The sequence below is a fragment of the Lepisosteus oculatus genome, chromosome 29 (assembly GCF_040954835.1).
Source record: "Lepisosteus oculatus isolate fLepOcu1 chromosome 29, fLepOcu1.hap2, whole genome shotgun sequence".
NCBI lineage: Eukaryota > Metazoa > Chordata > Actinopteri > Semionotiformes > Lepisosteidae > Lepisosteus > Lepisosteus oculatus.
Genome location: NC_090724.1, coordinates 9,483,608 through 9,544,436, shown reverse-complemented (window position 1 = coordinate 9,544,436; position 60,829 = coordinate 9,483,608). Strand labels below are relative to the sequence as shown.

At 54.3% G+C, this 60,829-nt stretch overlaps 3 protein-coding genes and 1 non-coding gene across 10 annotated transcripts; all 4 read left to right on the top strand.

Moving 5' to 3' along the window:
- The first annotated feature begins 947 nt into the window (after nucleotides 1-947).
- Nucleotides 948-20,814, top strand: ap3d1 (adaptor related protein complex 3 subunit delta 1). 5 transcript variants are annotated; one of them, XM_069186193.1, is made up of 35 exons: nucleotides 949-1,333; nucleotides 4,331-4,426; nucleotides 7,155-7,235; nucleotides 7,346-7,426; nucleotides 7,511-7,618; nucleotides 7,763-7,892; nucleotides 8,116-8,255; nucleotides 8,418-8,491; nucleotides 8,599-8,648; nucleotides 8,949-8,998; nucleotides 9,099-9,147; nucleotides 9,534-9,679; nucleotides 9,939-10,087; nucleotides 10,179-10,409; nucleotides 10,499-10,730; nucleotides 10,822-10,967; nucleotides 11,053-11,194; nucleotides 11,281-11,352; nucleotides 11,519-11,594; nucleotides 11,686-11,879; nucleotides 11,959-12,032; nucleotides 12,206-12,232; nucleotides 13,388-13,556; nucleotides 13,956-14,081; nucleotides 14,298-14,351; nucleotides 15,202-15,270; nucleotides 16,559-16,678; nucleotides 16,773-16,820; nucleotides 17,322-17,342; nucleotides 17,889-18,078; nucleotides 18,259-18,347; nucleotides 18,431-18,516; nucleotides 18,776-18,897; nucleotides 18,990-19,069; nucleotides 19,338-20,814. In XM_069186193.1, the coding sequence occupies exons 1-35, from the start codon at nucleotides 1,238-1,240 to the stop codon at nucleotides 19,434-19,436; spliced, it is 3,717 nt and encodes a 1,238-aa protein (XP_069042294.1). In that variant the 5' UTR covers nucleotides 949-1,237; the 3' UTR covers nucleotides 19,437-20,814. The 5 variants fall into 5 exon arrangements, with proteins under 5 accessions (XP_069042297.1, XP_069042294.1, XP_069042295.1 ...); XM_069186196.1 differs by lacking the exon at nucleotides 14,298-14,351 and having other exon boundaries at nucleotides 948-1,333; XM_069186194.1 differs by lacking the exon at nucleotides 17,322-17,342 and having other exon boundaries at nucleotides 950-1,333.
- A 3,175-nt stretch (nucleotides 20,815-23,989) lies between these two features.
- Nucleotides 23,990-30,212, top strand: LOC102689223 (cell division cycle 34, ubiqiutin conjugating enzyme). Its single transcript, XM_006639886.3, has 5 exons — nucleotides 23,990-24,747; nucleotides 27,771-27,857; nucleotides 28,003-28,100; nucleotides 28,503-28,637; nucleotides 28,736-30,212. Exons 1-5 carry the CDS (start codon nucleotides 24,568-24,570, stop codon nucleotides 28,941-28,943), a joined length of 708 nt encoding a protein of 235 aa, XP_006639949.1. The 5' UTR covers nucleotides 23,990-24,567; the 3' UTR covers nucleotides 28,944-30,212.
- A 645-nt stretch (nucleotides 30,213-30,857) lies between these two features.
- On the top strand, nucleotides 30,858-31,018 carry LOC138225598 (U1 spliceosomal RNA). The gene has a single exon (XR_011184059.1). It is a non-coding gene; the product is annotated as a U1 spliceosomal RNA (small nuclear RNA).
- Nucleotides 31,019-37,512: 6,494 nt separating this feature from the next.
- Nucleotides 37,513-47,398, top strand: LOC102689017 (C2 calcium-dependent domain-containing protein 4C). Of its 3 annotated transcripts, none has more exons than XR_001480573.2 (2): nucleotides 37,513-37,780; nucleotides 39,436-39,540. XR_001480573.2 is itself a non-coding variant. In XM_015365260.2 (2 exons), exon 2 carries the CDS (start codon nucleotides 43,895-43,897, stop codon nucleotides 45,197-45,199), a length of 1,305 nt encoding a protein of 434 aa, XP_015220746.2. In that variant the 5' UTR covers nucleotides 37,572-37,780; nucleotides 43,866-43,894; the 3' UTR covers nucleotides 45,200-47,398. The 3 variants fall into 3 exon arrangements, 2 of the variants coding, with proteins under 2 accessions (XP_015220746.2, XP_015220747.2); XM_015365260.2 differs by lacking the exon at nucleotides 39,436-39,540 and adding an exon at nucleotides 43,866-47,398 and having other exon boundaries at nucleotides 37,572-37,780; XM_015365261.2 differs by lacking the exon at nucleotides 39,436-39,540 and adding an exon at nucleotides 43,866-47,398 and having other exon boundaries at nucleotides 37,602-37,654.
- The last annotated feature ends 13,431 nt before the right edge of the window (nucleotides 47,399-60,829 follow it).

Here is a 60,829-nt window from a genome sequence, read left to right as displayed (position 1 = left end):
TCTGTATTCAAAATCTGCAAAGGTGCTGAGTCAGCCCAGGGCCCTTATAGAGACCCCCCAGTGGGATACAAACCAGAGCATGCCAGTGGAAACTATGTGAAAGTGCACTTAAAACTAAATAGTCGAGGCACTGCCTTACGCAAAGGGTTGTGGGGGTGTGGAACATCCATGTTGTTGAAGCTGGTGCCCTGGCTTCTTTCAAGAAACATCTGTGAAACACCTGCTGAGCAGCTGGAGGGACACGACAGGCCCAATGACCTTGTCTTGTTTGTGTCTGCATGAACCGAGGTTTAGTTCTGAGGTCATTAAGATTGTTGCATACATCTTTAATTGAAGCGTCTTATGAACTGTAGCTTATTGCATATTATTAAATTAATTATAACAGGATGGGGAAAACAGTAAACGCAGGCAGCAAGATTGAAACGTACACGGTTATCAGAAAGGCTTTTATTTAATGTCTGTGTCTGCTCCTTTCATCTGCTGGGATCTCGTGTTTCTCAATTTCTCTTCCGTTATTGTTTTCGTCTTTTAACTGTTTTTTTTTACTTTTCCCGTAAAGCACTCAAATAAGATATTTTTAAAGGTGCAATGTAATAAAGGTGATTATTATTAGCAGTAGTAGTATTGAGCTTGCGTGCCAAGGGCTCTCACAGGCATTAAGGAGCGCGAGGCACAGCCCCTCCACTGGGCCAGCCGGGAAGCGCTTCTCCGACAGAGCTGTAGCGGAAAATATATTGAGGAAATCGTTTAATTCATCCATGAATAATGTAAAACTTCATTTCTGGAAATATTGCGTGTCCTGACCTATTTGATGATGACGGTTATGTAGTACTGTTGTGTTGGAATCGGCCGCAAAATAACTGCCCCCCCACCGCCGGGAGACAGCGACAGGGACTGAGTTAGGACTCGGCTGCGCGCTGCTCCCACTAGCGGCCGGAGGCGGAACTGCGCCGAGGTGCCGGGCCCCGCAGCCCCCCCGCGGCACACACGCAGTCAGCCAGTCAGCTGACCCGCCGCCATTTTGTCAGCCATTTTCTCCCTGGGTCTGCAGCCAGACTCCCTGGGACCGTACAGCTGAGCCGTGGCTCCTTTCTCCCGGACCAGAGCTCAGATTCAGCCCGCTGGGGGAGCTTTTCTTTCGGCTGGGTGAACGAGCCAGCGGGCCTGTCTTGGTCCTCCTACCCCCTGACCTCGCCGCTCTTTCTCTGTCCGCAGAAAGAAACCCGGAGCTGCAGCTATGGCTCTGAAGATGGTGAAAGGGAGCATCGATAGGATGTTTGATAAAAACCTCCAGGACCTCGTACGCGGCATCAGGAATCACAAGGAGGATGAGGTAGGCCGGGCTGCGGGGTTCGGTACAGGTCCGAGTGCAGGACGCGTCTGCTTTGCGTTAACAGCTGCTGGCGTGTCGGGGCGTACCCCGCTCCGGGCCCGGTTCTGGACGGGCAGGGGCCGGGGTGAGCGACCGGCCCGGCGGGGTGGGGCTGCGCTGGTGGGAGAGGTGAGGCAGGGAGGTACGGCAGCACCTGGTTCGGCACTGACGGAGCTGTAGTCGTCATGGCAGTACGCGTTCCCACACTCAGCCTCCTGTGTCGGCCAGCCATGTATATTCAAGAATAAGAGCAATACCGGTCCTGGGAGTCTGTTGCAGGGCCTTTCCGGGACAGCCGTGCAGCTCCCCTCTGTTCCTCTACTGGGCGGTCCGGGGGTCTCTATGTACCTGTTCTTCAGCCTGGTCCCCATTCATTCACTGACCCTGATGCAGTGTGTCACTCTCTGACACTCTGTTCCTGTGTGTCACTCTCTGATCCTTTCCCTCTGTGATGCTGTCTGTCCCTGTGTGTCACGGACACTGATGTGTTGTGTCACTCTCTGACACTCCGTTCCTGTGTGTCACTCTCTGATCCTTTCCCTCTGTGATGCTGTCTGTCCCTGTGTGTCACTCTCTGACCCTGATGCTGTGACACTCTCTGTCCCTGTGTGTCACTCTCTGACCCTGATGCTGTGACACTCTCTGTCCCTGTGTGTCACTCTCTGACCCTGATGCTGTGACACCCTCTGTCCCTGTGTGTCACTGTCTGTGCCTGGTGCTGTGCCACTGTCAGTACTGTGTGTGTACCACTATAGATCTGGATTCTTGAATACCTTTGTTAAGCACTGTGAATCCTATGGAGGATGTACACCCCAGATGTTGGCAATCCACCCACACTTATGCTAAAATATCTGATCTGCCCCTCGCATACCCCAAACCCCTCTTCAGTCACCCCCAAACTCCAGCTCTGAACCCCCAGCGGCTGAGTGTGTTGGTCCTGCCAGTGTCTGGGCGCTGTGTTCTCTGGCTTCTTTCTTCACTGGAGTTCGTTCTCAGCCAGTGTCTTGAGTATAGCCGGGGTCTGGGTGTGTCTGGGTGCTCTTGGCAACGCTCTGCAGTGTAGTGGACTAGGATCATCTAACGGTTAACGTAACTGTTTAATCGATTAACGGGGTCAGTGATACTGTGAGGTTATGTGTTCTGACAGCTGTTCCATCACTGCCTGGCCTGTTCCCTCACAACATGGCCTGTTTGAGAGTGGAGACTCAGACTCGGGTTCCCGGACTGGCGAAAGATGTCACCAGGCTGTGGTGTGCTGAGATACAATCCTGGTTTGTTAGAGGACAAGCAGCTGAGTGCTGAGGGAAGCCGACAGGTCCCATATTGGTGCCCGTGCAGTTGTCCAGGGACTGCTGTTACTCTGGAGGAGGTGTCGGGCTTGTCCAGCTCCTCTAGCTGTCCTGTGCACCAGCCACACGAGGGGGGCAGTACAGGGCGGCTCGTGGGCCAGCGATCCGTGCAGGCTGGCTGTGCTCCCCAGGTGAGGAGGACCGCGCATCACCTGAGCTCTGGGCAGGGGGATCGCGTGTCTGTTACCGTGGAGACGCTGAAATATTTATGGCTGTTGGGTAGAACTGTAACTACGATCGGCACTCCTGTGGACAGGGGGAGGACAGGGAACTCGGTTAACTGAGCTTCTGGTCTGAAATTCCTTTTCTTTGTTCTTCTGTGGCATCATAGCGAAATATAATAATTATAATGATAATAATTGCTTACACTTATATAGCGCTTTTCTGGACACTCCACTCAAAGCGCTTTACAGGTAATTGGGATCGCTCCACACCCACCAATGTGCAGCCCCACCTGGATGATGCGCCAGAACGCTCCTCACACACCAGCTCTCAGTGGGGAGGAGATCAGAGTGATGAAGATAGTTCAGAGAACTGAGGCCATGATTAGTAAAGGTCTGGGGGAAATTTGGCCAGGACAACCCGGGTTACACCCCTACTCTTTTGGAGAAACACACTGGGATTTTTAAAGACCATAGAGAGTCAGGACCTTGGTTTTACTTCTCATTCGAAGGACAGTGCCTTTTTACAGTATAGTGCCCCACTATAGTGTCCCTGTCACTATACTGGGGCATTAAGACCCACATGGACTGCAGGGTGAGCGCCCCCTGCTGGTCACACTAACACCTCTTCCAGCAGCAGCCTTAGTTTTTCCCAGGAGGTCTCCCATTCAGGTACTGACCAGGCTCACACCTGCTTAGCTTCAGTGGGTTGCCAGTTGTGAGTTGAAGGGTGATATGGCTGCTGGCAGTATATATGTGCCCTGTCTGTGCAGTTTATATCATGCACTGTCCTGTAGTCTAAAACCACAGAGCAGTGTCCTGGTCAGACTGTCCTGTCCAGCAGTTATCACTCGCTCTCCCTTTCTCACACTCTTCTGTCTCCCTGTCAGTCTCATGACTGGAGACACATGACAGTATTAACAGCACACATCTCCCCTGTGACAGTGGCTAAAACAGAGGCTGCAGGCTCTGACGACTGATCAGCCCTTCTAATCCAAGTGTGACAATGCTAAAACCTGGAGTGGATCAGACTGCTGTGCCCTGGGTGTCTGGTAACACCACAATCTGGAGTGGATGAGACTGCTGTGCACTGAGGGTCTGCCTATACTGTAAAATGTGGTGTGAATAAGCCTGTTTTTTCCTTTGAAAGACAGAGCCAATTTTTAAACATCTGCATGATGTGATTAACCCTGTCTAAGTAAAGCACAGCAGGAGGGCAGCAGTAATTTCTGTGACTGTAACTGAGAAAGAGCTGCGATCTGGGATGGGTACAGCTAGCTCTGTGCTTGTCTCTGTCCGTTTTTTCTGTCTGCGTTGCCGCTGTGGCTCCGCTGCTTGTCCTCAGAATGGCACAGAGGCTGCAGCGTGTAACACGGTGACTTCAGCAGAGTGTGGAGTGCAGTGTCCTGCCCTGACTGACTGTCTCCCTCCCGTCTCTCTGTCTGCAGGCCAAGTACATCTCCACCTGTATTGATGAGATCAAGCAGGAGCTCAAGCAGGACAACATCGCAGTCAAGGCCAATGCTGTGTGCAAGCTGACCTACGTAAGAGAGACACTGACACTGTTTCTCACTGTTCGCACTCACACCGACGCGCTGCTGCAGGAGCCTGTTCGCACTCACACCGACGCGCTGCTGCAGGAGCCTGTTCGCACTCACACCGACGCGCTGCTGCAGGAGCCTGTTCGCACTCGCACTGACACTGCTGCAGGAGCCTGTTCGCACTCGCACCGACGCGCTGCTGCAGGAGCCTGTTCGCACTCACACCGACGCGCTGCTGCAGGAGCCTATTCGCACTCGCACCGACGCGCTGCTGCAGGAGCCTGTTCGCACTGGCACTGACACTGCTGCAGGAGCCTGTTCGCACTGGCACTGGCACTGCTGCAGGAGCCTGTTCGCACTCGCACTGACACTGCTGCAGGAGCCTGTTCGCACTCGCACCGACGCGCTGCTGCAGGAGCCTGTTCGCACTCGCACCGACGCGCTGCTGCAGGAGCCTGTTCGCACTCGCACCGACGCGCTGCTGCAGGAGCCTATTTGCACTCGCACTGACGCGCTGCTGCAGGAGCCTGTTCGCACTCGCACTGACACTGCTGCAGGAGCCTGTTCGCACTCGCACCGACGCGCTGCTGCAGGAGCCTGTTCGCACTCGCACCGACGCGCTGCTGCAGGAGCCTGTTCGCACTCGCACCGACGCGCTGCTGCAGGAGCCTGTTCGCACTCGCACCGACGCGCTGCTGCAGGAGCCTGTTCGCACTCGCACTGACACTGCTGCAGGAGCCTGTTCGCACTCGCACCGACGCGCTGCTGCAGGAGCCTGTTCGCACTCGCACCGACGCGCTGCTGCAGGAGCCTGTTCGCACTCGCACCGACGCGCTGCTGCAGGAGCCTGTTCGCACTCACACCGACGCGCTGCTGCAGGAGCCTATTCGCACTCGCACCGACGCGCTGCTGCAGGAGCCTGTTCGCACTGGCACTGACACTGCTGCAGGAGCCTGTTCGCACTCGCACTGGCACTGCTGCAGGAGCCTGTTCGCACTCGCACTGACACTGCTGCAGGAGCCTGTTCGCACTCGCACCGACGCGCTGCTGCAGGAGCCTGTTCGCACTCGCACCGACGCGCTGCTGCAGGAGCCTATTCGCACTCGCACCGACGCGCTGCTGCAGGAACCTGTTCGCACTGGCACTGACACTGCTGCAGGAGCCTGTTCGCACTCGCACCGACGCGCTGCTGCAGGAGCCTGTTCGCACTCGCACCGACGCGCTGCTGCAGGAGCCTGTTCGCACTCACACCGACGCGCTGCTGCAGGAGCCTGTTCGCACTCGCACAGACGCGCTGCTGCAGGAGCCTGTTCGCACTCAAACCGACGCGCTGCTGCAGGAGCCTGTTCGCACTCGCACTGACGCGCTGCTGCAGGAGCCTGTTCGCACTCGCACTGACGCGCTGCTGCAGGAGCCTGTTCGCACTCGCACTGACGCGCTGCTGCAGGAGCCTGTTCGCACTCGCACTGACGCGCTGCTGCAGGAGCCTGTTCGCAGGAGCCTGTTCGCACTCACACCGACGCGCTGCTGCAGGAGCCTGTTCGCAGGAGCCTGTTCGCACTCGCACCGACGCGCTGCTGCAGGAGCCTGTTCGCACTCACACCGACGCGCTGCTGCAGGAGAGTGTTACGAAAGTGGAAAAATCAGGGACTGACAGAGCGAATTAGTCAGTAACTAAAGTAATCATAATGCTCAACTTGTAAGGTTTTCTCCAAGAATACTGTATACCCAGGCAGTTGGTATGATTAGAGGCAGGTGATTTCTTTGTTCTCTGGCACAACCTTGTTGAAAAGAGTTAATTCACTTGGTTAAACAAATATTTATTTACAATGCCAGTGACAAATACCACACTACACACAACATAAACATACAACACACAAGTCTGTATATGTATACAGTATGTACATATAAAGCATTTCAGAGGCCTTTGTCTAGACCACCCAGAAAAACATAGAGTGGTACCAAGTATTTGACTCTTAAATAATACGTAAAAAGGCCAAATGAAGAGATAAGCTGCCTTCTAAACTAAATGCAATACAGCCTTCAATTAAATCTCTCTCTGCAAACCTTGATACCACATAAGAAGTATGAGCTTATCTCCCTATTCTAAAAATACACCACAAAGCAGGAAAGGTTGTTTTTAACTGAGGCATTCTTCACTCAGGAAATCCAACTTCCCTAAGAACTCAGAATTGCAAGTTCTCTTTAGCAAGGTTCAAACACTTAGCTCCAATCAGGTCTTTTCAGATGATTCAAATCAGGAACTCTAACTAACTTCAAGTTCCTCTCCTGTCTTCCTCTCTTGTCTCTTTCCCTTTTCTCCTTTTCTTTCCCCCCTTTCTCTGTCTTGATCTGATCTTATATGGTGTCTTTCTGGACTGTTGATGCAGATTTAATCATTTTACCAGAATTTAATTAAGTTAAACCAGAATATTATTTTGATCAGTGTTTACCCAGCACAACGAAGTGAACCTCCAAAGTTTGAAGGTCCAGGAAGTTTAAATATTAACACTAGTTTGGTAGATACTTAGAGAGACCTCATTTGTCATCTACCTCAGCCTATATCAAGAGTGTTCACTGTTCATACTTGCACTAACACGCTGCTGCAGGAGAGTGCTCACTGTTCACACTTGCACTAACACGCTGCTGCAGGAGACTGTTCACTGTTCACACTCACACTGATATTGACTTCTTATATTGCGTACAAGTTCCTTGTCTGTTTTGCCCACAGTTGCAGATGCTGGGTTATGATGTCAGCTGGGCTGCCTTCAACATTGTGGAGGTGATGAGCTCTTCCAAATTCACCTACAAGGTGAGGATATCCTCATGCCCCCTGACTTAACCTCCAGTGCAATTCCTTTTAATGCTGAAATTACAAAGACGAACTGTGTAACACTCCTTCTCTGTCTCTGCCGTGCCCAGAGGATAGGCTACTTGGCTGCATCCCAGTGTTTCCACGAGGGGACTGACGTCATCATGCTGACCACCAATCAGATCCGCAAGGTGATCCCTGTCTCCCCCTCTGTCTGCATGCACATGCGTGGCTCTAGCACTGTTTTTGAAGCCTGGTCTGTCTGTCTCCCTCAGGATCTCAGCAGTCCCAACCAGTACGACACCGGCGTGGCACTGACCGGCCTGTCCTGCTTCGTGACCCCTGACCTCGCCCGCGACCTGGCTAATGACATCATGACACTGGTAAGACACCTGCAGAGACACTGTTGTCCTGCCTGTGAGAGCTGCAGCAGTATCGGCTGTACTGAGCAGGTGTTTTTGGTGGTTGCGGAGCAGCAGGAGATGTACAGTGGTCCCAAGAGTAACCCATTTCTCTCTATGCTCCAGATGTCCCACACCAAGCCCTATATCCGTAAGAAGGCAGTGCTGATCATGTACAAGGTGTTCCTGAAGTACCCCGAGTCACTGCGCCCCGCCTTCCCCCGACTCAAGGAGAAGCTTGAGGACCCTGATCCTGGTCAGTCCTGCCGAGAGAGGTGGCGGGGTGGGGTTGGGGAGCTGGGGTGTGCATGCAGGGTGGGAAGATGTGTCCTAGAGTGAGATTTTACTGCGTCTCATTCTCTCATGACATGAGCTGCAGTGTGATGTTCTTTGTCCAAAAGTACAGCAATGCAAATCTGGAATTAAGTGTGGGTGCTGTGCATTTGCATGCTCACTGTGCAGTCCATCTCCTCTGACAGGGGTGCAGTCTGCAGCTGTCAACGTGATCTGTGAGCTGGCCAGAAGGAACCCCAAAAACTACCTGTCACTGGCGCCCCTCTTCTTCAAACTGATGACATCCTCCACCAACAACTGGGTCCTCATCAAGATCATCAAGCTGGTCAGTCAGCTGGGCTGCGCTGCCCCTGCTGCTGGGGGCTGGGGGGGATCGGGGGTCTGCGGGAGACTGGAGGGGGATCGGGGAGGGTGAGAGGATGTTGGGGGTTGGGGGTCAGGGGTCAGGGGTCTGCCAGGTCTTTGAAAGATGTGTTCGTATCCCCAGTTTGGTGCTCTTACCCCGCTGGAGCCTCGTTTGGGAAAAAAGCTGATTGAGCCGCTAACGAACCTCATTCACAGGTGAGACAAACCTGGACAACGAGTTTGACAGTTATAGCTCTTGAGCTATTAAAATTAATGGCTGAGCATTAAGTGAATATTCGTTTCTCTTGTCCTCTCTCCCTCAGTACCTCGGCCATGTCTTTGCTGTACGAGTGTGTGAACACTGTCATCGCAGGTCAGTGTTTCGCTGTGCTCTGTTCATTGCCATCGTTCTGCACACATCGCTCTGGTGCTTCTATTCAAGACCAGTGGGCTGTCGCTGCGAGTAATGTTGTTTCTGTATCGGGGCAGGGAGCAGCCTAGGCTGGGGGGCGGGGCGGGGGTGCTGCCCAGGGTGGGGCTGGGGGGTGGGGTGCTGCCCGGATGGGGCTGGGTGTGGCTGGGGTGGGGTAGTTGCTCTGCCTAGGGAAGGGCCAGAAGCAATAATAACCGTGTCTAGTAGTCTGTGTTACTGACTCTTCCTGCCCTTTCACAGTGCTGATCTCGCTGTCATCGGGGATGCCCAACCACAGCGCCAGCATCCAGGTCTGTTGGCCTCTCAGTCTCTCCGTCTCTCTGTCTCCCTGCCTGCTCAGTGTGCAGTAATGAGCACAGTAACAGCAATTCCCCCCTCTCTCTCAAACAGCTGTGCGTACAGAAGCTGAGGATCCTGATTGAAGATTCGGACCAGAACTGTAAGTCTCTGCTAATACAACCACACACCGTAACAAATCATCCCTTGTGCACAGAGGTCATGTTACTATTTCAGTCTCTTAGAGGTTAAATTAGTGTGCTGCTCGGGAAAGTGTTTTGTCATTGTTTAGTGAGACTCAGTCTGAAGTGTAAATAAGGGCCGTACTGAGAGCAGCCCTGCCTGCAGGGGGCAGTAGTGAGGCTCTTGGGTACCGATGTGGGTGCAGATGTGCGTCTGCTGGTCTGGCGGCGCAGTGGTATTAGGGCACTGTTCTCTGGGGTGACAGGCCACAAGGTGTGGGGGCGCAGCGCACTGGGGTGACGGGTCGCACTGATCCTGAGGGAGCCTTGTTTTGGTTGTGTGAGAGAGCTGCAGTTTGTTTTGCAGTGAAGTACCTGGGTCTGCTGGCCATGTCCAAGATCCTCAAGACTCACCCCAAGTCAGTGCAGTCGCACAAGGACCTGATCCTGCAGTGCCTGGACGACAAGGACGAGTCCATCCGCCTGCGGGCCCTCGACCTGCTCTATGGCATGGTAATGATATAGCGCCTTTCAGACAGTGCTCAGCCTTCTCTACTGCATGGTACCGATATAGAGCCTTTCACACAGCTGTCTTCAGCCTGCTCTATGGCATGGTACTGATGTATAGAGCCTTTCACACAGTGCTCAGCCTGCTCTGTGGTATATCTCCCTCCAAACTGTTGATAAACTGTGTGACCCCAGGGGCGCTGTATTTGTACAACTGAGCAGAGGGCACTCTTCACTGAGCTGTTGCCTGCCTGTGTGTGTCCAGGTGTCGAAGAAGAACCTCATGGAGATCGTGAAGAAGCTGATGCTCCACGTGGACAAGGCGGAGGGCACAACCTACCGGGACGAGCTACTGACCAAGATCATCGACATCTGCAGCCAGAGCAACTATCAGTACATCACAAACTTTGAGTGGTTAGTAAGCTCTAGTACTGCTTCTGTGAGGCCCTGCGTGGTCAGTGCACACCTGTGGGCACACATGAACAGGGGACCCTCTGTCTCTCAGGTACATCAGTATCCTGGTGGAGCTGACTCGGCTCGAGGGCACACGCCACGGCCACCTGATCGCGTCTCAGATGCTGGACGTGGCGATCCGGGTCAAGGCCATCCGCGCCTTCGCCGTTTCCCAGATGGCCACCCTGCTGGACAACGCCCACCTGCTGGCCGGCAACACCCAGCGCAACGGCATCTGCGAGGTCCTGTATGCGGCGGCCTGGATCTGCGGCGAGTTCTCCGAGTACGTGCGGGGCAGTGGATGCGGGGGGCAGCGGCGGTGGCCGCCAGCGCCAACACATATTGACCCCCTCCTTCTCCTGTCCCTCCCAGACACCTGGAGGATCCAGTCCAGACTCTGGAGGCCATGCTGCGGCCAAAGGTGTCCACTCTGCCGGGTCACATCCAGGCCGTCTACGTGCAGAACGCCGCCAAGCTGCTGTCCGCCGTGCTGCGCCGCGCAGAGGAGTCCGGCGACAGCCAGACCGCCACGGCCACCACGGAGATGCTGATCGAAAGGCTGCCGCTGTTCGTGCAAAGCGCCGACCTGGAGGTGCAGGAGAGGGTGAGTGAGGTCGGGGGGAACGTGGCCCGGCGTGGGGATGAGCCGATGCCCCCCGGCGCTGACGAGGGCCTGTCGCTGTCTGTCCCGCCAGGCCTCCTGCGTCCTCCAGCTGGTGAAGTACATCCAGAAGCTGCAGCAGCGCGAGGTGGGCGTGGCCGAGGAGGTCGGCGCGCTCTTCGCTGGCGAGCTCAACCCTGTGGCGCCCAAAGCCCAGAAGAAGGTGCCCATCCCCGAGGGGTCAGTAGGCAGCTGTGCCCGTGCGGCTCTCTGCCCCGCTGTGTGTGAGCTGGGCTCTGACTGGCCCTCCCCTCTCCCTCCCCAGGCTGGACCTGGACGCCTGGATCAACGAGCCGCCGTCGGAGAGCGAGTCGGAGGACGAGAAGCCGCGTGCCGTCTTCACCGAGGAGGAGACGCGCCACGCTCGCCCGCGGCACGCCGACATCGACGAGAAGGAGCTGGCCAGGGTATGCTGCCTGCCGCCGCGCTGGCACGCCCTCCCCACCCTGACGGCGCCTTCTGACCCGGTCGCTCTCTGCTCTGTCTCTTGCAGCGCAGGGAAGCCAGGAAGCAGGAGCAGGCAAACAACCCCTTCTACATCAAGAGCTCCCCCTCCCCACAGAAGGTGAGACCCCTGTCACCTACACGGGCTGTGTACCGTACTGGGGGCCAGCACCAGGCCCGCCGGACCGGGCTGTGTACCGTACTGGGGGCCAGCGCCGGGCCTGCCAGTGTGCTGTATATAGGGCCCAGTGGACCTGGCTGTAACCTGTTACTGTCCGTCTGCGCAGGGCTATCAGGACACTCCGGGAGTCGACCACATTCCGGTGGTGCAGATCGACCTCAGCGTGCCTCTGAAGGTGCCAGGTACGCCCATCTGCATGACCGCCTGCTCGCTCCGGCTCGGAGCGGTCTGCTCGCCGCCAGGCTCAGCCCTGCATCTCTGTCCCGCCTGCAGGGCTGCCCATGTCGGACCAGTACGTGAAGCTGGAGGAGGAGCGCCGGCAGAAGGAGAAGACGGAGAGGAAGAAGAAGAAGAAGGAGAAGAAGAAGCGGAGCAGGGGCAGGCGGCTGGAGTCGGGTCACACGGAGAGCGAGGAGGACATCACGCCCGCACACCACGTGGACATCGTCACCGAGGAGATGCCCGAGGTGCGGAGAGGGGGGAGAGAGGGCTGGCATGGCCGTGGTGTCCAGGCACTGACTCCTGTCTCTCCTCCTCTCTCTCTAGAATGCTTTGCCCAGCGACGAGGATGACAAGGACTCCAATGACCCTTACAAAGCTCTGGACATCGACCTGGACAGGTAAGTGACCCCTGTGCCCCCTGGCCAGCTGGGGTGTAGTCACGTCTTCAGTACATCCCCACTGAGGCTGGGACAGAAGTGCCTCTCCGCTGTGCCCTCTGTAACTGTCTCCTGTCTGCAGACCTCCTTCACTCTGTCTCTCTCTCTCGTGCACGCACCTGTCCGGCACTCAGCCTGGCCCCTGGGGGAGCTCCGCGCAGGTGAGTTCAGCTGGACAGGGTCAGCTAGGGGTGGGGCAGGGGGCTTGGGGCGGAGTGACCGGCCGGGACGAGCCTGCTGCTCCGATTCGGCTCCGGTTCTGCTGGGCCTGACACTCACCTGGGCTGCTGCAGCTTGAGTGAATCTTCCTTCTGCTCGGAAATGGCCTCCATTACAGCAGCTTGGTTTCAAGCGGACCTTAATTATTAACGTGTACCTACATCTGCTGCTGCTTCAGAGACCAACAAGGGTCTAATTAAGCAAACCTTGTTAATTGAAGACTCCAGTGGAATGAGCTGAGATCTTGCTGGAGCAGTGCAGCTGGGTGCTGCTGGCCCTGGTATGTCAGTTAGGAGCATCTCCCTCATTACAATTTTGTTAAAGAACTGGGTAACGGACCGGTGGACAGACAGACCGTGCATGCCCTTGCCTGTGTGAGTGAGAGTCGGACCAGCCGGCTGCAGCCTTCAGCCTCTCCTTGCTTTCAGTCTTGCTCTGGATTGATCTTGCTTCCCTGCTTGATTAGATCTTGGTCATTGGTTTCCAGTTCAGAAATTAAGCTGCAGATCTGAACCTGTGAAATGCTGTCTTGAACCTCACAGCCAGGCCAGACCGAAACACACTGGGCTACCAGTTGAGTAGCAGGGAGATCAGCTGGACTGAAACCCAGGACAGTGACCCGCTGGGTCTCTGGTTTGCAGGCCTCTGCAGATGCCTGTCTCTGCTTGTGCTCATGCCATGCTCTGCCGGCTGGAATACAAGTCGGCCTCCAATTGCACAGCAGTGTGATCCACTCCAGGTTTTACCAACTGCAAAAAATGCATCTGTGATTTGCATTTTTGCATTCCTGTAAGTGCAAGTTTACTGAAAGAAATGTTTTCATTCCCGGCTCCAGGCTCTTTATAGTCACAGTTGTGCTGCTGACCCAGGGAGGGAAGTAGCTGTGACTGATTAAGTTGGTAAAATCTCAGGGTGGAAAGAAGCCAGAGGATTTGGGCTTTAGAGAGCTGGATTTCAGCCCCCTTGATCCCAAAGCCTGCAGCCAGTGTCCCGACCCAGATTCAGTCTCTGCTCTGCAGTCTTGCGGGCTCGGTACTGCAGCCCATCTCTGTCCTGCCTCCCTCCTCATGTGACTTGGCCCCTCTTGGTCCCTGCAGGCCCCTGGCAGACAGCGAGAAGCTTCCTGTCCGAACGCACCGGCCCAATGAGCCCCCCCAGACCCCCAGCAGCGAGGCGGAGCGGCCAGAGGAGGCCCCCCCGCAGGAGAAGAGGCGGAGCAAGAAGGACAAGAGGGAGAAGGAGAAGAAGAAGGAGAAAGAGAAGAAGGTGGGAGAGACGACACTGTGGCCCCTCGTTAGTAAATAGACATTAATTGCATTTGTATCACATAGGATCCCAAACTGCTTAATATACATGGGGCTCCCCCTCACCCCCCCATTGAAGTGCAGCCACCCACTTCCCTGGGTGAGACAGCTGCCTGGGGGAGAGAGAAGCTGCTCTCCAGCTGAATGAAACGGCACTTCAGGGGGCTCAGCTGGGTAACTGGGTTTATTGATCTTCAGTGGCTCACCTGGCCTGTCTGTCCCTTCACAGGCCCGTCGAGTGGTTCGTTAGTGTGCTTTCGTTCATCTCCCACTGACTTCCTCGGTCTCATTGGTGCCGTTTCTAGTTTGTCCCTGTACTGCCATTCGTCTGGTTAATGCTGGTGGTTATTCTACTCCGCAGAAGAGTAAAGAGAAGAAGAAGAAGCGACGCTCGAAAGAGGAGGGGGTGGAGCCACCTGAGGAAACTGTCCAACCAGCAGAGAGCACAGTGGTGGCAGCCCCTCCCCCAGAAACCTCTCCCACCGAGGTATCACGCTCATCACTCTTACCTTTAGCATGTTTCACAGAAACGTGGAGCGTATTTCAAAAAGAATGTCTTGCTAGGTAAGAGATGAAGTGCTAATAAGATGAAGAAGCAGATGATCTTAGGAGTCTTGTTAGTATATTGGCTGTAGTAAGGAGCCTCCTTTCTCACCCACCCTTCTCCCTCCTTCCCCTTTCCCTCCCTCCTCTCCTGTTGCAGGCCTCTGACCTGGATTTCTGGCTCTCCAGCGCTCCAGTTCCTGCTAAGACTCAGGTTGGGCTCCTTTATTTCCCCTCGTCTCACTCCCTCCCCCTCAGGGTTCGTGATCTCATCTTTCCTGTGTCTCTCGGGCTAATTTCCCTCCTCCAGCCCTGTCCTGCGCACAGCCCCAGCTGTCAGGGTCGGGCTTAGGGGCTCTGAGCGCAACCCAGTGGCTCAGTGTTAGGGGTTTCAGAGACAGAGCTCAGTAGAGAGATGGTCCTGCAGAGACCCTGTGCAGATCCACCTGAGTGGGTGGCACAGCTGACGGGGGGGTTGTCATGGTTCACTGGAGGAGCAGATTCTGGTGTTCAGTTTGGTTCATTGGGAGGAGTTAGTAACTTACCTGGGAGAAGGCCTGTGCTGTGAGTTTCTTCTCTTACCAGTTTTGTTTTTTTCCAAATCCAATTGGTTTCATTTAAAATGTTCTGATTTTTCTGTGAACATGGCTATGCACGATCAACTGTCTCTCTCTCCAGGTGAATCCGTGTCTCTCCTGTTTTTCCAAAGTACTTGACTGCTCAGTGCTGACTGACTGCTTCCCTGCCTTTTGGTCTCCTGTTAGTCACTCTCTCCCTCTCCTGGAAAACGGACAGGACCGAGCGCTTCCTTTGGGCTGATCTGTCATTCTCTCATTCACTTCTGCATTCTTCCTCTTTTGTGTACTTCATGTTCAAATTACTTTTGTTTTTGCAGGTTCCTGTCACATCCAGCTGTCAGGGCCTGACGCTGCAGTGTGCGTCAGGCCCTGACACAGTCTTAAGTCTGCTGGCTCTTGGATGCAGTCCAGTCTGTGCAGTGTGGGGCTGGGCACTGGCACTGCAGTGTGTGAGACTGACCCTGGTTATTGACTCTGTTCTCACAGGCCCAGCCGCCAGTTGCAGCCCAAGTATCTGAACCTGAGGAGCCCAAGGAGACAGAACCCGAAGACAGAGTGAGTCTTATGTACATGGGTCTTGGACACAGAACAGGGCTGTACAGTACAGAGTGACCCAGCTGTGCGGTGCAGTGTGGGGCAGAACAGGGCTGTACAGTATAGAGTGACCCAGCTGTGTGGTGCAGTGTGGGGCAGAGCAGGGCTGTACAGTACAGAGTGACCCAGCTGTGCAGTGTGATGTGGGGCGCTGTGACCCAGCTGTGCGGTGCAGTGTGGGGCAGAGCAGGGCTGTACAGTACAGAGTGACCCAGCTGTGCAGTGTGATGTGGGGCAGAACAGGGCTGTACAGTACAGAGTGACCCAGCTGTGTGGTGCAGTGTGGGGCAGAGCAGGGCTGTACAGTACAGAGTGACCCAGCTGTGCAGTGTGATGTGGGGCAGAAGAGGGCTGTACAGTACAGAGTGACCCAGCTGTGCAGTGTGGGGCAGAGCAGGGCTGTACAGTACAGAGTGACCCAGCTGTGCAGTGTGATGTGGGGCAGAAGAGGGCTGTACAGTACAGAGTGACCCAGCTGTGCAGTGTGATGTGGGGCAGAAGAGGGCTGTACAGTACAGAGTGACCCAGCTGTGCAGTGTGATGTGGGGCAGAAGAGGGCTGTACAGTACAGAGTGACCCAGCTGTGCAGTGTGATGTGGGGCAGAAGAGGGCTGTACAGTACAGAGTGACCCAGCTGTGCAGTGTGGGGCAGAGCAGGGCTGTACAGTACAGAGTGACCCAGCTGTGCAGTGTGATGTGGGGCAGAAGAGGGCTGTACAGTACAGAGTGACCCAGCTGTGCAGTGTGATGTGGGGCAGAAGAGGGCTGTACAGTACAGAGTGACCCAGCTGTGCAGTGTGATGTGGGGCAGAAGAGGGCTGTACAGTACAGAGTGACCCAGCTGTGCAGTGTGGGGCAGAGCAGGGCTGTACAGTACAGAGTGACCCAGCTGTGCAGTGTGATGTGGGGCAGAACAGGGCTGTACAGTAAAGAGTGACCCAGCTGTGCAGTGTGATGTGGGGCAGAACAGGGCTGTACAGTACAGAGTGACCCAGCTGTGCGGTGCAGTGTGGGGCAGAAGAGGGCTGTACAGTTCAGAGTGACCCAGCTGTGCAGTGTGATGTGGGGCAGAACAGGGCTGTACAGTGCAGTGTGGGGCAGAACAGGGCTGTACAGTGCAGTGTGGGGCAGAACAGGGCTGTACAGTGCAGTGTGGGGCGGGGCTCTGTGCCCCAGCTGGGCGGTGTGGGGCGGGGCTGTGCGGCAGCTGTGCAGTGAAGTTTTGTTTTGACTCCCTTCTGTCATCCAGAAATCCTCCAAACACAAGAAGAAGAAGAAGGAGAAGGAGGAGAAGAAGTCGAGGAAGAAGCAGCAGGCGGCAGATTCGGTGCAGAACGGCACTTTGGAGGAGGAGGAGGAGCCCCTTCCGGTCAGTGTTTCCGTGGGCTCCGCGCGGGTCTGGGAACTGTGGGGGCTCTCACGGGTCTCAGCCTCTCACCCTCTGCTGTTTTCTCCTGGCGCAGCCCATGTCCAACTACACTGTCCTGGGGGAGAACGCCTACATCAAGATGGTGAGTGTGGGGCGGGGGGGAGCAGTCCTGCCTCTCAGGCCGGTCAGACCACTGGGAGTGAGCCACCCCGATCAGTCCTGGTGTATTCAGGAATTCGGAGTCCATAGATGTTGAAATGAAAAGGATGTAATTATTTAAGTGCATTTATTTTTAACATTGTTCATCCCAAAGCTCTTTACATACCAGAGGGGAACCAGTTTATACACTACTGATAGGGCAGCCCCTCTCTCAGAGGTGCGCTGCTCCAGGTGAATGAAGGGGAAACTCAGTTGTTCAGCCCAAGAATGGAATTTAGTCAGTACACCAGGCTTAACGCCCCACATCCTGTAGCAGTGTTCCTAGTCACTATACTGACTGGACGTTTTATTTTCTGGACCAGTTTGGTAAATTCTGGTCCAGGCGGGAGTGGGCCACCTGCTGGTTCAGGTGGGCAGAGAGCTGGCAGCCCTCTGCTGTTGTGTTGCTGATGCCTGTGTCTCTGTGCTTCCTGTCTCGCTCAAGATGAAGGAGGAGAGTGAGCAGGTATGGGCCGGGGAGGGGCTGTGCACGCTGGGGTGTGTGAGGTTTACTGGGGAGCTGAAGTGTATGGGACAGCTCTCCTGTAGATGACCTGTGGGGGATGGTCACTCTAGATCTGCTAGCAGGTGGTGGTGCAGACGGGACGTTTCATGGCCGTCCTGTGGAGCACTAGTGAAGCCCCTCCTGCGACGGGGTGGGGTGTGTGTGTCTGTTCCCACACAGCACCCTTACTGCCTGGGCTTTGGGACTGCCCGTCTCTGCCTGCTTTGCGATTCTCCCACCTGTTGCTGGCGTTTCTAAGACACTCGCTTGTGCTGACTGCGATCAGATTGGTTTGCAGTGCTGTGTGAGGTGCCTCCTGGTTGGTGTTTCTGAGATGTGTGCCATGCGGTTGGTGTGTTTGTGTAGCCAGCTCTCCTTCTTTGCCTGGTGAGGAGTGTGGTGTGTGTGTTCCTTGCGTTCGCGTTTGTGTGGTGCTGTGTAGCCTCAGGAGTGTGGTCCAGGGCTGCCTGTTCCAATGCTGGTGGTGATGCTGCTGTCTCGTGTCAGGTGTACGATGTCCAGGGCAGCCTGCAGGAGGGCAGCCAGGTGGTGGTGTCGGTGATCTTCGAGAACAGGAGCAGCAGTGTGCTGAAGGCCATGGAGTTCAACGTGCTGGACTCCCTCAACACGCGCCTGCAGCGGCCCGAGGGGGCAGGACCACACGACGGCATCGCAGTGCCCTTCCAGCTGCCACCTGGTGAGGAGAGAGGGAGAGGGGGAGGGGTCTGCCCTACCTGGTGAGGGGAGGTATTGGGAGTGATAAGATTTGGGGTTTAATAGACAAAGGTAAGCAAGAAATGGGCAAACTAATTGGTGGTTTGGAATTGAAGCATAATTGGTTAATGAAGAGCACTGGTCATTCCTGTCCGCCCTGCAGGTGTGTCCAACGAGGCACGGTTCGTCTTTACGGTGCAGAGCATCATCATGCCGCAGAAGCTGAAAGGAACCCTCACCTTCATCGTCAAGGTAACAGAGTGAGCGCCTCTCTGGGCCTGCAGTTCAGGCCTGGTGTGGTAGTGTGTGTCCTGACTGCGGTTTTCTCCTGGCAGTCGGAGGAGGGGTCAACCCATGAGAAACTGGACTTCAAACTGCATTTCACCTGCACTTCCTACCTGATCACTACACCCTGCTACAGGTGAGCTCACTGCCGCCGTGTCTGAATGCTCCCTGCGTGTGTGTAGGGCTCCCTGGCGCAACACTGTGTGTGTGTGTGTGGGGGGGGGGCTCCCTGGCGCAGCGCAGTGTGTGTGGGGCTCCCTGGCGCAGCGCAGTGTGTGTGGGGCTCCCTGGCGCGGCGCGGCACAGCGCAGTGTGTGTGGGGGGGCTCTCTGGCGCGGCGCAGTGTGTTGGGGGGCTCTCTGGCTAAAAGGCAGTGCTTGTGTTGTCTGTGGCAGTGATGCCTTCGCAAAGCTGCTGGAGTCCGGGGATCTGAAGGTGAGCTCTCTCAGGCTGGACGACATCAGCATGCCCTTCCACCACCTGCTGGCCAAGATCTGCTTCCATCACCATTTCTCAGGTACAGGGAGGAGAGGGCAGAGGGGTCTGGGGGGAAAGGGAGTGTCCCGTCCTGCTGACCCTAGTGACCACGAGTGCATGTGTGTTTTTCAGTGGTGGAGAGGATCAACTCCTGTGCATCGATGTACAGTCGGTCTGTCCAGGGACATCATGTCTGTCTGCTCGTCAAAACGGTGAGAATCCAGGCTGTATTTGTCGGTACTCATCTTAATCTACGCTCTGTACAGGCAGCTGACAATGGTGTGCAGATATCAGCTCCCCATTTTTATTGTGGGCTGCATTTGAATCCATTATTTACTTCACTGGTGTGAATGAGCAGTTTCCAGACTTTGCACCCGGAGAGCTGCCCGTGTGGAGGAGTGAAGCAGTGACGAAACTCTGGACTGGCAGCTCTGCGCACAGCCTGCCGCTGGACTGGTCCTCACATCTCTCTCTCCCCAGGGGGACAAGAGCGTGTCCATCGATGCGAAGTGTGACGAGTCGTCTCTCCTTGGTCATATTCTGGACGAGATCAAGCTGACGTTCTCAGAGGTGTCCTGAAGACCCCACGCCTCGCCCCCACCCCAGGAGAGGAGTCGCTGAAGACTGAAGGAATCCATGCTAATGCCTTGCCCCTCTCCTTGCTCTCCTCTCCTTCCCGTCTCCCCTCCAAGGCCACACTCTCGCAGGCATTCCTGACGCCCCCCTCTCGGCCCCCAGGCGGGACTCTCCAATGTCTTGATTTCAGATTGTTATTGTTCGTTCCCATGTTCGATTCGGGTGTCAGCTCGCTGTCTGTTTTCCGTTCCCCCACTCCTGGCCTCCTGCCGTTGGTGTGCTGGCCAGGAGCCACAGCCTGTCCAGGTCTCCCTCTGGCCCTGATGTCTTAATGACTTGACTGAGTCAGTCGATGCCTCCTTGTCTCAGTCATGTCTGCGGCTCGTGTCTGTGAGCCCTGCAGGGCTGTGCCTCTGCATGGGGAGGAGGCTACTCCTCCGGTAATCCAGCCAGTACTCCCTGCTGACAGGACCCCTCCGCCAATCGATTGATCCGGCTGATAGGAAGTGTGCATGTGTTGGAGCAGAGGCTGGTCACCGCGCACACTGACCAGTGATGCACCGCAGCCTCAGTCCAGGTGCACCAGTGATCTGGGCTGAAGGGCTTGAGCTATCACCACTGGTCAGCCCTGGGCCTCACAGTCCCTGAACCAGCAAGCAACTACGGACATTGTCTAATTCAGTAATTGATCCATTAGTTAGATAATTGGGTGGTAATTGGTCAGTTAAATCAGAGGTGATTACCAGCCCAGAGCCCTGATCTGCACTGCAGCTGTGCTGGACGGCTCCTTCCTGTAGATCCTCCCTACCAGCGGTGCAGATGTAGAGAGACGCCTGCACACAGAGCTGTCCTCTGGCTCGCACCCGGGGCCGACCCCAGGGGCTGCCCCTTCATTTCCTGTCTGTAGCCGTGTATTTATTTTGAATTTGAAGTGGAGTTCCAAGAGTGGTTGCTTTTCCTGTTCGTGTACAGTGGGCAGGAAGGCAGATCCGCCTGCAGTGCCTGGGGGCTGCTATTCCTGTAGGTGAGAACAGGCTGAGGGGGGGTGCAGTCTGGCTCTTCAAGCCTTCTGTTCAGTACAGCTGGAGCTGAACCCCAAGAAACACATCGTCCTGCGTTACTGTCAGTTCTCTGGTAGCTATCCTGTAGTGCCGTGACTTCAGCCTCTAAAATATTCTCCCGCCTGCATCTCCCAGCAGGACATCCTGTGTGATTATTCTGTTGATTTATATCGGCTGTATGATGTGACATTATATAATGATTTAAATGAATATATAAAGGATAAACAAAGAATTTCCTATCGACATTCCCTTAAGAAACCTGAGCTGCTGTAGTCTTTGTGTCAAGGTGAACCAATAAACTCTGATGTATGATAAGGACACTGGTGATGTCTGGGATTTTAGTCTTTAGTCTGCTGTGTAACGGAATCACTGTCTCACTGGATCTGAAGTCCTCAGTTTAGAGCTTTAACACTATTTCACTGTTTCCACTAGGGGGCGTTTATTTTAACAGGAGCAGCAGAAAACAAAAAGCGGAATATCTGTTGTTCAAGTCTTAGTTTTTGCAGGATGTCTATAAACGTTGTTGTTGTTGTTGTTGTTGTTTTCATTGTGAACAAGAAGATATTCCCTGCGGGAAGAGTGCTCTGTGTGTCCTGGGCCCTGAGCCAGGAGGTGGAGGCCTCTCGTCTCACAGAAGGAGATACTGGGGGGTGTCTGTCACTGGGTGTGATTGGTCTCCTGGCAACCTGGTAACCTCTAGGTCTTCGGCCCAGAGTTCTGCTACTCTGGCTAAGCAGTGGAGTCGCATGTCAGAGCTGTGCTGTAATCAGGGCTCTCTTTCAGTCGTTAAGCAGAACCGCCACTGAGCCTGTTGTCCAGCTGCCAGCTCTGTGTCCCTGTGCAGGGCTGGGGCTGGGGGGTGGTGCGTGAGGATTCGGTGCTCTGGGAGAGACAGAGGCCATCTGTTCATGCTGTAGTGTGGTTTAGCCAGTGATCCAGGGAGAAGCTCTGCGACCTTTTACCCTGAGTCAGCAGCCAGCAGTCGGCACCCCGCATTGGCACATGATAGCCTCCCATCGTCTCAGTGTAGGCACAGGGCTCATTCTCTCTCTCCTGACAGCGGCTCTGTCCTCTCTCCCTGTGTCCTGACAGTTCTTCCTCTGTCCTCTCCTCTCTCCCTGTGTCCTGACAGTTCTTCCTCTGTCCTCTCCTCTCTCCCTGTGTCCTGACAGTTCTTCCTCTGTCCTCTCCTCTCTCCCTGTGTCCTGACAGTTCTTCCTCTGTCCTCTCCTCTCCTCCCTCCGTGTCCTGACAGCGGCCCTCTCCTCTCCTCTTTCCCTGGGTCCAGACAGTTCTTCCTCTGTCCTCTCCTCTCTCCCTGTGTCCTGAGAATGGCTCTGTACTCTCCTCTCTCTCTGTGTCTTGACAGTTCTTCCTCTGTCCTCTCCTCTCTTCTCTCCCTGTGTCCTGAGAATAGCTCTGTCCTCTCCTCTCTTCTCTCCCTGTGTCCTGAGAATAGCTCTGTCCTCTCCTCTCTTCTCTCCCTGTGTCCTGAGAATGGCTCTGTCCTCTCCTCTCTCCCTGTGTCTTGACAGTTCTTCCTCTGTCCTCTCCTCCCTCCCTGTGTCCTGACAGTTCTTCCTCTGTCCTCTCCTCTGTGTGCCTGTGTCCCGGGACGATGAGTCAGACACTGGAGTTTGTCACAGCACAGGCTGCCAGTGCTGTAGGCCTCCATCGAGGGAGCTAGAACCACAACCTAAATTTAGCTCTGATTTCAGCACGAAGCGCTGCGGTGTTACTGGACCACATCCAGGGGAGTAAACAAGTCCTCCGAGCAGACTGGGCCGAGCCCCAGCAGGTCTCAGCAGGAACCAGGCAGCCCGACTGCTGGCCTGACCACTGTGAGCAGCTCCCATCACTCTGCCTGCAGGAGAAGGGAGTGTCTCACTGCTGTCTCATCCTGCTGTTGTGACGTGTTCTGATCCGACTTGTGGCCCAAGGCCCCCTCAGGCGCTGGTCTTGGGGAAAGACAGGCTCTTTGAGGAGAGTGAGTGGAGACGACCTGAACTTTCACAGCTCAGCCACCCTCTCTCGTGGTCGACACTCCAGGGCTGCAGTGAACCCAGAATGAGGGATAAGGACTGTAAGTCTGTGCTGATCATCACCAGCTCATTCCACTGTGTTGTAAACTGTCCTGTCGCGATTGCAGCACTGCTGGAAAACAGTATCGGAGATGTGTCCGGCCCTGGTGACTTCAATTAATACCCTGGACCTTTGATGCCACTGGCTGGGATGAGTGAGCATTCAATAAAAACTGAAGTATCCTTGAAAAAGGAATGTACAGGTATTTAACAATATGCAATGTTTATTACCCCGATAAGTGACTCCCCTAGTTTTATAGGCTAGTTCCAACATCGAAGTCTGCCAGTGAGCAGGAGGCTGTAGAGGTGGCTGTAGAGTTGGGGGGGCCCTGGAGAGCCAGTGGTGACTCAGCACACTACACCGGTCGGAGTGCTGACTCAGTGCTCTGGAGGCAGGATGGTGTTCTGTTGAGCTGGAGTCCTGTGGTAGGGGGTGAGCCGCACGGGTCACCTGCTCTCCCCGTCTTCTGGGCCTCAATCACAGTAAGTGCAGTGAGGAAGGGTAACTAGTGCACAGCTGACAGTGTCCCCAGTAAGAGGGAGGGGGAGGGCAGATCACGGGTGTAGAAGTGGAGGAGGGGAGAGGAGAGGGGGCAGCTCACTGGTGGAGGAGTGGAGAGGGGGAGGGCAGATTGCTGGTGTAGGAGTGGAGAGGGGGGAGGGCAGATTGCTGGTGTAGGAGTGGAGAGGGGGGAGGGCAGATTGCTGGTGTAGGAGTGGAGAGAGGGAGGGCAGATCGGTGGTGTAATAGTGGAGGAGGGGTAGGGAGGACCACAGATGAGTTGCGCAGGTCATAACAGGGCAGAGCAGAGGGCTGAGTGTTCTGAATAATAATCCTTACAGTAACAGCGCTGTTCCGGACACTCCACTCAGCTCTTTACAGGTAATGGGGATCCCCTCCACACCCACCTGGATGATGCGCCAGTCTGCTCCCCACACACCAGCTCTCAGTGGGGAGGAGAGCAGAGTGATGAAGCCAGTTCAGAGATGGGGGTTATTAGGGGGCCATGATTCTTTTTAATTGTATTGAATGAAATGTGAATTGCTCTCATCGGGCTCCACACTACACAAGCTATCACACTGCTAACGTGGTCACCACAGGATGAACTCAATAAAAAATAATAACCGACAGTTAAATTCATTGGCATTTTAACACGTAGTTGGCAACATTTTTTAAACTTCTTTCCCCCTGAATGATATATCGGTGGTGTTGAGGATCTGAGAGCTGATAACTAAACTCATACGCGGCGCAAAGTTTGTTTTTCTGTTTTCCTGGTAATGGGAGTTAAAAACAAGCTCGGGGTGACGTAGCGTACTTCCTCCTGCCACCACAAGCCAAACCCAGCAACCACCTCTATGACGTCACAACAGCTGTCCCACGACTCACGTGTGGCTGTCGAGCGGGTGTGCGGGGATTGTAGTCCTTCATTGCTATCTCGGGATCACGAAAGCTTGATCGTGCGATCGATACACCGGATAACACAAGCGCCTGACACTAATTAAGAGGACGACGCACTTGTAATAGGCATCTGCCTACGGGGTGAGCACCAGGTATTCGGCGAATCGTGTTGGGATCCACACAAGCCTCCGATCGAACTACAGTTCCCAGAAGATCGCGCTTCCGCACTGCTGGGCTGCCTTTGTCGCGAAGCGACTTCAGCAGCAGACCGCAGCCGCTAGCCGAGCGAGGAGGGGGTTCAGACTGTGCCGGACATCCGCTTGCCTGTTTATTTTGTTTTAAGTTTTTGTTTCCCCTAAAAGAGAAAAAGAGGGCTCTGTGAGCTCAGCCCGCTGCCTGTGAATCTCGGATCGGGCGGACCAGTCGCGGACGAGTCGAGCCGAGCCAGGCGCCTCGGACGCGGGTTGGGTCTCCGAGCCTGTGCGGCCGTGCTGAGCCCGGAGTGAGAGCAGACGCGCAGGGTGTGCTGCTGCCGGGGCCAGAGGCCGGCCTGCTCCCGATCCCCGTTGCCAGAGCGCTGCAGCCGCGGCGGCATGGCGCAGCACGGCCCGGTGGCGAGCTCGCAGAAGGCGCTGATGCTGGAGCTGAAGAGCCTGCAGGAGGAGCCCGTCGAGGGCTTCCGCATCACGCTGGTGGACGAGGCGGACCTCTACAACTGGGAGGTCGCGATCTTCGGGCCCCCGAACACCCACTACGAAGGGGGCTACTTCAAGGTGAGGCGGCGGCGGCCGCGGTCCTGCGTGTCTCCGGGAGCTCTCCGGTCGGCCCGGCCCGGCCCTTGTTCGGCAGGTTCGGGCTCCCCGGCAGTGCGGTGCGCTCATTAACGATTCCTTTGTTGCCTAATTAGTGTTTTTACGCGAGTTGTCCTGGAAGCTGCGCTTGACAAAGGAACCGGCTGTCTCCGGGAGCTCTCCCTGCCGGGTCGGGCCCGTCCGCCCCTCCCCCCGCCCGAGCCTCCGGGCTCCTTTGTTCTAATATTTAAACCTCCCCAGCGGGTTGAAGCCTCCGCGCTGCTGCGCTGGTATTTTTAGCTCCGTTTGAGCTCCGGACTGGGCTGCGCTGGTGTCCCGACCCCCCCGGGGGTACCCGACTGCGGGGGGCAGTGGCTCGGACACGGGCTGACCCGACCGGTCTCACCAACCCCCCCCTAGTGAACCGCGGAGGTGTGAATCTCTCGCTTGGTTCGGGTTTGCCGCGTGTCCTCTGTTTGTTTCTGAATTGTCCTAATGCGCGGCTGACCACTGTGTCCGGGGGCTGACCACTGGGAAACGCGTCGTGATATGACTTTGCTACGTGCAGTGCTTGATAAAAACGGGGGGGGTCTGGTTTGTGCTCCTGCTCTGCAGTGTTTCGAGTTGCAGAGCCGATAATCAGGACTGAGCGTGTTACTGGACTCTCGCTGGACTCCGCGCCACGTCCTGCCCACCTGTCCTCTGCGGGTCGGGTCCGGCGGCTCTTTGCTCAGACAGGAGCCATTTGCTCCTTTGTTGGGGAGAATTCGCGTCTTTTCTCTCCCCAGCAACAGTGTAGGAGGGGATGCGGGGCCCGGGGGAGCGCACAGCCCTGCGTGGGGGGGGGGTCACTTGTCCTAGTTGGGCCTGCTTGGCTCGCTCGTGCCCGGAGTTGGGGGGCGGTAGGGGAACCCCACATGCTGAGCACGATGGTTTAGACCCCTCTGAAGATGCTGTATTGTTCTGAGATCCACAAGCTAGGCCCTGATTGGAACGCAGGGCTGTTTGAAAAGGTTTGCTGAAATCCTGATCAGAAACTGGAGCGCAGGTTCCAGACCTTCACACCAAAAACTGTAATAAAAAAAAATCCACAGATCTCAGGAGAGCCCCCCTACAGCCCAGGCTCTGGAAATGTCCCTTCTTCCCCGTGTGATGTCACAGGAAACTGCTGGCTGACACCAGGTCCCGGGCTGTGATGTCATCGCCTGCTCTCCTCGGGGAGGGGTGACATCACTTCCCTCACGGCTGGAGTAGCCAATGGGCCGCGAGAGCTGGCCAGGCCGTGCTAGACTGGCCTGAGCTTGTGGTCAGTTGGTCAGTCGCGCCAGGAAAGTGGTGGACAGGCAGGGATTGCAGGCGGGGAGCTGGCTAAGTGAATGAAATGGGGGCGCAAGGGAGTGACCCACAAACCCTGCCTGGGACTAGGCTGGGCCTGCGTGGGCCGAGGAGGGGAGGCTGGCAGAGCTGTGACAGATTCCGCTGGGATGTCAGGAATGCGCGGTGAGGCTAGGATTTCGGGAATCCTGTCAGCTCTCTTCCTGCCTGAGCGAAACAGGTTTCAGGAACCTCCCCGAAACAGGATCTCCAGCCGAGGGCTTGAATCCAGGAAATGAATTCAGCGGAAGTCTGTGGCGGTTTGTTGTGGAGGCCTGGAGGGGGAGCAGCCTGTGGTTTGAGGCCTGGGGGCTCAGCACCCCGGACTGGATCAGGGCTGTCCAGTGCCGGTTCTGGAGGGCCAGTGAAACTGTTAGTGAGCTGCTCTAGCTCTGCCTGGATCAGACCAGCTGTGGACATGACAAGCAGACATGAACCCAGGACACAAGTGGAAATGACATGGAGGATCATTCTTTACACGGAGAGTTGTGGGAGTGTGGAGCAGGTCGGGATTGGCCAGTTGGTTATTTTCTGGCCTTTTCGGGGGTGGGCTGGGCTGACCTCTGAGGTGAAGCCGCACTCGAGGGGCTCTGCACAGACCGAGTCATCCTGCAGAGCCCACAGCAAGCCTGCCCCCGGACTGAGCGCTCTGACCGTGGCTCCTGGGGGGCAGTGTTGGACCCCCCTTCTTGCTTCCCCACCCCTCACCAGTAGTGGGCACTTAGGGCTGAGGGTCTGTCCTTCAGGATCCACTGCTCCCCAGGTGCTGTGGATCGCTGACCTGCAGGAATGTCCCAGGATGCAGTCGTCTGTTCTGACCTCTCTGTGTTCAGCACCTCGAGGGTCGGGTTGGCCCAGGTCTGGACAGACTGCTCCTGCAGTGTTCAGTCACGGGCCGTTTCGGCTCAGCTCCCTCTCCACCAGGCTGGGTGGTGCTGCTGGGGGGTGGAGAGAGAAGAGGAGATGGGGGTTCAGTGTCCTCAGGGGAGATGTTACCCCCTGGCTTCTTAAAACCACAGCTCCCTCTCCTCTGGTCTCTGTGTGTGTGTACGGTCACTCCTCTGGGCCCGTGGTCACTCCTCTGCTCTGTGCCTTAGCGATGCCCCGCTGTGGCAGGAGGCCACAGGCTGTGGACTGGGCTGTTTTCGTCTCTGTGTAGAGGCGGGTCTGAGCCCTTCCGTCCCGGGGGTGTGGAGGGGCAGGGCTCGGCTGGGCCACCCCAGTGTCGGTATGGGCGGAGCTGGTCTGAGTGTGCTGCGCCGGCGAGTGAGCCAAACCCGAGTTAATGGCGGGATTATCGAACTCCCACACTTCTCCGCGGGTCGGGAGCGTTCCCAGAGTCCCTCCGGCTCAGTCCTGGTTCTGCTCCAGCTGAGTTCAGAATCGCAGACTAGTCGACTTGGCGCCTCTGTGGTTGGCGTGCCCATGCAGGGCGCCCGCGCAGGATGTGTGCGTACACGTTTTCCCTTCATGAAAGTCCTGGGTCTGCAGCCAGGATCAGTCCTGTGGTGCTCCAGGCTTCGCCGTTCTGCTGACATGGGTTCGAGCTGACCCGGAGGGGGTTCAGATTCCCAGCCAGTGGGGGTTTGGGGGCGCTGGGTTCCTACTGACCTTTGCTTTTTCAATCTCAGGCTCGCATCAAGTTCCCCATCGACTACCCCTACTCCCCACCTGCCTTCCGCTTCCTGACCAAGATGTGGCACCCCAACATTTATGAGGTACCGTCCTTCGGGCTGCTTGGGGGGGTGGGCTGGGGGAGCTTGCTGGTTTCTTGGAAGCTGGAGGGGTTCTGGGGGTGTTGGGACCCCAGGGGGTCGGTGTGTGACTTAATATTTTGAGTAACTATCTCCCCCTCCCCATCAGAACGGTGACGTCTGCATCTCCATCCTGCACCCCCCTGTGGATGACCCCCAGAGTGGGGAGCTGCCCTCCGAGCGCTGGAACCCCACACAGAACGTCAGGTAGGAGGGGCGCCCCAGCCTCCACAGCCTCGTGACTCCCTCATTATTCACCCCGTTAACGAGCTCCTGCTGCACCCCCCTGGGCAGATGGGTTATTCCTGTCGGCACGGCAACAGAGGTGTGACTAGCCAGAGATCGGATAAGATCACTTTATTGGCCATGTACAATTTGTTGAATTAGGAATTAATCTTTTCGCATACCCAGCTTGCTCTCCATGAGACACAGACAGGGAGAGAAGCTGGGGGTCAGAGTGCAGGGTCAGCCATTTATACAGCACCCCTGGAGCAGTTGGGGTTAAGGGCCTTGCTCAGGGGCCCAACGGAGTAGGATTCCTCTGCCGGCCAGTGCTCTCCGCACGGGAGCTGGGTCATGCTGACCCCCGTTGCCCCTCTGTCACCACAGGACGATCCTGCTCAGCGTGATCTCGCTGCTCAACGAGCCCAACACCTTCTCGCCCGCCAACGTGGACGCCTCGGTCATGTACAGGAAGTGGCGGGACAGCAAGGGCAAGGACCGCGAGTACACCGAGATCATCAGGTGGGTCCGCGCGGGCCAGGGCAGGGGGTGGCAAGCGGGCCGGGCCGAGCCGAGCCGAGGGGGGGGCATGTCCCGTTACCGCGCTGTCTTGTCTCCAGGAAGCAGGTGCTGGCCACCAAGGCAGAGGCGGAGCGGGACGGCGTGAGGGTGCCCACCACGCTGGCGGAGTACTGCGTGCAGACGCGGGCGCCCGCCCCCGACGAGGGCTCCGACCTCTTCTACGACGACTACTACGACGAGGACATGGACGAGGAGGAGGAGGACTGCTGCTATGACGAAGACGACTCGGGGACGGAGGAGTCCTGACGCCCCACCGGCGCCGACCTCTCACCTCCAACCCCCCGACCCCTATGGACTAAGAACTTGCCCCCCTGCACAGCTGCCCCAGTTTTTAAAAGCTTCAGTTCTAAAGACTTCTGAACCAGTGCTTTGGGTTTCCCGGTTCTGTGTGTGTTCTGTAGTTTGAGGATCCGACTCTCGGCTCCGGTTTCCGCAGGGCTTGTGTCCCGAGCTCGGCTCGGAGTGGTCCGGAATTCTTGTTGGGGAAACACTGGTGTTCCTGATATTGACCACAGGCCCTGAGGGAGAAACCGCTCGGAAACTGGTAGTGTGTGGTGAGGAGGATTTCTCACTGCGGGCTGAGGACTCCTTGCAATATAGTTGTGGTTTATTTTTGCCTTTGTTGCCTTTTATAATCTCTAGTTTTTCCACCAGAAGGCTCCAGAGGATCCTATTCCTTCATGTCCGCTCCGCTCCTCTGCGACGGGCTCTCCTGCCGCATGCTCGCTAGGTCGGGGGGGTGTTGGCTCTTTGTTGGCTCAGCAGGAACGGAGTGCAGAGGGATTTGGGAATGGGACCCTCCTTTTCCTCCTCTCGTGTGGTGATGGCTCACTCATCTGTAAAATCTGAACTTGGCAATCGTAGATCAGTGTAAAGGGTATTTTTTTATTCCTGTTCTTTTTCAAGCGCCAGCCCCGTCTCTCGTCTGCTGCTCCTGTTGCGCTGAGTGCAGCTCGTCGAGAGGCCGTGGTGGGTGGAGCTCGGTGACCTGACCGGAGGTCCGAGTGGAAAGGGCAGTACAGCCTGTCCAGCGGTTTCCCCTCCGTGCGCTTGGCAGCAGGGCGCAGGGATGGGCTCTGGGTCTGATTTGTGTGGCTCCTGGGCAGCCTGGCGAGAGGGGCACACGTCTCAAACTGAATGTGAAGCCGTTTTGCTCTGTCTTCAGTGATCCTTCTCAAGTTTTCTTTTTTGAATGAGCGAATAATTTTTTTTAAGGCTGTTTTAGATGCTCAGGTCTCTGGGTGATTGTGGTTTTGTCCTTTATCTTCCCTGTCCTTTCTTTTAACTTCCTGGGAAAGCAGCCGTGCCAGGTCGCGGAGCGCCCTCTGCTGTCGGTGCTCGGCCCTGCGCCATCTGCCTGCCGGCTGCTTTTCTCCCTTTCCAAGACTGTTTACACTTCCCGTCCATGTGCCCGTGTCGAGATTTTGGACGATCGCTTGTTTTCCCCGTTTGTATTTTTTTCTTATGTTTTGTAAATCTATTTAAAAATGGAAAATAAATCTTTATTAGAACAGCTGTCCTATTGGAACACTGTGGTGTAGTTGCGCTGGGGTTGGTGTGACAGCAGGGGGTTGTGTGTGTCTCCAGCGATCTGCCTGCGTGGTACCTGGAGGCTGAGGTGTGTCCATGAAGCCTTTCTGCTCTCTTCTGAACGGGGGTGCGACAGGCCAGCTGCTGCCCCTGCAGGGGTTTGTTAGCAATAGTCCAGCGGCTCTTGCCCAGTCTGAACCCCAGGTCAGGTTTCATCTGCGGCTCCCCCAGCCCAGCTCCAGTGGGCTTTCCTGTGCTGCTGCTGCTGCACGGGGGAGGATCTTGGCCTATTCAGCTGGTTACAGACACTGCAGTGTCCCATGGGTGACCCCTGCTGGTCAGAAGCAGTATAGCAGTAATGGAATTGCTGTCCTGCAGCTGGGAGCTGGAGGGTAGACAGTCCTGATCCTGTCGAACCCTAATCCATCATGTGTTTTAGTCTACAGCGCAGGCAGAGCCAGGAGTGGAGTTGAGGGCCCTGCAGGGGCTAAACCAGTGGGCCAGGGTGAGGAGGAGGGGGGAATCGGAAATTGATTTACCTGCACTGAGCTGGCAGCGAATCTCGGGGTGAGTCCCTGCCCCTGTGGTCAGAACAGAGATCAGGTCTAGGAAGAGCCAACAAGCCCTCCAATTGGCATGGGAGATGCCCCCCTTGATGAAGAAGGAGGTTTCCCCAGGGCGAGGCTCGGCCATGGCACTCCGGCTGTGCTGACCCCTGCAAACTCCCCAAATGTGGAAATCTCGACTGCATGATGTCTGGTAGGGGGGGACTGCGTTCGCGCTCTCCCCTGAGTTGTTGGGGTCTGCGAAAAGATAAATTCCCGATCCAAGAAATTGTATATGGCCAACAAAGCCTAATCTTAATTAGTTAACTCATAATTGCTTCAGAGCTCTGCTGCAATGAGAAGCTGGAGACCCTGACTCCAGGAGAGGGCGGTGGGCACCTGTTAGACCCTGCCACCAATGTGCTAAGAGTTAGGGTGCCCAGTGTAGCTGCAGCTGGTGCCAGGAGGTCCCCAGGGCTCTGTAAGTGGTATGTAACCGAGGAGTCTGTCCAGGGTCAGGGGTGCGAGAGGAGAGCGTGTGATGAGATCTGTACCCAGGAGTCACCCCTGGCTGCTGGGGTGGTGGCGATGGAAAGGAGTTCCTGATGCTTCCCTCTTGTGGGGCAGAGCCAGTGTGAGTGACAGTTCGGGGCTCCCTCTGGATCCCCTGGTCCTCTTGGCCATGAGCCTTGACTCTTCGGTTTAAAGGGCGAGCAAAGATCTTAGTTGGGGTGCAGTTGTACTGGGCTCCCCTGTAGGGCTGGTCCCCTACAGTCCTGCCTTTGTAAATAGTGATGGGGGAGAGTCGAGTTCCAGCAGGTGTTAAAGGTCTCTTCAGGCTTGGAACAGGTGGTGAGCTCAGTGATGTCATGAATGACCAACTGCAGCATCTGAAGCTTATTTCGCCTCATTGTGACCTAATGTCACCTGATTTCCAAACCAAAACAAGGCTGAGCCTGGTCGGTGCTGGGATGGGAGACTCTAAACAAAGTCCGGTTGCTGATGTAAGTGGTTGCTGGACTAGTAGGTGGCGCCATTCCCTCTGGCCCACAATTTCCAGCGGTAACCAGGGACACTGCACTGTCCTTCAAATGAGACATTAACCTGAAGGTCCTTGGGGGTCATTAAAGAATGTGTTGCTGTTTGTGGAGTTGGGGTGTTCGCCCTGGTCTCCTGGTTACATTCCACTCTCTCCTCAACAGTCTGAGCTGAACAACGTTCCCCGTAGTTTGCCTGGTGCAGCAGTTTCTCCATCTTCCAGATGTAGATCCCCTTCTCTATGAAAAGCACTTCGGTGTAAAAAGTGCTGTATAAATGCCAGGAGTTCAGAAACATGCATTTCTGATCTCGAGTACTTTATGCTCAGTGGCATTGTACTGGTTCGTAGCTTCTCCACAATCTGGGGTGAGATGCCGCTAAACTAAACCATCAAAGCCATACGGCACACACACCTTAGAGCAGCCGGATCTGGACGGGTTCTGTCTGCGCAGTGTCATTGTTCTGCCTGGCTCTGTGGGGGTGGGCTGAGTGCGGCTGTATGGCGGCTGTGCACCCTGCAAGGCAGTAGAGCAGCTGCCAGTAGGTGGCGCTAAAACATCAATCCAGGCGACAGCAGTGTTTTTGGTCTCTCTCACCTATTTTATTGTTCTGATTTGTTTAGTCTGACTTTTTTTTTTGGTTTCCAAGTTGAGAATTTCTTATAGAATTTGTGATTACAGATAAAATCTTACATTTGGGATCTCAATATCAGTGTGATAGTGCTACACCAGTGTACTAGTGCTACACTAGTGTGTAGTTAGTAGATTCTGAGTTGAACTGGGTGTAAATGCACCACACCGGAAAAGAAGCTAGATCTCCAGGCCCCCCCCCCCTCCCCGAGGGAGGAGGGAGGATGAATTCTGTTCAGACTCGTTCCTCTTGCTGTGCTGCTGTAGCCCGGCGGAGGTGGGAGGGTGCGATGATCTTCTGGAGGCCCTGGGGTGCTGAGAGCCTCCTGCAGGTCAGTAACGTTAATGTGTGTAGCACAACACCAGGCACACAAGGGAGCAGACTCTAACCCGTGCAGCCTGGCTGTCTCCCAGGCGTGGCTCAGCAGCTGGAGCTGCTAGTGCGAGGTGCTGATGCTGTGTTGCACCGGCAATGCGGTACATGTATTTCTCTGCATTTTTAACCCCCTTCAAGATGAGCATACAGTGGCTGTAGTAACACAGGATGAAATCTTTGCAGTTGGTGATTTAACCACTAGGGGTCAGCGTGTCCCTGTTGTAGGTACGGGTCTCAATGCGGCTTTCTCTGATCCTTGAGTGGCTGCAGATCGTGAACCTGCAGGGAGCCAACAGGTCATTTTCCCACTTCAGTTTGGCTTCGTATCTATTCATCTCAGGGATCGATTTTTCATTTGTAGTACTTGCCCTGCCTTGGCCCCAGAGCACTTCGGATCGCTGCCCTGCTTCGGGAGGAGCCTGCGTGTGAGGGCGGCTGTCTGGACAGGGTGAACTCGAGGCTGAGAGGGATGTGGGCTGGTGGAGCTGGGATTGCAGTAGAAATAATAATCATAATTATAATAATTGCTTATACTTATATAGCGCTTTTCTGGACACTCCCCTCAAAGCGCTTTACAGGTAATGGGGATCCCCTCCACCACCACCAATGTGCAGCTCCACCTGGATGATGCGACGGCAGCCATAGTGTGCCAGAACGCTCACCACACATCAGCTCTCAGTGGGGAGGAGAGTAGAGTAATGAAGCCAGTTCATAGATGGGGATTATTAGGGGGCCATGATTGGTAAGGGCCAATGGGAAATTTGGCCAGGACGCTGGGGTAACACTCCTACTCTTTTCGAAAAACACCCTGGGATTTTTAATGACCACAGAAAGTCAGGACCTCGGATTTAAGTCTCATCCGAAGGACGGCGCCTGTTTACAGTCTAGTGTCCCCGTCACTATACCGGGGCATTAGGACCCACATGGACCACAGGGTGAGCGCCCCCTGCTGGCCCCACTAACACCTCTTCCAGCAGCAATCTTAGTTTTTCCCAGGAGGTCTCTGATCCAGGTACTGACCAGGCTCACATCTGCTGGGCTTCAGTGGGCTGCCAGTTGTGAGTTGCAGGGTGATTTGGCTGCTGGCCCAGGCAAGAAATAGCCTGCCTGGGCCACAGGGACCTGCAGGGGGCGCTGGCGGGAGCGTCAGGGAAGCGGAGGGGCGAAGGGCCCACAGGCTTGCGTTCCTGCTCTCCTCCAGGCGAGGAGCGGAGTGCTGCTCACGGCAGCCGCATCCGAATGTTGGGAGATTTGGTCCCTGGGGAGTTCTTGTTGCTATGGCAACTGACTTTGAAAGGAAATGGAAAGAATCGGGAGCCGACGGCTCTCAGCGCAGTGCGGAGTCAGCGGGAGCCCGGCCCGGCCGGCCTGCGGCTCTGCGGACTTGTGGGCCGGTCCAGAACGTTCCTGTGGGTGGAATCGACCCTCAAATGGGTTTTCATGGATCATTCCTGGTCATCCCAGAACGGAGACTCCACTCTCCTCCAGGGTGAGGTCCGAGAAGCATTTCCTGCCTTTTGTTTTGCGTGAAATAAAAAGAAAAACTTTAATTGAAAACCCGTTCTGTGGTTTTGTGTTCTGCCTCTGCAGTGGCTCTCTGGCAAGCAGCAGGACAGCGATGTTCCTGCAGAAAAAAGCTTTGAGCCCGTCTGATTTGCTAGTGTCAATGACACCCAAGCTGAAGGAGGCTCTGCTCTGCTCTCCCCCTGCTCTGACCACTGTCCCCTCTCCTCCTGCTCTGACCACTGTCCCCTCTCCCCCTGCTCTGACCACTGTCCCCTCTCCCCCTGCTCTGACCACTGTCCCCTCTCCCTGCTCTGACCACTGTCCTCTATCCCCCTTCTCTGACCACTGTCCCCTCTCCCTGCTCTGACCACTGTCCCCTCTCCCTGCTCTGACCACTGTCCCCTCTCCCCCTGCTCTGACCACTGTCCCCTCTCCCCCTGCTCTGACCACTGTCCCCTCTCCCCCTGCTCTGACCACTGTCCTCTCTCCTCCTGCTCTGACCACTGTCCCCTCTCCCCCTGCTCTGACCACTGTCCCCTGTCCCCCTGCTCTGACCAGTGGCGGGTGCAGAGCTCCTTCTCCCTTCGGGGGCAGTAAGATGGTTCTGGGTACTGGGGGTGAGGTGGAGGCCCAGGCAGCCACTCAATAGGACTGAAGGCAGGGGTCTGAGCTGTACAGGTCGTACTTGGATGCCACCTGTTCTCTTAACGCTTTTAACTGATTTTTTAATTTAGCTAATTTGATTCTCACTTCGGCGCAAAGTCTGCAGTCCAGCAGGGGTTCCTGTCTCAAACAGCTGCAACCCCAGGCCAGAGGGACGAGCTTCAGTCTCTCTGGACCGATAAAGTTCTTCACAAGTCTGTGCGAGCGCTGCTGGACTGAGCCCCTTCAGGGACCGGAGCGCAGAGCCCAGCGGAGTCCGGGGGGCAGGGAGTGTGCACGCCCCAGGATCGCTTTCACAAGCCAGCGGCCTCCTAACAGGCTTGCCTGAGCTCGCAGGACTGCATGTTCCCGAGCAGGCGCGGTTTGGCAGGGAGCTCATCACAAATGCAAAGAGGTAAAGGAATCACTGGCGTTGTCGAACTCCAAGTAACAGTCTGTCCTTCTCTGTTTCTGATGGCTGTGCGGAGCCTTTCATAGACACCAGAGGAGCCATTCGGCCCATCCAGCTGGGCCGGGCGTTTGTAGGTGACTGAACCAGGATCTCACCCCGCTGCTTCCTGACAGAAACCTGGATAGCGGCTTTAACAATGTGGCCGGGCAGCTTGTTCCACGCCCCTGCAACCCTTTGGGCAAGACTCGTCTCCCGTTCTCCTGTCCTTCAGTTTTGAGAGCACGTCTGGGGTTTGCAGTCCGCTGCCGATGCTGATGGCTGTGGGTGCAGGCAATGGGGTGCTGAAGGACGCAGAAGTGGGGTTTAACGTGTTGAACGTCAGGACACCTCAGGACTGAGGTGCGGAAGGGCTGGACTCCGAGTGGCCCAGGAGACCCTTCTGAGGGAGGCAGCCTCCAGAGCATCACTCAGCCCCCAGAGTGACCCCCAAATCCAGGCGCTCACACAAGCTACAGCCTCAGGAACCCTTCCTTAATCACAGTTAATTAGAGTACATAAACACGAGAATCTTCAAAACCGCTGGCTGACGAGCAGGACGGTTCGCTCAAGACAAAGACGCAACCAGAAGCGCTTCACGGAGCGAGACGGCGGCGGCCGCGTGACACCTGTTCCATGTTTCATGACCTGCGCTGACGTCACTCTTAAAGGGACCTGCGTGCCGCCACACCGTGCGGGGCTGTGGGAGCTGTGTGTCCCGATTTAAACAGAGTTAATCTCCATACCCAGGAGTCCTTTCAACTTGTATTTACTGCTCCTGCGGGGGAAATCTACATAAAAACGGGTCGGCTGAAATCATTTTGAAGCCGGAAATGATATTTGTCAAAGCAGTGTGTTATAATTGCGAACTGTTTCATTTGTGTAGTTTGTTAACGACGGCGCTTTTCTACACCGAGGGAGAGCAGGCTATGGCCGGGCGCGTCTCTGCCTGTCTTCGTTCCTCTCCTGCGCTTTTGCTATATTTAATCTGGAGAGAAGAAACGGGATTCGATTTGTTGCCATAGCTGTGGTTTAAGTTTCCAGGGTAACGGGGGGTAGGTCAAATCAGAGCCGAGAAAATGGGAAAAAGGCGCCTGATCGTTCAATTATGCTTCAGAGCAAATTCTTCCACGCGAGGCGAGAGAACTTTCCGCCGTGACTTGAGCGCTCTGTAACAGTCATAATGTGAGCGCGGGTCCCCACCCCCTGCACACACACTCAGATCGTACATTCACGGCCTCGCCGTCTCTGCGTGTTTCCGTCGTGCACTGTGGATTCCTCCGGGAATCCGTGCCTGAGCGCCGGCAGCTCGCTCGCCGCTGCTGGGAGGGCGCGCCGTGGTGCGGTCTTGTGGCGCTGTGCCGGTTCGGACAGGCCCTGCTGGAGTCCGGGTCTTCAGCAAGGCCGGTTCGGACGTGTTGTGGCAGCGGGCGATTGTTAAAACCCAACTTCTAGCGGGACACAACTCCCTCCGCCAGGACAGTGATGATCCAGAGTGATCGCACGTATTCCGGCTAAACCCGAGATCAGTGTGGAGACGATTCCCGCGTCTTTCTGAGCTGCCTGCTTCATATTTTCGATCAGACAAGCGAGATACCTAAAGTACGCTTGGCACAGCTGAGACGTGTATTAAATCGTACTCTTTCTGCATTTTTTAATAGTGATTAGGCCTGGATGGAGTCAATTACCAAGACCTGAAACAGATTCGAGAACACAAGTGGAAGCACTTCTTTACACAAAGGGGGGCGGGAGTCTGGAACAGATTCCCCAGCCATGCTCTTGGAGTCGATTCCTTGAAATCTTGCAAGAACGGCTAGATAAGATCCCAGGATTCCTAAGATCTGTGTAACGAACGGTCTCTTTCAGTTGCAACCACTTTTGCTCCTGTATTAATAGAGATGACGTACTTTATTAAGTATCTCATTACGCTCTGCTGTGTTTCTGCTTTGGCCAACGGCGTTTCCATATTTTGCAGTTTTCTTTTCCAGACAGAAGAGAATCAAATCCCTGCTCGGTGTGCCATGTTCGTGCATTTGGGATGCTGCGATGAGTTCTCCTACTAGGGGTAATACGGTAGAGCAGAAAGTGTGGGGCTCGCTCTCCCATTGGCTGGGTTTAGTAAACACCGTCTGGCGCGGGTGTATATAAAGGGTGCAGCAGGTGTGCGGCTGCTACAGGCAGGCAGTTGAGTTGGGCTGGGAGCCGCGGACGGACACCTGTGAGCAGAGACCGCAGCCTCGTCAGTAAGTCCCTGGAACAGCCGTGTCACCCGCTGCGCGACCAGTGAGTCCGGTTCCGAACCTGGAAGCGCCGCACCTGGCCGGATTCGGAAGGCGGATTCTTCGCACAGTTTAGCAGCTCGGGCTCAGGTATGACTCTGGGTGGTGCCAGTTTAGTTGTCCTGTTTCTGGCTCAATTGCGCTGAAATACTCAAGTTTCGGAGTGTTGAAGTCTGATTAGTTATTTTTTTTAGTCCCGTAATTTTGCACGAGGGAAAACTACTTTCCCCAGTTATAGGTGCAGATCCAGCATCACCGAGTTCTCCGCTGATCACCCGTTTTATACAGGCGCTGTGAGCGTGTTTTCGGCGTCCGTTACTGGTGCGCCTAGTCAGAGCCCCAGGAAAATGGGTGAGGTAAGAATCTCTGGGTTCATCTGCAACCCCCGGTCTCCCCTCCGTTCCCCCTCGCTACCTGTGCGCTGCTGGCTCATCTCCTCCGCGGAGAGGCAGGTCAAGTGAATGGCTGAAGAGAACGCGACAGGAGCGCTTCTTGCGATCAGTGTAATTGCTGTGAGACGGGTAAAGGCGACCCGCGTCAATCGAGTTACCTGCGACGTGTCGCTGGTGTGTAACCGAGTTAAACGCGGCTCTGACCCGAGCCCGTGTTCCGTGCGATGGGAATCCTGGAGGAGGGACAGGAGAAACGATACAAACCGGATCGTTCACCGCAAAACTCCGAAAACTCGAGAAGCCGGTTCCCGTCGGTCCCGTGATGAGCAAACAAGCGAAGCGGGTTTCGGGCTGTGGGGAATGTCGCGGGACCGCACGCAGTGTCCACTGGGACTGCTGAGCGGAGAGAACTCTCTCCTTCCCAATGACGACGCCCGGCCGCCAGCTCCGTGTGGCTCCGCAGGAGCGGACCGGGTCAGGCGCGTCTGCTGCAGAACCCTAGCCTTCGGATCACGTCCGGATCTCGGGCTTCCGTGCGCGGCGCGCGTGCGGCTCGGTTATGGCCGGGATTCTCGGAAAGTGAAGTTGAGGATCGATGTCCTTTTTAGACTCCTGCACTAAGCAAGCTGTTTGAATGTGGAGGAACCCTTTTTCACTGAAAGGTCTCTGGGATTTCCGATCGCTTACCGTCACCCTCCACAATACGGCCCTTCTCAAGATGCATCTCTTCACGGTAAGAGTGGAGAGCAGACATTGCGTCTTGCTTAATTCAAGAACCCGCTGTAAAGAATACAAACAAGAGTTTGACTTATTTTTACAGTCGTCGGCAGAAAAAAAGTTTTATGTTGCCCCCGGGACACACACGGGTCCGTGTTAGATCCTGATCATGGAATACGCTCGCACCTAAAATGAAGTTTATTAGCGAACTTGGATGGTGCCCTTCGCCGCAGCGGGGTGAATTCCTTAAGGAGGGCAGTCTTGGGAATTCGGCCTTCCCGCTCTGCCCGGTCGGAGGATCCTCCTCCTCCTCCAGGACTGTCAGCCCCCAGCGCTAGTGAGGCAGGGCTCGGTCGGGTTCAGCCAGCGTTTCCGAGAGCACAACGGTTTGTGCTTTCACCTGGACCCTGGGCTCGGGGGTTGTTCAGAGATAAGGGTTAGGGTTTCTAAGAGTCCTGAACCCCAACAAAGAGCTGGGCGAGTGGGTCAGGGGTCATCTAGACTGTGGGCAGCTCTGCACCCTCGAGTCCTGTCTGAGCCTGGGGTGTAAGAGCAGGTGTGTGGCCCTCCTGCAGGTCTTTATTCCAAGCTGACAAGTAACCAGCTCATTAATAATAATCCATTAATGCTCTTCAGGTGCTGGTGTTTTACACAATGGTCTCTCCAGGACGGGAGACTCCTGTCCGACCGCACTGCAGTACAGCTCTGGTGAGCTCTCTGTGCACGCGTGTCTCCATGGCAACACAACCTGCCCCCCAACCCCCCCCCCCCCCCCCCCCAGAGCAGCCATGCGGGGCAGACGTGGTGAGCTCTCCCCCCCTCAGGAGCTGGTCTTCACTGCCAGCACCCACCCGCCACGGGGGGGCAGAGACCGGCACCTTTTCTCTGAGCGGGGCCTCCAGAGGATGGGTCTGCACTTTATTTCTGCTTCTGTGCCTGTAGATGTGGCACCTGCTGATCTCTGTAATGTGCGCAGTTTGGATCCTCAGGGTCCTCTCGAGATCTTTCTCTAGGGGCTTGTGTGTTAGCCTGCTGCTGCTCTGTCTGTGAGAGGTGGCCCTGAATTCTAATGTGTCTGCACCCAGCTCCCTGGTAGACGAAAAAAATAGATTTTATACCTTTTTGTTTATAATGAATGTTCCTAAGATCTTATTTGAAGGAGCAAATAAGAAGACCATTTAGGTCTCATGTCATTAATATAAAATAGATTGTCATCGACAGAGGAGGTGAGCTGCTCTCCCATTGGCGCCAATTAATAATGACTCCTTACACTTCTAAGGCACTTTTCTGGACACTACACTCAGAGGTCTTCACAGGTAATGGGGATCCCCTCCACCTCCACCTGGATGATGCACCAGTCCGCTCCCCACACACCAGCTCTCAGCATGGAGGAGAGCAGAGTGATGAAGCCAATTCAGAGATGGGGGGTGGTTATTGGGAGGCCATGATGGGTAAAGGTCAGGGGAAAATTTAGCCAGGACACTGGGGTAACACCCCTACTGTTTTTGAGAGACACCCCTGGGATTTTTAATGACCACAGAGAGTGGGGACCTTGGTTTTATGTCTCATCTGAAAAATGATACCTTTTTACAGTATAGTTTGCTTGTTGCTATACTGGGGCATTAGGACCCACACAGACTGCAGGGTGAGCACCCCCTGCTGGCCTCACTAACACCTCTTCCAGCAGCAGCCTCAGCTTTCCCAGGAGTCTCCCCTCCATTACTGGCCAGGCTCACAGCTGCTGGGCTCCAGTGGGTGGCCAGCTAGGAGCTGCAGGGTGCTAGAGATGCTAGCGAGACTACTCCCTCTGCTCTTCCAGCTCGGCTGTAACAGTATCTTGGATAGATAATACTTTATTAATCCCGTAGGGAAATTGTGTTACAGCAGTCCAGCCCAAGACAAGCAAAACAGACATCAGAATAGTTGTAAAACAAAAGACAACCAAATAAATATAAATACATAGGTGTGTGCAAAATGTGCTGGTCATGGTCACTGTAAAAAAAAAATATGTGCCTAGGCTTATGCAGACTGATTGTCCAAAAAGTACAATGGAGTAAGCATGCTGTCCATAGAGCAAATAATTATAATTGCTTACATTTATATAGCGCTTTTCTGGACACTCCACTCAAAGCGCTTTTCAGGTAATGGGGATCCCCTCCACCACCACCAATGTGCAGCCCCACCTGGATGATGCAACGGCAGCCATAGTGCGCCAGAATGCTCACCACACATCAGCTCTCAGTGGGGAGGAGAGCAGAGTAATGAAGCCTATTCATAGATGGGAGGCTATGATTGGTAAGGGCCAATGGGAAGTTTGGCCAGGTTACACCCCTACTCTTTTCGAGAAACGCCCTGGGATTTTTCCTGACCACAGAGAGTCAGGACCTCGGTTTTACGTCTCATCCGAAGGACGGCGCCTGTTTACAGTATAGTGTCCCTGTCACTATACTGGGCATTAGGACCTACATGGACTGCAGGGTGAGTGCCCCCTGCTGGCCCCACTAACACCTCTTCCAGCAGCAACCTTAGTTTTTCCCCATTAGGTCTCCCATCCAGGTACTGACCAGGCTCACACCTGCTGAGCTTCAGTGGGCTGCCAGTTGTGAATTGCAGGGTGATATGGCTGCTGCTAACAGTCCTAGCCTAGGGCAGCGTTATACACCCTGACAGCCGGCGGGAGGAGAGACCTGTGGAAACGTTCCCTTGAACACCGGAGCTGGAGCAGTCTATTGCTAAATGTGCTCCACTGCCCAGTAACAGTCCCATGAAGCGGATGAGAGGTGTTGTTCATGATGGCTGTGAGCTTAGTCGGCATTCTCTTCTCAGCCACCACCTGCATGGGGTCAAGGCTCATCCCCAACACAGTGCCAGCCTTCTTGAAAAGTTTGAGCCTATTTCCATCTTTTATCATGATGCTGCTGCCCCAGCACACAACAGCGTAGAAGATGGCTGCCGCCACCACTGATTCATAAAAAAAAAAAAGTGTAGCAGTGTTCCACACACACCAAATGACCTGAGTCTCCTAAGAAAATAGAGTTGGCTCTGACCTATCTTGTACAGGGTGTCAGTGTTTCCAGACCACTCCAGCTTATCATCCAGGTGTACCCCTAAGTACTTGTAGGAATGTACGCCCTCTATGTCCTCACCCTGGATGGAAACGGGGTACAGGGGAGACTTATTCCTTCGAAAGTCAAAGATCATTTCTTTGGTCTTGCTGCTGTTAAGATGGAGATGGTTAAGATGACACCACTCCACGAAATTGGTAATCAAGCTCCTATATTCCTCCTCCTCCCTCCCCTCTCTAATACACCCCACAATTGCAGAGTCATCCGAAAACTTCTGCAGATGACATGTCTCAGAGTTGTACCTGAAGTCAGGGGTGTAAAAGGTGAACAGGAATGGAGCAAGGACAGTCCCCTGTGGAGCCCCAGTACTGCTAACAATCTGTTTGGACACACAGCTCTGTAGCCGTACATACTGTGGCCTGCAGGTCAGATAGTCTATAATCCAGGACAGCAGGGGAGTGTCCACCTGCGCTGTCCTTCGCTTATCTCTCAGTACAGGTGGATGGGCGGTGTTAAAGGCACTGGAGAAGTCAAAGAACATAACTCTCACAATGCTCCCCATCTTCTCCGGGTGAGAGTTAGCTCCGTGTAGCAGATAGATGACTACATCCTCCACTCCCAGGTGTGACCAGTAGGCGAACTGCAGGGGGTCCAGTGCTGTACTCACCAGGGTTCTGAGGTGGTCCAGTACAAGCCTTTCCAGAGTCTTCATTAGGTGTGATGTAAGTGCCACTGGTCTGTAGTCATTCAAGACTTTAGGGTGCCCCTTTTTGGGTACTGGCACCAGGCAAGATGTCTTCCAGAGCATCGGAACCTTTTCAAATCTCAGGCTGAGGTTGAAGATGTACTGCAGCACTGAACCCAATTGGTCCGCACAGATCTTTAGCACCCTGGAGCTGACGCCATCAGGACCCGCTGCCTTTCCTGCATGGAGTCTCCTCAACTCCCTTCTGACCTGGTCAGCTGTGATGGATAGGCCTAGGAGGGCAGGGGAAGATGGGGTAGGAGTAGGAGGGATCACATGATGGGGTGACTGAGGACATGAAGAGGGTGTCTGGGGTGAAGGCCTGTGAGGTGAATGGACAGTGGACCCTCTATCGAATCTGTTGAAGAAAAGATTCAGCTCATTGGCCTCTCCAGGCCTCCCTCACTCTGTTGGCCGCCGGACAGCTTGTATCCGGAGATCTTCCTCATGCCATTCCACACTTCTCTCACATTGCTTTCCCTCAGCCTGTCCTCCATTTTCCTCCCTTAAGCCACCTTGCTCTCCCTAACTCTCACCTTCAGCTCTTTCTGTGCTCGCTTCGGGTCCTCCTTGTCACCTGCCTGGAAAGCCTTCTTTTTCCTATTTAGGATGGCCTTCAGATCCCTGGTGACCCAGGGTTTATTATTGGAGAAGCAGTGCACTTTCCTGGTGGGCACTGCACTGTCAACACAGAAGTTTATGTAGTCAGTGATGCAGTGGGTAAGACCATCAATGTCGTCTCCATAAGGCTCACAGAGTGTCTCCCAGTCTGTTGTTTCAAAACAGTCCATCAGTGCATCATTAGCCTCAGCTGACCATCTCCTCACTGTCCTGGTGGTTACTGGTTGCTGTAGTACAAGAGGCTTGTACAGAGATAGGAGGTGAACAGGGTTGTGGTCAGATCTGCCAAGGGGGGGAGTGATGTGGAGCTGTAGGCATTCCTGACATTAGCATACAGCAAGTCCAAAGTCTTATCTCTAGTAGGGCATTTAACAAACTGACTAAAAGTAGGCAGGGTAGAGGAGAGCGAAACATGATTAAAATCACCAGTTATCAAGAACATGGCTTGTCTGTAGTCCGGCTGCAACAGTGTGTATGGCGTCACACGCTGAGGCTGTGACGTCAGCCTCGATTGAGCCTAGAGGAGCCGCAGCCCGACGGTGTTCTTGTTTTTTCTGTGCACAGCCGTGATGTTAGTTCTGGATTCTGGATGATGGGTCGTGAAGGTTTAAGAGCAGTTTCTTTTTTTTCTTTAGGGGACCCGCCCCCTGTCCTGCCCCAGAGCATGTGGCTGCTGGAGAAGATCCGTGGCTCGGTGGAGGGGAACGTCCCGCGTCACGGCGAGGCTGCGGACAAGCAGGGCAAGGCCCCTGTCTACAGCAACGTCCTGACACCTGACAAGATCCCCGACTTCTTCATCCCCCCGAAACTGGTCTGCTGCCCCCCGGAGGCCGAAGCCGATGTGAAGCCCAAGTCTGGCCTGCGGGTGTCGAGCTCGGAGCAGGCGATCGGCACCAGGAAGCCGCAGGGCAGCCCGCGGCTGGGCAGCAAGCTGGCGGGAGACGCCAAGAGCCTGCTCAAGGCCGCCAACCGCCACATCATCCAGATCGAGACGGCGGACGAGGTCGTGGCCGGAGACCCGGGCGACCTCGACACCAACGCGGACCCCCAGTCCCAGACGGCCATGTCGCTGCCCTATGTCCCCAAGACGCAGACGTCCTACGGCTTTGCCACGCTGATGGAGAGCCCGCACACGCGGCGCAAGGAGTCCCTCTTCCACACGGACCACACCAGCCCCGTGACCTCGCCCAGCTCCCAGCGCAAGAAAGCCGCGGGCAAGGCCAACGGGGAGGGCCACCACCTCAACCCCCCCGACTTCAACATGGCGGTGGCCAACCCCTACCGCTACTTCAGCGGCGGCGAGAGCGACACCTGCTCCTCGGCCGAGTCCTCGCCCTTCAGCTCGCCGCTGCTGTCCCGCTCCGCCTCGCTGCTCAAGCTCTTCACCCACGAGACGCAGGCCAAGGTGGCCAAGGCCAAGCACACCTTCGCTCGGCACAGCTCCCTCTCCACGGACGAGTGCAGCTCGGCCGACACCAGCCCCAACGTGCAGCGCCGGATCCGCTGCCCGACCCCTCCGCCGCCCACGGGGGGCGGCGCCGGGCACATGGCCGGCGGCCTGGACCACCTGCACGCGCAGGACCGGCTGCACTGGGAGCACACTCTCGCCTTGCACAAGGGCGGTACCCTGCGGCTCAGCGCCGACTACGACGCCGGCGCCGCCCGCCTGCGGATCCGCGTGATCGCGGCGGAGGACCTCTACGACAAGCTCTTCGACATCAAGAGCATCAACTGCTGCGTGGCGCTGTACCTCAACCCGGGCAAGCTGCAGAAGCAGAGGAGCACCATCATCAAGAACAGCCGCAACCCCGTCTTCAATGAGGACTTCTTCTTCGACGCCGTGCCCTGCGTGCAGATCAAGAACCTCGCCGTCAAGATCAAGGTGGTCAACAAGGGCACCAGCCTGAAGAGGGACACCCTGCTGGGCGAGCAGGAGATCCCCCTGGCCAAGCTGCTCTCGGGGCTCTAGGACCCCCCAGGCTGGCTCCCCCCTTGCTCGATTTCCTCTTTGTCGTCCCCCCCGTGTCTGTCCAGTTCTGAAATGTTGACGTTTGTTGCTGTAGGTTCGGGTGCTCCAGGCATGGGCTCGGGAGCTACCCAGGCTTCTCCTGTTCCATCCTGTTGCAGGATTTGCACTCTAAATGTCACCATGGTCTTGTGGCCTCAGTTTAACCAGATAGACCAGAGGGTCCTGGCTTGGAGCAGTCCAGTCCAGCCTGGCCCGGCTGAAGGGCTCCTGCGTGCTGTCCCAGACCCGGCCCCTTGCATGCGTAGGTCGGGGTGGTGGGGCATGGGGGCGGCGTGTGCCCGTGCTCGGCCGGTGGTCTGCAGAGGTCTGACGTCAAAGAGGACTTGAGAGCCGCAAGCGCCAGGCCCTGTTTCTGCACCTGTGGGGACCCCCAGGGGACCGTCCTGCCTCTGGTGAGGCTTTCCCAGGGGGAACCACAGCAATGTCCTGCGTGGAGTGGGCTTGACATCCTGCCAGCGGCACCCCTGTCGGACTTGGTGGTTTGCGTTTTTGCAGGATCTTTTGGGATTTTCAGTTCAGGAAGCCCTTTCTCACACAAGGACACCCAGAAGCCTTACAGAGTAAATGTTGTACAAGGATTTCCAGGAGCCTCATTGTGTCTTGCCAAAACCTCCTGTAGAGGTGGAGTAGAGGGATGTGTATCTTAGTTCAGAATGCTTGTATGCTGCTGTTATTTCAGACCTGTCTTTTTGCTTTTCTCCTCTAAAGCAGCAGGTGAGGAGGCTGGGAGAGTACTGACTTGCTGTGGGGTGGGCCTCGGCCCTTGACATCACATGTGCTGGACAAAGTATTCTCACACACGCACACACACTGCTGCAGAGCTGAGCCCCCAGCCTGCTTCTCACTCTGTCCCTCCCCACGGGGTCAGTGGGCTGTCGGCACTGCTGTCATATTGCCCCCTGTGCTCATTGCGGGCAAACTGCACTACCCTACTTCCATTTACACGGTAACCAAGACGGGTCCTCTGGGGCTCTGTTCCTGTAGCCCCTACTCGCCACCCCAGTAGCATCAGGTCCCAAATCCAGCAGATCATTTCTACCACTGTGGTCCTTTGATTAGACATTGAGGCCTTGCTGCGATGTGAGCAAGGAGTTTAACGGTTTCCTGTTTCTACCAGGGCTGGTCCAAACGGCAGCAGGCGCTTCGGTATAAAGGGTAAGGGTATTTCTCCTCTCCTGCAGACCGTACACGTCGGTCTCTCCTTCCTCTGACCGCAGCCGAGCGGGGGGCCGGGTCTGCGAAGCTGAAGCTGTAACGCCCTGGCCAGCACACGCGCGCTCTGGGTGGTCCCAAGGCGGGGAGGGTTTTATTTCTGGAGCAGGACATGAAAGTTAAGAACTCAAAGTCCAAATCCATAAACAAAACTTGAATCAAGTGTTCTTCTTCAGTAGCTGTTGTACCTCTACAGTGGAAACTAGTGGCAGCTGGCGGTTAGGGCCGGTCTCCCCTTGCAGTTGGGGAAGGGAAAAGGTTACAGACCCGCATGTTCTTGCTTATTAAGTGTATTTTAATGCGCTGGAATGTTTCTGTATTAAGTGATTTTTTTTTCTCGGAGCATGTGGTGTTGAAAGTACCTGCCCGTCCCTCTGCGCTGCGTGTTTAATGCATTAAGAGCGACACCGTTCCCAGGACGGCCGGACTGGTTCTGTTTAATTTCCCATTAGCGTGCAGCGGCAGGCGAAGATGGTCTCTAATTATTCCATCCAGGAGGCTCTTTAATCATGGAGGGGGGGGGGGGGGCTTTTGATTGGCAGGAATGTCTCCGATTAAAAGCTGAAAGTAGCTCCCACTGAAGGGAAGAGGGAGCGTCTGGCCGGGCGAGGAGTGAAATTGCTTCTCTCATCGCAGATCATGTTTCTGCAGCGCAGATTAAAGTTGGCGCATTAAACCACCTAAACGAATTCCTCGTCCTGCAGGAGGAATTAGTGCTTTCTGGGCGCTCGGTGTATTTGAAGATGTTGGATGTGAAGTGTTTGATCTGGGTTCTGTTGTTGGCGCATGATGTGAGCATGCAACTTTTTATACTGTAAAGTCCCGAGCTAGTGGCCTGATATTGATTGTTCTAATTGTATTGTGTAATTGTACACATGTTTACTGAGAGCGCTGCCTCAATTAAAAATGAAGCATTGTGCAGATTCAGCTCGGATGTTTGGGAGTTTTTTTTTCCAGCACGCACACACCTTTACAAACCGGAGAAGTGTTGCAGTGTACAGGCGGCACAGCCCTGTTTTTCTAAGTGTCTAGAGCAAACCCATGTCGCTGTCCTGTGCTGCGGACTGCTTTCTTTTGTTGGTGGCTTCTACCGAGTGGCCATTTCCTGCTCTTCGGCACGAATGCAAGGCGGCCTACAGCCCCTCCTTCTGAAATAACGTGTCTGTCTGGGTTCAAATCTCTGCCCCACTGTGCAGCCGGACAAGACGCCTTCCTCAAGCCCTTTGGGCCTGGTGCAGCACAGCATGATCGTGCTCCCCTGCTTGGTTGGACACTGTAGCGTTTTTCCTCCTTCTCTTGGGTGGGCAGTGGCTCTGTGGCTGGAAGGTTACTGTTTCAAATCCTGCAGCCGGTGGAGGAATCCTACGCCGTTGGGCCCTCTGACCACAGATGGCCACATCTCTGACGCCCTGCCTGGGTAGCCTGGTCCCTCTGGAGCAGTGAGATTGAGGCGTGCTGCAGTTTTCCTCTTGTGTGCTTGGCTTTGTGTTTCTCCAGCGGTTCTGAAGAGGTCCACTGGGCTGCTGGTGTCGATGCCTTCAGTACTTGAATCCAGTCCACTTGCAGTTTCATTCCTCCAGGGTCTCTGGACAGATTGCAGAGCATCAATATCTAGCTTATAATCGATGGCCAAAACGGTACACAATTCTCTAGATAGGGATTTTGTTACACTAGGAAACCTCTAGATCACTGATACAATTTAGGAACAAGTGATCTGAGTGTTGATCCTGGTAGTACCCCATTAATTGGAGTATGTACCCCTCCTCTGTGTAAATTTCTATCATTTAAACTGGTCTCAGTCCAAATACATGACCATTTTTTTTTTTTACAAAATCTTATCAAAAGAGGCCTACACTCCTACACAAACCCCATCACGTGCTCGGTTTGTGTCCATTACACAGAAGAGCAGGCTGTGGGATTGGTCCAGGAGAGGTCATGCAGGTTTTCATCCACAAACATGGAGCACAGCGCCTAATCGCTGGCGAGTGACACTCGCTAACGAATTGGAGAACAGTGTTAATGGGCTTCCTATGACCTGCACTGTAACAGCTGCCAGAGAAAATCTGTTTTAATTGAAAGTCTCATCATTATTGGTTTGTAAGGGTCTTAAATATAATTGTGCTGGAAGAAAAGACAGTTCTACAGGCGAATTTGCCCAGTGGACAAGCATGTTTCCTCATCACCAACAACCTGCACTCCAACACATTGTGAGAATGAGCTTTATTACTCCATAGAGTACACTGACACGGCCCAGTCACAGGGCTCTAGACTCTTCTAGTCCCTGTGGAGTCCAGGACACTGACACAGCCCAGTCACAGGGCTCTGGACTCTTCTAGTCCCTGTGGAGTCCAGCACACTGACACGGCCCAGTCACATGGCTCTGGACTCTTTTAGTCCCTGTGGAGTCCAGTACAATGACACGGCCCAGTCACATGGCTCTGGACTCTACTAATAGGATAACTGTCAGAACAGCCTATTCAAACCACATTGACTCAAGGAAGTCAGACTGAAAGCAGAGTTGCAATGTTGTTTGAATAGTTGTTCCACTGGCTAGGCCTAGTATGATATCAGAGCTCCTTTGGATGGTGTTTACACAGTACATATATTTAACAGTGAACTCGCTTGAAGTGTCTCTTCTGATCTGTGTATTTTCCTATTTAATGCTTGGCCAAGCTGAACATATCAAAACCGTCACGATGACCACAGAGAGGTCTTCCTGTTCTGCAAGAGAGCTCCAGCAGAGCACGAAGATGGCCGAGCTCAATCCCTGTTCTTGGATTGGCTGAGGGGGGCACCTAGAGGTGAGACCACCAGAAGGGAGTAGCGTCTGTGATTGGCTGGGCGAGGGATGTAGCCATGGAAACCGTGGAGCTGTAAGCCGAAGTAGTGAAGGGCTTGTGCAGAAGCAAGGCAATGGCTCGGGGGATGAATAAAAAATGAATTAAAAGGCAGTTCATGGGTCTGCTTAATTTTAAGGGAGAAAAAATGGTCTGGGAATAGAAAGTCAATACTAAGAGTGCAGTAAAGGGAAGTGTGTGTGCATGACATTTACCAGGCTTAATGTTAGTTGATCTTTCATCCATGGGAATCCAGGAGTCTGGAACTGAATCATAAACAGCATCTGAGCCAGATTGTGTCCAGAGCAGCTCCTCTGCAGACGAGGGACTGTCCTGCCTCTGTCCTGTTACACCTTCCTGCAGGGATGCAAGTCTGAACTCTGGGGGGCAGCAAGGCAGGCATGGGGCCCTTCCCTGCCCCTCTCTGACAACAGGGCCCTGGGGCCAAAGCAGGGGGGCTCAGGGTCCAAGATCAGTTTTGGAGCAGTGACCCCTCTGCAGGGCCGTCCAGCAGCAGCAACAGTGTACCTGAGCTCCATTGCTGAAGGAAAAAAGGTTGCCTTTCTTGTAGCTCATTGTCAGTCTTCTTCCCTTTAATTAACTAACCACCGGGCAGGAAGAGGTCAAAGACCTCTCGTTTGCAACCTTCCTTCTGTTCTTACTGCAGACCTATTGCACCGCGTGATGCTGGGAAATTCAGTCCCCATCAGAAGAAGAAAACCCGAGCGCTCGTCTCTCCCTGATCCCTTAAGCCATCCAGAGGGAAAGTGCCCACCGGGGCAAATGCCAGGTGCTCTGCTCCCCTCGGAGCTCAAGCTGGGGCGATGGCGCTGTGGTGTTCCTGACCCTGCTTCAGTCAGGAGAGGCGTTGTTCCTGTACAGCGCGCAATTCACTACTCTCTCTCTCCCCCCTGGTTAAATTTAGAAAAGAAATAACAAAGTCCCTGATTGTTTCGATAAAAAAATACATCTACTGAGATTGCAGACAGGCTCGGAGAAGCAATTACTTTGCAAACAAGGGACTAAAGTGAAATGCTTGTTTTTTTTTTTGCCTTGGCTCTTTGCCTGATTTATTTTTCTTAACCTTCTCAGCGCCGGCTCAGAGACTCAGAGAACACACGGCTTCCCCCCCAGCGCAGACGGGGGGGCCCAGGAGCGTGGACGAGGTTCGGTACCAGAGGCCCTCCGGTCCACTCGGACCCCCAGCACACACCTGGAACGACCCGATCCGACCTGCTGAATCTGCGTCCGTCCCTCTGTAAGCTGCGGGAGAGGGAGGAATGAGTTAAACACTTCCTGTGTCCGTGTGCAGGGTGAGTCAGGGCTCCTGCACTTGAGCTGAATTGAGCCGTTTTTCCTTTCAGAGCAGCGTCAGTACCAGCAGGTTTGTGTTAAACATGCCTGTTTGACTAAGGCTGGTCATCGATCCCCTCTGAGCTCAGAATGACCTTCCCCAGTGCTTTACAGAGATCGGCCCCCCCTGATCTTCTGGGGCCCAGGACCCTGTGTGTGAATCATACAGAAGACTGGAAACTCCGCACCCTCTGAAATCTGATCGCACAGATCAGATTAACCCCCCTCAATGGCTGGCTGAGGCTCATCTCCTCCTGGTGGACCTTTCATAGTGATGAGAGGTTTTGGAATTTCAGACCGTTATGAGGCCTGATGATGTTTCCAGGGGAATTCTGGACGGGCTTCTGCAGCTCTGTGGTCAAGCAGTGGTGGCCTCTGGAATAAAGGTCTGTGTGTGTCTGTGTGTGTGCGTGTGTGTACTCTATAGCACTCAAAGTTATAGCTCTTTATCAGGAGAAAGTGTCTCTCTGTTGCCTTGGTAACATTTGTCACTTGGTTGGGCTCTCCGTTGCCTTGAGTTGCTCTGGTTACGGGGGCTGTACCCCCATTCGACACACTTCGGTCTGCAATCCATTTCCTGAGTTGGGGGGCTGGGGTGCTGGGGGAGTTATTATTATGACAGGCCTGAGAAGAGGTCAGTGCTCCCCAAGAAAAAGACAAAGGGGAATCATTGCTCATTACTTGTGCTGAGGGCTGATAAGCTGGGGCTTAAATCTGAAAGCTATTTAAGGATCAGCGGCACTTTTGAGATGCTCAGTCACACATGGGCATTAGAGATCAGCCTTTTTTTCCTTGTCCTCTGTTTTTAAACCAACCTGTGGAACCAGACGTCAGCTGATGAAACTGTGCTCATGCCTGCTCTGAGATATCCGATGCACAGCTCAACACATATACAATAATTCTTATTTTATAAACATTTTAAAAATCAGAAACCCACCTAATTTGCAATCACTAATTGTGTCTTAAGGTCTCTTCTGCTGGTACTGAATCCTGTATTCACTTGTACCCACCTGAATCCACCTGAATCCACCTGTACCCACTTATATCCATCTGAATCCATCTGTATTCACCTGCACCCACCTGTACCAACCTGTACCCACCTGTACCAACCTGTACCCACCTGTATCCACCTGAATCCACCTGTACCCACCTGTATCCAACTTTGTCCACCTCACCCGGATCCATCGGTACCCACCTGTATCCACCTGAATCCACCTATACCCACCTATATCCATCTGTATCCACCTCACCTGGATCCATCTGTACCCACCCGTATCCACCTGTGCCCACCTGTACCCACACATATCCATCTGAATCCACCTGTATCAGCCTGTACCCACGAGTATCCACATGGGGAAACAGAGGAAGTGTAGGCAGGCGCCCCTGACCCTGCTAGGTGACCCTCCATGATGTCACTGTCAGCAGGACGTCACAGGGGTCACTGACCAATCTGTCAGGGCACTCCTGGACACAGCTCACCAGTAACGAGCCCTTGAACCCGTCCCCCAGCCTGAGCCCCAGGTGAGCCTGGGGAGGCAGACAGCCTGTGCTTGACACAGAACAGTGACCTGTGACCCTAACGTCCCTGGTATCCCAACCTGCCAGATCGGAGACGAGGTGGAAGATCCACGCGCTGTGGCTGCCCGTGACAACTCTGGTCTGCTGCCACATTCCTGCTCCACTGTAAATAGCTCACTCTAATATTTCCATATCAAAACAAAATCGCTGTTTTTTTTTAAATGTAATTTAAATTGGAAGAAACAGTTTTCACTTAAGGTCTATTTTAGGAATCCAGAGGCTCTATTCAGACAGTGAAGATTGCAGACATTCCACGAACCAGTGAAAATGATTTCATGCTAAATCCACAGCTTTCAGTCCCCCCAAACAAGGGACCGGTCACCGTGCTGGAGAGAGAGGTTTATTAAGGAAAGTGCTGCAGCCTTTGATGAACGGCCTCGCGTTCTATAAATATCAGGCTGGAGTCGCCTCCCCAGTCCTCCCTGCGGGGAGTGTGAGCGCTGCAGAGATCCGTCTGACAGGACGCACATTGGGAAACACAACCGCAAAACTGTGGCCCCCTGGCGCAGCGGGCTCCTGCCCCTGGTGCTTTCTGCCCAGCCCATCGCAAGCCTTGTTTCAGATGCTACTCACTGGTTTCGAGCAGCAGGTCCGTCGAGCAGCTGGGGTGCAGAAAGGAGGTTTGCTCTGCCGTCCTCGGGGGCTCTGAGATTGCGAGTCTGGTCTGGGTTCAGGGCTCGGGCTCAGCCACAGCCTGAGGTGAGTGACAGCGAGTTTGTTCCAGGTAGTGACAGTGAATTTGGAAAAAGGGTAAGTGATGGTTTGGCTATAAATTAGGCTGCAGAGCTGGATGTCAGGTTGTATAGTGTCCCACACAACCCCTGCTCCTTGTGAGTCAACCTGCTGTTGTGTCAGACCAGGAGAGCCTGCAGTTCTGACAGGCAGCTTGACTGATAGTACAAATCAGCTTGTTAGCAACAGACAAGACACAGCAGATGAAAAGAAGCAGCAAATAGATACAGCTTCTTGCCTCCTGACACTTCAGGTCTTTGGTCAGTGCGGCTCCTGCCACAAACCTTTTCAGACGGGGGCGTCTCTTCCGAAGTCATGGCTGTGCGCTCAACATTTTTGAGAACGGAATGTCTTTATAGGAAACCCCAGGATTCTCATTCTTTCGGATGCCATGAGGCATGTGTAGTCACTGATATTATGACACTCAGATAGGAACTGTACAATTCCAGAGCTTAGGAAAGCAAGTGCAGGAATCCTGAACTTGACCAAGCAATCATGAGATTCCAAACCTCAGGATAGCAATCAAGAGATTCTAGAACTTGGAAAACGTACTGCAAGATTCCAGAGCTCAGAGAGACACTCTGGAGGCTCTGATCAGTAGAGTCAGCAAGCAGAGAGGTGTGAGACACGCTGTACCTCCGGTGTACCCCAGCTGTACCCCAGCCCGTAGCCCAAGGGTCCTGCTCCTGCTCAGCACTTAGGAAGCCTGCAGGGAATACCACAGGTAAAAGAGACAGAGGGGGAGAGGAGAGATGGGAATACCCTGAGTGTACCCTGAGAGTGTTTGCAAGCCTGGCTGGTACAGCAGAGAGATAGCATTTAGCTTGACAGCTTAATTGATGAGCCAGAGCTAATTATAGAGCATCACAGACAGGAATTGGCATGCGTTGCCTGCAGGGGTCAGAGGGCGTTTCCTGGCGGATGGATGGGTAGCTGGGGGGGCTAAATGAAGCAGGATGGCATTATCACAGCTCAGACAGATAGCAGCCAGGTCGTCCAGCTCCCTCTATTAGAGCACTACACTATTTTCCAGCTGTTAGGAAGAGCATGAAAGCTGCCTCTTTCTTCCTGTCTCCAAGATGCCCAATCCGTTACAGTGGGGAAAGTGTTCAGGACATTGAGCGCAGGCCTGAGCCTCTCACAGCAGCTGGGCTCAGAGTGGTTTCTACAACATGATCTTCACTCAGCGCAAGTGTCTTGGAGAACTGTCATTTTGCTGAGGATCCCACAGCTAAAGGCAGCAACGTGCCTGGCCTAGTAATAATGATAATTAATAATTGCTTACACTTATATATCGCTTTTCTGGACACTCCACTTAAAGCACTTTACAGGTAATGGGGATCCCCTCCACACCCACCAGTGTGCAGCTCCACCTGGATGATGCGACGGCAGCCATAGTGCGCCAGAACGCTCCCCACACACCAGCTCTCAGTGGGGAGGAGAGCAGAGTAATGTAGCCAATTCATAGATGGGGATTATTAGGAGGCCATGACTGGTAAAGTCCAGGGGGAAATTTGGCCAGGACGCCAGGGTTACACCCCTACTCTTTTCGAGAAACGCCCTGGGATTTTTAATTACCTCGGTTTTACATCTCCTCCCAAGGATGGCGCCTGTTTACAATATAGTGTCCCTGTCACTATATACTGGGGCATTAGGACCCACATGGACCACAGGGTGAGCGCCACCTGCTGGCCCCACCAACACCATTTCCAGTAGCAACCTTAGTTTTTCCCAAGAGGTCTCTCATCCAGGTACTGACCAGGCTCACACTGCTTAGCTTCAGTGGGCTGACAGTTGTGAGTTGCAGGATGATATGGCTGCTGGCCATAGTACAGTCCACAGTGCAGTCTTAGCAAAGCAAGACTACTCAGGCTACAGGTGACAACAGACATACAACAGACTCTAGTGTGACCACTAGAAATTGTGATTCTAGAGATTCTCAGATTCTCTCACCTGATTTGAACTTGGACTCTTTGCAGGACAGGTTAATCGGCTGCTGTCTGTAACAGTGCCAGAAATTAATCGCTTGGTTTGGTCTGGCAAACAGGTACAGCTTGAGAGATTTTAATTTCTCCTCTTGTGATCTCCCTCTCAGCTTCACCTGCACATCCTTCAGCCCCTCAGCTCCCTGCTGTTCTGGCTTCAGGGCTAAATGATCTATAGCCAGGTTGTTGATTTGACAGACTATAAGTGACTGGAAGTCAAGCACAATCTTTTTTTATTCACACAGAGACGAAGGTATCCCCCTCTTCAGAGCAGTGATCGTTAGGAAAGGTGTTTGTCCTCTTTCCAGAAATCCGTTGCAGAGACAGCTCACGCTCAGCCCCCCCGACTCTCAGCCCTCTGCAGTTGTCACTGCTCGTCGGCTCAGCTGTTTGCTGGCTGTCCTTTGATATCCTCAAAGGCTGCTGTCTGTGCTGCCTCTTCTTCAAAGCGCGCGGCTCACAGATGGACTCCGTACACTTTAGACGTTAACGTGTGATATTAATTCAGCATAGAGCACAGCTGAGAAGCCTATTGTCTCTTCACATGCAAATCAGGCCACTGCTACTGTATGCTCACAGATTCAAAGTGCCTGGAGTGAATGTCAGGTGCAGCAGAGAGACATGAACTGCACACAGGAGGGGAGGAGATGCGTCTGCGATGAAATTGCAATTCGCGGTGTTTGAAACTATAATGTGCCTCCCTTCTGTGGAGCGCGTCTAGTAAATAAGACAGTGTATCTCTAATGGCAACATTGCTCGCTGCAAAACAGTTTTAGTTGTTCTCTCTGTTTCTGCACATTTTCTAATAGCGTTACATGTCATCAAGATCTGAGAACTGCAACTTCCAGAAGTTTAGAAAAAAATGAAAATGCCAATAACTGGTCACAGAGTGTCTCAATGTGATGCTTATCCCAAGCCTCACCACCCAATAACCTGCCCTTAAACACCGTCCTCACCGCCCCTTAACACCCCTACGTGCTCCTTAACATCTTCCTGCACACTAACACCTCCTGCCTCTTAACACCCCTCCTCATCCCTTAACACCCCAACGTGTTCCTTAACATCTTCCTGCACACTAACACCTCCTGCCTCTTAACACCCCTCCTCATCCCTTAACACCCCAGCGTGTTCCTTAACATCTTCTTGCACATTAACACCTCCTGCCTCTTAACATCCCTACATGCTCCTTAACATCTTCCTGCACACTAACACCCCCTGACTCTTAACACCCCTCCACATCCCTTAACACCGCTACATGCTCTTTAACATCTTCCTGCACACTAATAAACACGCTAACCACAGGCGTCCCCTGACCCCTGACCCCTGACCCGTGGTGGACAGACGCAAAGTCCTCCCAGATGAGCAGAGCCGGCTGGGAAAGCAGGGACACAGGCTGGTTTCGGAGGAGAAGCTGGGGGTTATAATTAGATAAAAGAAAACAATAACGCCACTTCTCTGGTATTTAGCAGGATGCTTCATTAAAACAACAATAATAAACAGTGTGTGTCTCCAGTGAATCTATTTGGGTAGATTAATGTGTATCCAAATAACTACTTATTACAGGGAAGCGTCTGTCGCTGTTGCTATGGCTTCTTGGCGTATGATTTAAAGCTGTTCCCCAGTGATCGGCAGACATTTATTACCCAGAGCTGAGCCGACATCATCCTCATCCTTTCATCCCTCACCTGCGCGAAGCTTCAGCCCCTGACTCCGGCAGTCCGACCCTCTGTCCAGTCTGGTCCAGTCTGGCCCGAGTGGCTTCGAGTTACCGCTCAGAGGAAAACCCTTCTACTCCTCATCAGGTCGAGAGATCCTCTTGGCTCCCCACGACGAACCCTTGCACTCCTCATTAATTACCTGTCAGCTAACGAGAAGGCTAGTGCCCTGGTAGTCAGCAGTCTAAAGATCCCACTGAGTCAGTTCCAATAGCAAGGCAAGACAGCTTGTTCCAGACTGCTACAATCCTTAGTGCTCCTAGAATGAATTCCCGCTGGTGATGGGTCTCCTGTGAGATTGTCCTAAACTGGGCTGGGCTTCAGCTCTGCTCACTGAGGGTGACAGTGGAATCAATATGTCAGTCAATTCCCCTGGATTTGTCAAGCGCCCTTGAAGATCACTCTCTCAGGGCAGGATGCTGGAAGACATGACATTAAGGCTAACGGCAGAAGAAACTAAGAAACATCGAAAAATGACTAAGACTGAGAGTAGGAGGCACCTCTTTACACAGCATGTGGTGGGTGTCTGGAACGAGGTTTTCAGCCATGTTCTTGAAGAAGATTCTTTCCACAAACTTGTATGTAGGTAGTTGAGAACCTCAGACCCATACACTAGTATTGGTAAGAAAACTAATGACTTCCCCTGGATTGTACCTCTTCTTATATGCTGAAAAAGTCTGGTGCTTTACAGTGCTCATCCAGGATGCACACGTCTTACTCCAGCGCACTCTGTGTACATCTGGACAGACATTAATGAGTCACAAGGGAGCTCAGTGAAGTGCTCTTGTCTCAGGCTCAGAGGCTTCTCCAGAAACACATCTTGCGCTTGACCTTCTGCAGGAGAGATCCCACAGAGCAGCTCTCCACTGTGACCTGCAGCCTGACAGATCCCCTGATCACCTCTCCACTGTGACCTGCAGCCTGACAGATCCCAGATCATCTCTCCACTGTGATCTGCAGCCTGACTGATCCCCTGATCACCTCTCCACTGTGACCTGCAGCCTGACAGATCCCCTGATCACCTCTCCACTGTGACCTGCAGCCTGACAGATCCCCTGATCACCTCTCCACTGTGACCTGCAGCCTGACAGATCCCCTGATCACCTCTCCACTGTGACCTGCAGCCTGACAGATCCCAGATCACCTCTCCACTGTGATCTGCAGCCTGACTGATCCCCTGATCACCTCTCCATTTTGACCTGAAGTCTGACAGATCCCCTGATCACCTCTCCACTGTGACCTGCAGCCTGACAGATCCCCTGATCACCTCTCCACTGTGATCTGCAGCCTGACTGATCCCCTGATCACCTCTCCACTGTGATCTGCAGCCTGACTGATCCCCTGATCACCTCTCCATTGTGACCTGAAGTCTGACAGATCCCCTGATCACCTCTCCACTGTGACCTTCAGCCTGACAGATCCCAGATCACCTCTCCACTGTGATCTGCAGCCTGACTGATCCCCTGATCACCTCTCCATTTTGACCTGAAGTCTGACAGATCCCCTGATCACCTCTCCACTGTGACCTGCAGCCTGACAGATCCCCTGATCACCTCTCCACTCTGACCTGCAGCCTGACTGATCCCCAGATCACCTCTCCACTGTGACCTGCAGCCTGATAGATCCCTAGATCACCTCTCCACTGTGACCTGCAGCCTGATAGATCCCTAGATCACCTCTCCACTGTGACCTGCAGCCTGATAGATCGCCAGATCACCTCTCCAATGTGACCTCCAGTCTGACAGATCCCCAGAGCTCCTGAAGACCAGGGGTAAAGGCCAGACCAGCAGGCTGCAGTTATTGGATAATGTGCAGCGCAGAGAGTCCTGGAGTGTGGGCATACCTGAAGAGCGCATTAGTATTCGAGTGGCGTGCTGCCTTGCGGAGTGAGAGGGGAGGCCATGGCTAATTCGCCAAGCCGGCCCTTGAGCTCCAGACTCTTCACACACAAGGGGCGCTGGGCGAGGGGGTGGGGGGAAACGGACAAAGAGATCTGAGGCGGCATGAGAGCCCAGGGGCTCCTTACAGCAGCCTTTGATATTCCCAGAGCGCTCTAGGTCCGCACAGCACGGATCACTGCCTGGAAGAGACACCAGCAGCAGATTCCAGCTCTCCCCGAGGCTGGAGATGTACAGCACGCACACCCTCAGCTGACCTCTGACCCCGCACATGGGTGTGCCTGACAGGCGCTGGTGTGCTGGGATCAGCCCCTCACAGCGCACATTCTTTACACCTTCCAGACAATGTAGGGAAGCAGTAAAAAAGGCAAATGTTAGGCTATATAGTAAAAAAAGACTAATTGTACAATACACTGGTGACACCTCGTTTAGAGCAGTCTGTTTAATTCTTTAATACGATGTTGCTTCTTTGAGATCTGTCCAATACATTCTAGGGCTTAAGTGAATTTCCCACACTCGCAGGCTGGAGCGACAGAACCTTTTTTCAGTGTCGAAGAGAGAAGACTATGAGAGGACAGAGTCTTCTTCAGAAGCAGCAGCAAAGCACAAACCAGAGCATGCCAGTGGAAACTATGAGAAAGCGCATTTAAAACTAAACACTGGAGGCACTGCCTTACACAAAAGGCACTTGGAGTGCAGAAAAGTTACCAAGCCAAGTTGTTGAAGCCAATACTCTTGTTTCTTTCAAGAAGCAGTTAGGTGAGATCCTCTGTGCCAAGTGCCCAGTGTACGTCAGTACAGCTGTGTGCCCAGTGTACTTCAGAACAGCTGTGTGCCCAGTGTAAGTCAGTACAGCTGTGTTCCCAGTGTACGTCAGTACAGCTGTGTGCCCAGTGTACTTCAGAACAGCTGTGTGCCCAGTGTACTTCAGAACAGCTGTGTTCCCAGTGTACGTCAGAACAGCTGTGTTCCCAGTGTACGTCAGTACAGCTGTGTGCCCAGTGTAGTTCAGTACAGCTGTGTGCCCAGTGTTCGTCAGTACAGCTGTGTGCCCAGTGTACGTCAGTACAGCTGTGTGCCCAGTGCCCAGTGTACTTCAGGGCAACAACAGCGCAGCTCTGGCAGTCAGAGGGAAGAGGAGAATAAAACAGCAGCAGGTTCTTAACAACATTGCCATGTTTTCACTTCCTGGAACAGATGGGCACTGCGTGACAGCAGCGTGACTCCATCAGATGGCACCTGCCTGCTCTGTGTGCAACAGCTTTGCCTGGTGTTGCAGTCTGGACACGGGTGCAAGAGCAGAGATGTGTGGTGTCCCACTCTTTTAGGGGGATCTTCAGAGTGACTGTGGATATCTCCCCCCCCCAGAACGTGCCACTGGCCTGGGTAACGAATCGCTTCCTTTCTTATGCTCTGATGTCAGATCCCTTCTTCCTCTCCGTTGGTCCTGCTGTTTGGGCGCAGACTGTGGGCTGCATCGGAGTTGGGACTCTGGGATTCTGGGATTCAGACTGCGAGGAGAGCAGGTGTACAGGTGACTGAAGTCCCATCTCCTCAATTTTTATATAGTGAAAACTGTCACATTTAGGGAATGAAATCTTTAAGAATTTGATAAGTAAAAACCCAGACAGAGAGATTTCCAGGCTGACTAGCAGAATTGCTGGTGTCCTAACTGGATCTCACATCACCCAGAACTCCCACCAACCGGAGGAAAGTAACAGGAAGCACAACTTCTGTCCACTACAGCTGCTTGAAGTTTGATGTGAATTTAAGGCTGTTTTCAAGGAGCACATTTAGTCTGTAAGCAGAGAGAGGCCAGTCTCTGAGCACTGAAGGGCCTGAGGTGCTGGTCAGAACTGGGGGACAGACACCAGGATATTTTAGCCTGTTGCAGTTCAGAAGCTCAAGCTCGGTGCAGTGGACTTTAAAACAGGCCCCCAGCTGCCTGCATCAGCCCCATTGGCCAGGTGGGTAAGCACCAGTGTTCCTGTTGGGTCGTCAAAGCCTCTCGAGAAGCTGAGGGCAACAGATCCCAGCCTGCAGGGGCAGAGATCCGCTGTCCCCCTGAAACCACAGCAGGAGTCTGCCTGGGGCTTCAGAATCACAGCAGGTTCATGAAACACTGAGGTAGGACTGCATGTGAGCACCATGCCGTTAGAAATAAATCTAACTGCACCTATACTGACATTTTATCTGCATATAAAACTGGAAACCAAGCACATTTTAGTGTTTTATTTGTATATAAAAATTCAGTGGACCT

Bases quoted from the DNA above. Each gene is read 5' to 3' on its own strand.
- ap3d1 (XM_069186193.1), top strand. From the start codon at position 1,238: ATGGCTCTGAAGATGGTGAAAGGGAGCATCGATAGGATGTTTGATAAA. The intron at 8,256-8,417 runs GTCAGTCAGCTG...TCGTATCCCCAG, and splicing joins TCATCAAGATCATCAAGCTG to TTTGGTGCTCTTACCCCGCT. The intron at 11,880-11,958 runs GTGCGGAGAGGG...CTCTCTCTCTAG, and splicing joins TCACCGAGGAGATGCCCGAG to AATGCTTTGCCCAGCGACGA.
- LOC102689223 (XM_006639886.3), top strand. From the start codon at position 24,568: ATGGCGCAGCACGGCCCGGTGGCGAGCTCGCAGAAGGCGCTGATGCTG. The intron at 24,748-27,770 runs GTGAGGCGGCGG...TTTCAATCTCAG, and splicing joins ACGAAGGGGGCTACTTCAAG to GCTCGCATCAAGTTCCCCAT. The intron at 28,101-28,502 runs GTAGGAGGGGCG...CTGTCACCACAG, and splicing joins AACCCCACACAGAACGTCAG to GACGATCCTGCTCAGCGTGA.
- LOC102689017 (XM_015365260.2), top strand. From the start codon at position 43,895: ATGTGGCTGCTGGAGAAGATCCGTGGCTCGGTGGAGGGGAACGTCCCG.